Source organism: Tachysurus fulvidraco, chromosome 3, assembly GCF_022655615.1.
Source record: "Tachysurus fulvidraco isolate hzauxx_2018 chromosome 3, HZAU_PFXX_2.0, whole genome shotgun sequence".
Lineage (NCBI taxonomy): Eukaryota > Metazoa > Chordata > Actinopteri > Siluriformes > Bagridae > Tachysurus > Tachysurus fulvidraco.
The window spans coordinates 25,197,742-25,269,830 of NC_062520.1; the positions used below are offsets into that span (position 1 = coordinate 25,197,742).

General features: G+C 39.5%; 4 protein-coding genes across 8 annotated transcripts in view; 2 read left to right on the forward strand and 2 right to left on the reverse strand.

Annotated features, from left to right (window-relative positions):
• c3h1orf43 (chromosome 3 C1orf43 homolog) overlaps positions 1 to 703 on the forward strand; it is a 6,992-nt gene extending 6,289 nt beyond the window's left edge. For all 3 annotated transcript variants that reach the window (XM_027153019.2, XM_027153009.2, XM_027153027.2), the window contains exon 7: positions 1 to 703. This exon is cut by the window's left edge and continues 542 nt beyond it. The gene's annotated coding sequence lies outside the window, so the exon portion shown is untranslated.
• Positions 704 to 5,402: 4,699 nt separating this feature from the next.
• tuft1a (tuftelin 1a) lies at positions 5,403 to 18,026 on the reverse strand. 2 transcript variants are annotated; one of them, XM_047811575.1, is made up of 12 exons: positions 17,868 to 18,026; positions 11,107 to 11,172; positions 10,147 to 10,245; positions 9,852 to 9,938; positions 9,666 to 9,731; positions 9,425 to 9,505; positions 8,596 to 8,706; positions 7,617 to 7,840; positions 7,309 to 7,414; positions 7,142 to 7,225; positions 6,937 to 7,031; positions 5,403 to 6,804 (listed from the first exon to the last, which is right to left on the reverse strand). In XM_047811575.1, exons 1-12 carry the CDS (start codon positions 17,928 to 17,930, stop codon positions 6,732 to 6,734), a joined length of 1,155 nt encoding a protein of 384 aa, XP_047667531.1. In that variant the 5' UTR covers positions 17,931 to 18,026; the 3' UTR covers positions 5,403 to 6,731. The 2 variants fall into 2 exon arrangements, with proteins under 2 accessions (XP_047667531.1, XP_047667530.1); XM_047811574.1 differs by lacking the exon at positions 17,868 to 18,026 and adding an exon at positions 11,375 to 11,590.
• A 5,805-nt stretch (positions 18,027 to 23,831) lies between these two features.
• Positions 23,832 to 49,149, reverse strand: LOC113646654 (cingulin). 2 transcript variants are annotated; one of them, XM_027153063.2, is made up of 21 exons: positions 48,973 to 49,149; positions 40,193 to 40,477; positions 39,093 to 39,693; positions 37,577 to 37,680; positions 37,278 to 37,347; positions 33,888 to 34,003; positions 33,642 to 33,774; positions 32,838 to 33,050; positions 32,438 to 32,586; positions 31,222 to 31,342; positions 30,837 to 31,049; positions 30,530 to 30,751; positions 30,170 to 30,418; positions 29,645 to 29,815; positions 28,907 to 29,068; positions 28,656 to 28,745; positions 28,466 to 28,549; positions 28,179 to 28,297; positions 27,009 to 27,117; positions 26,755 to 26,918; positions 23,832 to 25,986 (listed from the first exon to the last, which is right to left on the reverse strand). In XM_027153063.2, exons 2-21 carry the CDS (start codon positions 40,474 to 40,476, stop codon positions 25,848 to 25,850), a joined length of 3,513 nt encoding a protein of 1,170 aa, XP_027008864.2. In that variant the 5' UTR covers position 40,477; positions 48,973 to 49,149; the 3' UTR covers positions 23,832 to 25,847. The 2 variants fall into 2 exon arrangements, with proteins under 2 accessions (XP_027008864.2, XP_027008854.2); XM_027153053.2 differs by having other exon boundaries at positions 48,969 to 49,149.
• Positions 49,150 to 59,045: 9,896 nt separating this feature from the next.
• she (Src homology 2 domain containing E) lies at positions 59,046 to 67,635 on the forward strand. The gene is made up of 6 exons (XM_027153689.2): positions 59,046 to 60,042; positions 61,720 to 61,846; positions 63,292 to 63,510; positions 64,169 to 64,358; positions 65,540 to 65,659; positions 66,257 to 67,635. Exons 1-6 carry the CDS (start codon positions 59,566 to 59,568, stop codon positions 66,438 to 66,440), a joined length of 1,317 nt encoding a protein of 438 aa, XP_027009490.2. The 5' UTR covers positions 59,046 to 59,565; the 3' UTR covers positions 66,441 to 67,635.
• Positions 67,636 to 72,089: the final 4,454 nt, after the last annotated feature.

Consider the following 72,089-nt stretch of genomic DNA (forward strand, 5'->3'; position numbering starts at 1 on the left):
AAAATGGTGTCAGTGTTAGGTACTGAGGAAAAGTCACTGCCGCCGTTCATTCCTTGAATCACAGCTGCCTGTATGAACTAGAGAATCCACAGAAAGAGGTTAGAAAACACGAACAAAAACATTACTGTGACACTGTATAATAATTGGTAAGTGATCGGGAGCATTCGGACGGGATTTAGAAAAAGCAGACTAGCCACTTTTGATGCTTAATTTTCAGTAATTCTCCCACCAAGTCAGTACATAACTGTAGCATCTGGTATTAAATTAGAAAAGTACGCTAGAACTGGAAAACCGGGAGACGGAACAAACGCTTGTACATATGTGAAGTCCTTTTAAGTGCAATTTATTTGCAGTGTGTGTTCAGGAGGAATGTGAGAAATTTAGTGATTGATTTGGAACTAGAGCTGCTATGCATCTGTGCATATGTGACTGAAATCACGAATCCTCACAATCAAAACAAAGCTTTTTTTTTTTTCTTCAAATGTTAAAAAGGTACCTGGTAGATGCACCCCAAATCAAATATCGTGCACTATTCTACGTGATGGTGTACTGAAACTGAACTGAAAAATAAACTGGAATATCGTACGCTTCATGCCCTCAATGCTTGCAGCTTTGCATATGTAGTGGAAGAGAGGTGAAAAAATTGAGTAATGTCTGACATTACTCCTGTGGGAAAGAAATCTTATAAAGGTGTTTTAAATTAGTCTGTGCTGTGTGATTTATTTCTTTTTATTTTTAACATCTGAAAAATTCATATTTTGATTAATCTAGCAGAGCCGCTTCACGTGCATTTGACATTATTTGCTACCGGACGGGAAACCAGACGGACGCGTGCGTAGTGTGTTATGTAAGTAGTAAAGTAGTACGTAGTATGTACTAAGTAGCAAGTAGTACATGGAATGTATGTCAGTTGGGACACAACTAATGTTTGTTACCACAAATGTAGTCAATGTTTGGTATTCCAAAGTTCTAAAGTTATGAAGCTAATGAGAGAAGCTTCTGCAATGTTCACACAGACTCACACTCCTCAAATGATTTTGCAATAATGGATATGAGATATGTTTGGGGTTTTGGATACTATTGCACGCTGTTATTTCTAAAAAAAAAAAAAAAAAAGGACGAAAGGGTAAGCCTTTATAAAAGCTAGAAACACTAGCTGGTGTCACTTACCAGAAGCACCAGACTCGGGTATGGGTTGCTTTTACATTTCAATCGCTTAAAAATGCGTGCTGTATTGCAACAGATCAGTTGTTCACTCTTATACTAAATGTCTCATAATCGTGCATGGACTTTAAAACAGACACATGTTTAAACGGCAGGATCAGTTGTGATGCTTGTCCCTGAGGGCTTCTTGATTACCCTGTACAGCAGGGGTGTCAAACTCTGGCCCGCGAGATCATATCAAATGTGCATTACGGCTGGCTAGCCGCATGCTCCACTAATACTACAAATCGCAGAATGCTTTGCCACTGTATTGATGCATAGTCACGAACAGCAAGCGCCCCTCATTCTGTGTTAACAGTCGTTAACAACCGTGTTACAGTCACATCGGGCAAGTTAATTCCATCCACAAAACTGGTCAAGCGAAAGATGGACGAATGTAACGTACGAATATAAAGGACAGACCTGTTTGTCTTGTGTGCTAACGGAGCTAACAGGTCTGGAACGAAAGAATATAGCATAAGAAGACACTATGAAACGAAATATTATGAGAAGTATAAGGACCTGAACGTAAAGCAGAAGCTCCAGTAGGCGGAGGAGATGAAAAAAGTCTGGTTTCCCGACAGACTATGTTCATGAAAGCTAAATCAAAAAGTGAAACTGCTTTATTGTGGCAGTAGAAACAGCAAAATCTGCCTGGAACTTTAATGAGGGAGATTTTATCAAAAAGTGTATGGTCAAAGTTTGCGAAATGGCTTTTATTTAAAATTTAATTTCTTATGTTTGTAATATCAAGCTCTGGTTGTTCCAAATCCTGTGTTTAAGCAAAACTAAAGTTTGTTTCCATATGAAAAAGGATGAACATTACATATCAGTTGCAGTTCATTTTTCAATAAATATTCAGTTTGGCTCGTGACTTTATCTCAGTTTTATATTTTGGCCCACTGTGAATTTGAGTTTGACATCCCTGCTGTATAGCAATCCTTCTTTGAACATCAGTTTTGTCTGTTCTCTCCTTATGAGCTCTGTTACAGGCATCAGGTCATTTGCCATGTTTAACAGCCTAATAACTGGGCCAATCCAAATATCCTCCGTCTGAGCTTTCGCCAGAACGTCTCTGATCAGCGTCTCCAATTCTCGCCTACTCAACTGCACTGGCCAGATGTACGTGTCTAGTACACAACCTTGAGGTGCTCCCATCCTAACAGTATATTGCAGTGATGCATCTACAGGCTCAATTGCAACACGTTGGCAGATGGCCTTTACTCCAAGTAGAGGGATATCCTTCCATTCTCTAAAATGATCACTTTTTTGGTGTGTTTTATGAGAGCAAGTCAGCATCAACATTGGTCCGCCCAGGACATTATTGGGTGTTACTCATAGGTCAATAGAGATACAAAGCCTCCTATGCCATTTGGTATTCAGCTTAGCTGATGTTATCTGTTCTTACAGAAAATTTGGCTTCATACAAGTAATCATGGAATTTATCTACAAGCTACAAATTCTTACGGGCAAATTGGGTAGTTCTGCTCACTTGCGACTGCTTGCGACTTGCGAGATGCAACTGCTCACTCTGCTTTCCTACTGGTAAAGGCTACAGGTCTCAAACCCTCAGAATAGCTTTGATACAATACTGCACCAAGCCACATGAGGAAAATATGGCTTATGGGGGATCAGCAAAGGCCAGGGCAGAAGCATTGGTGAGGCAGTGGATGGTCTTTTGAAAAGCCTCTGCACAAGACGTAATCCACCTTTCTCCAAAATTCTCAGATTCAGGAAAAGTATCTTTGATCTTTTTTGACTGTCAACTCAACTTAAAAGGTCTCACAATGGCAGAGTCATCTGCAATTAATCTTAAGTAATATCCACAGAAGGCAAAAAAGGATCTTAAACTCTTCAAATCCATTGGTTGTGGCCAGGTCTTAACAGCTTCCACTTTCTTTGGGTCAGTGGCCACTCCATCTGGTTAGACAATGTGCCCAAGATAGACACCTTTGTTTGGCAAAACTGGCACTTGGTCTAGTGAGATCTTTAATCCAGCTTCAGCCAGGCAGTCAAGAACACAAAGCCGTCATTCCTTGTGCTCTTCCAAGGTCTTGCCAAAGACAATCACTTTAATATCACCAACGATCATTTCCATTAAACGCTGGAAAGTGGCTGTGGCCCCTGTAATGCCCTGTGGCATTCTCTGAAATTGATAGATGTTATGGGCAAATAAAGGTGGTTTTCTCTTTATCTTCATTAGCCATAGCAATTTGATAATAGACAATTTTAAGGTCAAGCACAGAAAACCACTTGCTACCTGACAAACAGTCCAGAGCATCATCAATACTATGATTGGTGCACTGATCTGGCACTGTTCTTCGATTAACGGTGCGGTAATCTTTCTATTTTCAGGCTATCACGTTTGGTGATGCAAAAGGACTTCTTGATTCTTTGATAATTCCTGGCAATAACAACTCTTGAATATGTCATCAGACATTATAGGCGCTATCTGATGGGAATGCTCAAGAAAGGGGAGGGGGTCAGTTAGCTTAATGTGATGTTCAACTCCCAGGACCAATCCCATATCCCAGTCATGAAATGAGAAAACTTCAGCCTTTTCTGACAGCTTTAGCCCCAATCTGCTTTTCCACTGGTCTGGAATCATTGAGTCACCAAAGTTCAAAAGAGAGACATCTAATTTTTTAGGAGCTTGCTAACCTTCTGTCACTGGAAAAAAATAGGATCTACTGGGTGCAAATGACCCATCACTTTCCCCACCAGAAGAGTCACTTCTCTGTGTCTCATTCTGTAAAGTCATGCAACTTAGCAAAAAGGACACTAAACCCTGGGACAGTCATACTGTGTGATGATCAACCAAGGCTCTGACTTTCCACGGGGCAAGACATCAGGGGGAATGGTGCACTACACTGATACACTACATTCAGATAGCACCATCCACTTGGATCTGAGTGTATGGGATTTCCCACCTCTGACACCTCAGAGAATGAGCTTCCTTTTCAATTTCATTGAACTGTAAGTCTTCATCAGTAACTAACATGAAAGCATGAGAAACATCTAACTCTTCACACTCACACCGTTTAGGAAGTTCTTCAAGAAACAAATTGCGGTTAAATTTTACTAAGTAAAATTTCAAGTCATACTATGTTTATGTACCTTATGTGTTGCCTGAGACGAAGCTCGTGAGCGGTGACACACCCCTAGCAAATTTACCCCTACAATGTGGATCACCGTATCACATGGCCGACCTGTGGGGAACGTTTCTCGATACACCTTTTGCTGCTTAATACCAGTCGAGAACTGTCTGAATTCCTCAGACTGTCTTGAGTATTGTTGCTAATCTCTGACAATTATAACCCATATTATAGGCTTCTTCCAGCATGATGACGAGCATCTCAAACTGGTTCCATAAACATTATTTGTACTCAGTCACCAGATCTAATTATTTAAATAGATCTAAATAAAGAGATCCCTTCTTTGCGAGCAAGGAATTTTTCCTAACCACTGGGTGGCGTTGTTTCTGCGATTACACCAGTAACTGTACAGAACTTTTTTGAAATGCAGACAAATGATTTCTAATTATTACCTTCAGGATTTCAGGGTTTTTTTGTTTGTTTGTTTTTTTTTGTGATTGTTGTGGCTGAAAATGCATAATTTTGCTGCCGGTTTTATCAAAATTCTATTCTATTGTGTTCTATTTTATAGAAATCCTGATGACTCAGCGAAAATTGCAAGCATGGGATTCTACTTTAAAACTCCTACCAGAGAAGACACATATGAATCGATATTCTGTAATAGCTGTGCTTATATTCGGCACACGTTACCTGAAAGGGGCTTTGGCGGAGTGTACATTGTGACGTCACATGACAAGTCTTGCCCCAAATCTGCAAAAAAAAAAATCTGTGGTAATCGAAAAAAATTGCATATTGGAGATCTATTTTTTTGTTTATTTCTGCAATCGTAAAATCGTTAAATCCTGAAGGGACTAATAAAGAAATTTAATTTACTCTCGGACTGAAGTGAAAGCAGGGACTTTCTCAGTCTGAGTGATTTATATGAGAATTTACCCAGGTTATGCATATTTATTATTCAGGTATTTAAGGTTAACTACATGGAGCTGCTGCAATTCATAAAGCGTTTATAGAACAATGATGCCACCATAAATCTAAACAAGACTAACCAAAGGCCAAAAAAGCTCACAGCCACAGTACTGTAACAGAAAAAAAAAATCGAAAAAATACTTTTGATCACTTTATTAAAACATAATTTTGCATAAATATACATGGTAATTAATACAGCGACTGTAAAAGCGCTCGCTTCACTACAAAAAATAGTTTTCTATTAAATAAAACGCAGACGGTAAGTGCAAAGTTGAAGGCCATTTATGGACAGTTAAGGACATAAATACACAAGAAGCAGGAATTCAGAATTTCAAGTAAAAATATATATACATCAAAAAAAAATTCCAATTTCCAAAAATGTTTTTTTATATACATGAAATTAGCACGATTCTTCTTTAACTCCAAGTAATGAGGATTGTTACTTCATACGTTTATTTTATTGTCCTAACAGCAAACGGAGTCTCTCAGTTTTCTTCAAGGCATTTTGGAGTATGTGTACATGTGGAAAATGTATGTTTGATTGAAACAGTCAGATATTGTAGGACAGTAGGCGTCCTGACAACTTACAATTAGGTGAACATTCTAGTAGTTTTTGACCTGAACAATACTAAGGGTGTAATTTAGATTCGGTGTTTAGAAAAGATCTGAAACTAACGGCTGAAATTCAATACGAGTGTTTCTCGACAGCACAAAACCACTGGTGTGGTTTGAGTTTCCATATCAAATGAAACCGGTTTATACCAGTTTACCCATTGTGGATATATTTTTGAATTAAAAAGATTGTGGAATAATTGTTGTCACCTTATCCGGGCACTTAAATCTGTACAGATACTCTAAAATTCCTTCATTAAGACCAAGCAACTGGTAAAGCTAGCTGCTCCCTCACTCTAAGTTGATGAACATAAGCCATGTCTGTTTAGTAATCTGACTAACTTTGTAATTCAACTCCAGGTTAAACAGAAAGAGTGAGAGAAAGTCAAAAGGTACACGATGTTTCCTGTGGGGATTGTGTTCAGAGAGCCAGACTCAAAGGAATACTATACCACATCATTCACTCCCTCTCTTTACTCAGTTCTGCTTTGTCTTCATTCATTTCTGGTTAAAAAAGCTCGTCTACAGATATTTAACACCTCAAGTTCAAGTCAGTATATGCATGCTCACAGACACACTGTGATGTTAAAACCTACATCTAGACTATTTACATTGAACTGAAATAACATTCGTTACATAAAATACAATGATTTGCGATACGATGCATGTTGTGTACATCCGTAGTCAGGACGATAGACAACAAGTGCAGAAAGCCGCTGTGGTTCTTAGCACGAGGCGCTGTGTAGCGTTACTACGGTCTGTTGTGCTTGAGCATGTACGGAGCCACCCGTCGACCTGATGCATTCAGATACGCGTTACAATAACGTGCTAACAGCTTTGAGATAAGATCCGTGTTCATGACTTGATCTCTATGACTTTAATGAACGGCAGGTTCTTGCTGCTTTGTGTGGACGGCTTCAGAGGCTTACTGCGGACGAGAGAGAGAGAGAGAGAGAGAGAGAGAGAGAGAGAGAGAGAGAAGATACTTTTAGTATGCATTTTATTTGTATGGAGCTTATTTGTTTGCATGTGTGTGCGCGTGTGTGTATGGCTGTGTTACCTGTAGACAATTTGAGCATTGGGATCTGACAACAAGCCAGAGTTTGACCTTTGTCCATTCAGGAAATAGTCCATCTGATCACGCAGCTCTGTATTCTGTACAAACAAGTGATAGATCCATGTGATAAAATCCAAGAGAAAGTATGTACAAAATGTGTGTGGAAATAAATGTGTGTGTGTGTGTGTATGCGCATGTGTGTGCTAACCTCTGCTTCAAGGAAAGCAACTTTCTCCTCTAGTTCTCTGATGACACGGTCCCTCTCCTGAATCACCATTCGCGAGTTCTGCAGCTGTATGAGGGGGAAAACGTGAGTGTGACTGTTTATAAAAATGTGTAAAACAGGATGCCGTCCATCCAGATGTGACTTTATACCTGTTCAATCATCTGTCTCAGTTTCCTCTGCTGGCTCTTGAGCATATCATCAAGGTGGTGTATCTTCTCTTTAAGGATGGCATTGTCCTTCTCCAAATTCTCCAATCTACAAAATGCACAGTGACCTTTTAAATCATCACAGACTGAGAAAATAGCAAACTCTAACTATTGGTCTTACAGAATGTAGTCATTGCCCCTGACTCTTAAACTCCCAGTCAACTCTACTGCTGCTCTTTGTCACAAAGGCTAGAAGATGGACTGGTGGACTAGACAGACCGATGGACTATGAGCCCTTGTGGTTTACTCACCTCTCCCTGTCAGCTTGCCCCTCCTCTTTCAGCTCATGTAACCGCAATAGCTCCGCCTCCCTGGTCATTAACTCCTCCCTGAGAGACGAACTCTCGTGTTCCATGCCTCCCATCAGCCTCTGGAGCTCTCTGATCCGCTGGTCCTGCTGCTGTGCGTTAACCTGAGCTTCCTTAAGCTGATCGCTCTGCTCAGAGAGCTGCCTAATGTATTGACCTGCCTCGGCCTGAGGGGGGACAGAGACATGATAAGTTCCCGAGACCGCCCTGATTGGAGAGACTGAGAGAAAGTGGGGTATCCAGAAAGCAGGGTTTTTATGTGAATGTTGAATTTGTGAATAGGAAATATAAAAATCTGCGCTTACGATTACATATCTGGCATTTTTTATTAAGATTAAGACTATTACGTTGTTAAGTAATACGCAAAGGATGACAGAGATACATGTTATACACACATACACATCATATATTCATCTAGAAAGACAGATAGACAAAAGTACACACACACACACACACACACACACACACACACACACACACACACACACACACACACACACACACACACCCTATTGAGAATACTTGCTTAACACTTGTTTAGGGATACACAAGTCAATTTTTCCAAATACAATTAAATGAAAACATTTAAATGGAAACGCTCCAGAGATACTTCTGTAGGGTTTTTATAGGATCACTGACGTCACCTGTATGCCACCTGTATCTGTATCTGTTCAGGAAGCTAACATTAGCACAGAAGAGAGCATTACTTCATTGAGAAAAAATGAGGCATCAGTCAATTATTGTGACGCATAGAGCTAGACTAGTACCGGCAACACACCCCGACTAACCCCACCTTGTATGCCCTGGGTAAAAAAAAAGAAATGATGTAAACCCCTTTATCTGACCATACAGGTTCTTACATAGGTGTGTGTAGTGAGTGCGTGTACACCTTTAATGATTATGTATGGATTAAGAGACTCACCTGTAATTTCTCCTTCTCATCTTGGTGTCTCTTCTCCGCCTCCTGAAGCTGAGTATACAGTCGCTTGCTGACTTCCCTCATCCTGTCTCGCTCCTGCTCATCCACAAGCTCCTAATAGAGAGAAACAGAAAGTTAGCGTAGATCGTAGTGCTTCTGACTTGTATTATGGAAGTGCTGATGTTGTGCTTTTTATTTATTTATTTTTTTACATACACAAGTTACATTGAACTCTATTGTAATTTTTCTTTTCTTGGAAACTAAAAAAAAAAACTTTCCTTGGGAATATTTATAGAAATTAAATGAGAAGGAGGAAAGGCAAGAGAAACCAGAAGAGGAAGGCACTGTGTGTGTGTGTGTGTGTGCACGTCATCAGGGTGTTGGCTCTGACTGTGAAGGCAGCACTTAACTTTTTCCATTCGTTTCTCAGGCATGGCTAAATCTCTACACTCACACACACAGAGAGCTCTGTGTGGGAACTTAATCTGTCTATTCACAAACTCCTCTGGAATTTAAAAAAAGCTTTATAAAAGCACATTATGTTCGTGCGCTCACTGCGAATGGTTTTTGGACAATAAGTGCCCCGCTGTACATTATGTGGAATGCTTGCGGAACGGTTAATCTAGAAACCACATAAAGCTGCAGAATGTGATGGATGTGGGTTTTTTGTCATATACTGTATATGCGAGTAGCTTTCAGTACCAAACTGTGTATCCAGGTTCTATATACATCCAGGTGTCAGGCTTGTGTATGTCAGTGTGTATACAAGCATTACAGCGTGTGTTTGTGTCGGTGTGTGTGTGATATCAAAGGCCAAATGAAAACCTTGTACCTGTTTGTCTTCATTGTCCTGTTTTGATAGTGTTGTCAGAGCAAACTGTCCTCTGTTCATACCAGCTTGAGTTAACTGCACCTGAAAGAGCAAGAGACAGGAACTGGTTCATGCCTTGTCCTGTTGTCCATACTCATCGCACTATTATTTGTACACACACACACACACACACACACACACACACACACACACACACACACACACACACACACACACACACACACACACACACGTCTCTTGCCTTGTGCTCCGTTCTGTGGTTTTTTGCTGCCATCTGCTCTCTCAGGCTCTTCAAACAGTATCGCACCTGGAAAAGAGAGTACTTGTGACTCAGAGATACACACACACACTACACAATACACACTACACACAAAGCATGAAACAATGCCCTAAAGAACTCGTGATGTTACAAGGCAGCCTGACGGACCTCTTTTATTTGTGTAACCTCATCCGAGAGCATTTTCAAACTCTGCTGATTCCGGTCCTGTTCCTTTTTCTGTGCTTGCAGATACACCTGAAACACAAACACACACTTAACATCACCACACCTTGGGACACACGCTTGCGCAATGCTCATGCTGATGTAGGCCAGTTTGTTGTGAAATCACGACAGGATTGGAGAGGTCCCTGGAATTTAAGCTGACGCACTCTCTTTTACATCACGACTGTTGTTATTATGCACAAAAACCTAAAATTGCTAAATCCCCGCCCACAAATCTCACCTTTATGACTTCGACTTTCTCTTCGACTTTGAAGGGTTCGTCCTTTAGCGGCTGCCTCTCGCTCGTCGGCTGCACCAGAGCGAACGCTCTCCCGATCGGCTGGAACGATAAAACCGACAGGGTGATTGATCAGGCAACGTTGCATGTTCATTAAAAATAAATGAATAAAGCAACTTCTGTTGTGCAAACTGTTTCAGCTTGCCTTAGAAATGATTTGTTAATTACTCAGAACTTTCGTCATGTTTAGAGCTTTAGGGTTTCATAGCCCTCAGGGTGTAAGCTTTTCCCTGCTGTTTGTACTGTATGGTGCTTCGTTTATGCGTCATTAAGTATTGACTTTTTCTATTTTAGAAAAAAAAAGGAAATCATTCTGAATAAAGATCAAGAAAAGAGAATGTTTTGTCCCCTGGCCCATGAACAGAAAAATCTCAGACAGTCTTTATGGACACACAAACACACACGCACACACACACACAATGAAGTGGAGGAGGAGAAAATCTGGACAGATGGGCTAGAACACCAGGGAGGGGATGTTATGCAATTCGGGGTATGTGAAACAATGAGACTGTGGTCCTCGAAGAGAGTCTTGCGTAAAAAGCCCCATCTGTCTAGGACTACAGACGTTTTCATTTTCGCTGAAGTCTGACCTTCTTCCAGGAAAGAATTGATTCATAAAGAGAAAAGGAACGTTACATGAAGACGGTTTAGAAGATGCAGAAGTAATCACTTTCACCCAAAGTAGTTATGACTAAGGACATAAACAAGGCAGTATAAACTCTAGGAGAAAGCTTAGAGCCTGGAGAAAAGAGCTCATGTACTGTACAAGCAAGTAAACTGTAGTGTTACTGTAAATGAATGAAGGATTTCTTCCATCTAATGTGAATTTTATGCTCAGTGCCTTTCCTCTTTCTATAATACATGTGAGCTGGTGTTTGTATTCTGGAGTAATCAGGGTCTTACCTTTCCTACGGGGGGCTGCTGCTGGGTTTGGTCGTGCAGAGTCAGTCGGAGTCTCCGGCACCCATCCTGAAGGACGAGAAGAAACAGAGTGTGAGGGGAAACCCTACAAAACGGACCGTTAGAAATGAGGGAAGCTCATGTCTGAGGTAAATGTGGGGAGGAGAAAGTGAGTAATAGTCTTATGAACGTGTGTGGGTGTGTGTGAGAGAGAGAGAGAGAGGGGGGCCGATGGTCTATAAAAAAGTCCAGCAAGAATGCCAGTGCTTACTTCTTGGGAAGAGAAAGAAAGAAAGTGAAATACATCTTCCTGCCAGATACAGAACATTCTGTTTGACGTCTGGACTCGGCTACTGGAAAATACCACAACTCCCCCCAGCTTGCCTTCGCTCTCGCTTTGAATGTGCATTTGAATTGTGGCACGGACTCCAAACAGGGCAATGTACTCTAGAGGGAAGTGGAATATCTCCATAGCAACAGAGTCACAGTGAAATAACAAATCCAGGAAGAGAGAACGCAGAGGCCACGTGAACACACTCTGTACAAACCTCAGCGTTAAACTGCTCTAAACTGCGTCGAATCTGACCGCTCGGTGCATTATAACGCGTTATAACATTCACATACGTTTTCAACAGTGATCAAGGGCTGGGATCCAAACAATGCAATCTAACACCTAGTATTAAGGACATTAAATCCTTTTAATGCTATGGTTGTAGAATCACATGTCTATACATGTACACACACACACACACACACACACACACACACACACACACACAGTGTATATTAAATGAGTGAGCAGATTATTGACAGATGAATGGATAACATAAACCAATGAGCCGACGAATATTAGTGGGTTCCACTATAGGTAAAACAATATGTAATTATACCCCAGCTGCAGAAGTAACACTGCACACACACACACACACACACACAGGTGCAATGGTAACACTGCACACACACACACACAGGTGCAATGGTAACACTGCACACACACACACACAGGTGCAATGGTAACACTGCACACACACACACACACAGGTGCAATGGTAACACTGCACACACACACAGGTGCAATGGTAACACTGCGCACACACACACACACAACACACACACCCCCACAGGTGCAGTAGTAACACTGCACACACACATACACCCACAGGTGCAGTGGTAACACTGCACACACACACACAGGTGCAGTAGTAACACTGCACACACATATACACAACACACACACAGGTGCAGTAGTAACACTGCACACACATATACACAACACACACACAGGTGCAGTAGTAACACTGCACACACACACACACACAGGTGCAGTAGTAACACTGCACACACATATACACAACACACACACACAGGTTCAGTAGTAACACTGCACACACACACACACACACACACAGGTGCAGTAGTAACACTGCACACACACACAGGTGCAGTAGTAACACTGCACACACACACAGGTTCAGTAGTAACACTGCACACACACACACACACACACACAGGTTCAGTAGTAACACTGCACACACACGCACACACACACAGGTGCAGTAGTAACACTGCACACACACACGCACACACACACAGGTGCAGTAGTAACACTGCACACACACACACACACACACACAGGTGCAGTAGTAACACTGCGCACACACACAGGTACAGTAGTAACACTGCACACACATATACACAACACACACACACAGGTTCAGTAGTAACACTGCACACACACACACACACAGGTGCAGTAGTAACACTGCACACACACACACAGGTGCAGTAGTAACACTGCACACACACACACACACACACACACACACACACACACACACACACACACAGGTGCAGTAGTAACACTGCGCACACAGACACACACACACACACACACACACACACACACAGACACACACAGGTGCAGTAGTAACACTGCACACACACACACACACACACACACAGACACACACAGGTGCAGTAGTAACACTGCACACACACACAGGTGCAGTAGTAACACTGCACACACACACACACACACACACACACACACACACACACACACACACACACACACACACACAGGTGCAGTAGTAACACTGCACACACACACACACACACACACACACACAGGTGCAGTAGTAACACTGCGCACACAGACACACACACACACACACACAGGTGCAGTAGTAACACTGCGCACACAGACACACACATACACACACACACACACACAGGTGCAGTAGTAACACTGCACTCACCCAGACAACACACACACACACAGTAGTAACACTAGTTATTATACAGAATGAACAGCAAGACCTGCACTTAAATGCTGATCTATTTCTCTTTTACAGGGTTTGTATGAGTGACTATTTTATTTTACAGAATCTCCACATAACCTTCAGTACATAACGAGTGAGTAACTATGGCTGTGTCACACTCAAACAAGGGCTTATCTGTGATGGATGTGTCACAGGACTCCGTAACACAAAGGTCTGGTAAACACTTATTAGAGAAAGGAAAATACTCTGCAACACGGTACATAATATGGACACACACCATTAATATCTACTGCTATGGAAACAAAGAAAAGTCTTTATATACAGTCTGTCTCGTATAAAAGCATCGCTGTGTTGTTTGGAGCTAAAATGGCTAGATGTTGCAACTGAGCACGGCTTCAGCAGATCTTCTCAGCGATACATTTAATCACACACAAAATCTGCGAAAGACAGGGCCTCCACTCATCCAGTCAAAACAAGCCGATTATTCCTGTCCACGACGAAGTCAAAACAATCCTACACTCATGGGCAACACCTTAAGAAGTATGTATTTAAAAAAAGAAAAGAAAAGAAAAAAACAACCTTAGATTTACCTGGGAGACTTTACTGCGTCCACACAGCTCTGTGTCCTGTTTAAAGTGGAACGTTGGACTGCTGATAGCCTGCGTATGTGTGTTTCCATACAAGGCAAAGCAGCATTTAAATGATTGCTCAAGCCAAGTTAAATACCACACCTTTAACCCATAGCAAACCTAAACACACGTGCACACGCAAGCAGGGATTGTGATGATCATGAGGAGGACAGGGGTGAGAATATTGCTTAGCAGTTTTCAGGCCTGGCTTAGTGGTTAGCACGTTCGCCTCACACCTCCAGGGTCGGGGTTCGATTCCCGCCTCTGCTTTCTGGGTGTGGAGTTTGCATGTTCTCCCCATGCCTCGGGGGTTTCCTCCCCTGGTCCATGCATGGTAGGTTGATTGGCATCTCTGGAAAATTGTCCGTAGTGTGTGATTGCGTGAGTGAATGAGAGTGTGTGTGCCCTGCGATGGGCTGGCACTCCGTCCAGGGTGTATCCTGCCTTGATGCCCAAAGACGCCCCATGACCCGAGGTAGTTCGGATAAGCGGTAGAAAATGAATGAGAGTGAGAGAGAGTTTCCAGGCCTGCAGTGCATCTGATAACCACGCGAGAGCCTTATTCACACACAGTTAATACTGACTTTTATTTAGGACAGCGTATGAACAAGACGGCTGAGCCTTCCGATTCATTTAAGCTGCAACCGGTAAAATGAGATAAGAACATGAATTGAAAAAGAAATCAGAAAGAGTTGCACCAGGAAGACTGTAAACACATGACGCAGTGATCACGTGTTACATCTGCTTTCCATAAACACATCAGTAATCAAATCAGGTACGAATAAAAGCCTTCTATTTGTTCTTTGTGTTGTTCACTCGTTGCACCTCCTGCTACTTTTCTCATGCTCTTCTCACATTATAGAACAGTAGCTGGGGCTAAACAGGGGCTGATTTACAGGAAAAGGCCAGTGTAGAGGAGAAGTGGAAAGGAACGAAGGAGGGCGCTGGGCAGGAAGGAGAGACGAGAAAACAAAAGAAGGACAAATAATGAGAGGCGACGGAGAGGTTGAATAGGTCCAGAATGGAATGTGTAACCTCATACCGATTGAGACTAAAAGCTCAGGGGATACACACACACATTCATTGATTCTTCTCAGTTAAAGGTTAGAAGAATAGCCTGGACGTAACCAGAGATTTGGAGGTGCATAAAGCATTTAGTGTGTACCGGATCAGCAGCACGCACACACACACACACACACACACACACCAGGGGTGGGAGAACAAATTGTCCTAAGAGCATGAACCTAATAACAAGTAAAAGATGAACAACAACAAATATATGTGTGGTGGTGTTCAAAACGTTGAGCTAAATCCACACATAAAACCACACAGATATAAAAACACTAAATTGCACAGTGCACATTTTGAGTCCTGAATGATTCCAAATTCCTAAATCATCACAGCTCTGATCTTCACCACCTGGGGCAAGACAAACTGCTCCACATTCTTTACAGTCTATGTTTTCCGATCATATTGATATGAACCACATGCTACAATCCACATGACAAAGAGGGAAGGTGTTTTTTTTTTTTTTATTCGATCAGTATAAGCACCGATCGTGTGTGTTCTATAAACAACGGCTGTCGTATAATTCTGTCAAACATTCCTTGACCTTAAGCTGCTACGATCATAGAGGAAGCCGCCGAACAGATAAACGAGTGAGACGGAGTGGGAGGGATATCGTGTGGACAGACGGATGAAAGAGGAGGGTAAACAATTGCTGACGCAGCGCTCGAACAAACTTGAACAACAGCGTTTTCAGTAGTCATCTATTTTCCATAAGCAAACACGTCCGCGAGGAAACCGCTGTGAACAGCTAACCGTATGCATGTAGATTTCATAGATTTTAATAACACAGAAACAAATCTCTTTCCTCCTTCCTCTTGGCCTTGAAACTTGAATGAGTGAGTGTGTGTGTGGCCTGAAGAATTCCTGAAGCATGATATCAGGACAAAGTCATTCTTTAACTCGGTCGCTCGTCGTTTTATTTTCTAAACCCTAACTTGCAGACTCCCATTACTCTGCTTCCAGATCCTGACTAAGATACCGGCTGCAAATGAGACACAGCCATCAGTCTGGATCTCATTCTGCTATGATTATGACTAATGGTCATGACCTAGACTTCTTAGATAAAACCTTACATTTTATATAAGACTTTAAACACAAGATCTGGTTAGTCAGTCATGAAAACGTACGTTTTTGTTATAGTACAAATAGTAGCCTGTGTTTATCCTAAACAGCCAATTAGACGATGTGCCATAATGATGCCTTGGAAAGTATGAGGATTTACTGTGTTTTGTAGCATCAGCAATTATAGGCTTATTTGGGATAAGTCATGACTTATGACCGGTGTTGTGATTTCATCTCAGACGACTTCAGCTAGAAATATACGGCCACACGAAGCACTTCCATGACATCTAAACAGAATCTTTCAGCGTTCCAGTACAACACAACAAAGTGCACAAAAATCATACTGGGGTTAAGATCAAAAAGAAAGATCTTACTGTCTGTTTATTTTATTATTTCAACGTGCAACCTTCTATAAAATCATGTCACACACCATATAAAGTCGGTACTCTAAGAATAAAAATCATTGTGCTCCCATTTCCAAGCAATAAACATGTAATAAATGTCTCACACAGAACCTTTAGCCTTGTTTACGTGCAAGCCGTGTAGGCAGTTGAAACACTCCCTTTATGCAACTGTTTGTAAAAGTCCACTCTCATTAATCTCCCTTCTCTTTGCTTTGCTCTTTATACAACATGATGAATCTGGTCAAGGAACAATGTTGCCTAGTGACACAAAGAATGTAGGAATACACAGGTTAAAGAACGGACAGGTTACTTATTAGCCATGAGACACTCTCTCTCTCTGTGTGACGAGGTGAAAACGGTTATAGGTTAATGGTTATGGGTGCAAATGTTTGATTTGTAATAGAAAGCGTGTCACGTAGTGCTGTGAAATGAAGTACATTCTAATCACCACTGGATTAAAGACCATTGGCTGACATACTGGTGAGCCTAATAGATTGTTAATGAGATAATTGAAAATATATATATAATGTTTAGGAACTAATCAGTTACATTTACAGCATTTGGCAGACACCCTTATCCAGAGCGACGTACAAAAGTGCTTAAGTCTCTTTCATTGGATACATTAACTCTGGGTCACTAGGTTACATACTCAAGTTTTATCATTGTTCATGTTCAGGTCCGTTCGACTAAGCCCGGGGTTTATTCTTAGGCTTAGTATGGACACTGAGAAACACACACACACACACACACACACACACACACACACACACACACAATAAAACAACACATGACTATCATAGATATTATCATCATCGTCCTCCACAAAGTTTGCATTAGTTTGTAAGTTACTGACATCAGTGTAAAGGTGCACTGAAGGCAAAAGATGTGCCACAATCCATTTATATATATATATATATATATATATATATATATATATATATATATATATATATATATATACATACACACACACACACACACACGTTGAAGTATACACACACACACACACACACACACACACACACACACACAGATATATACCATTACATATACATATATATATATATATATATATATATATCTTTATTCCATCTCTTGCTGTACAAAAACAAGCAGTGTGTTTCAGAGGGATGTTCAAATTGTACTGCAGGAAGTTAACAACCAACATGGAGGCCATTATAGATGAACAGATAAAACTAAATGTCTTGGGACAAATTGACACTTTAAAACATAGTAATGTCATTTTTCTACCATATAGTTAAGAAGATACAGAGAAAAACAGACTCTTATTACTTCTAACTTTATCCTAAGATACTCACCGTTCTGTCTCCTGCCGTGAAATCCGAGAAGGTGTACAAGCTCCGAGTGCTGCACATTCTCATTAGAACAAAAATAAACAGATAAATAAATAAACAGGTTTCTGGACCAGAAGCTTCAGTTGTCCAGCTTACACACAGACGCTGTTATTGTTTAATGCGCTCGCGCAGCGGTGGACTGATAAAACAGGACGTGGCCCCGCCCCTTTCTCCGCCTACACGGTTTCGGAGCGTCAGTGAATCTCCGCGCGAGACACCGAGAGCGAAACGCACGTGGGATCCACTGCCTACATTCCGATCCCTAAGCAGCTCAATTCGATAACGTGTGGACACGTGACATGAAACTATATACCGTATGCAAACGGTTAACTAATGAATAGCTTTTAGAATGAATGATTGAATCAATCAATCAATCATTCATTAAATGCTTTTTCTTCAGATTTACTATGATAGTTAGGCTTTCCTCTGGGTTCTCTGGTTTCTTCCTTTAGTCCACGGCAGAGGTGGGAGTAAGTCACACGTGCAAGTCACAAGTAAGTCTCGAGTCATGAATGTCAAGTCAAAGTCCAGTCGAGTCTTTTTTTAATATTTGTCAAGCAAGTCTCAAATATGCGACTCGAGTCCCCCATCTCTGGTCCACAGAGCTGTGCTGTAGGCTGATTGGTAGGTTAAGACAGACCCCAGGTTCATTGGATGCTCTGTTCATTATAAACTCTACAGAAAATAGATGGACGGTTATATAGATATATGACGATGTGTATAGTTTTAAGATAATTTAAAAGCAGCCGTGCTTTCTGAAATATGAAGTGTGTGTAAGCAATTAAGAAAAACTAATGTGTGCCTTTAGATATTCTGATATTAAAAAAAAAAAAAAAACAGGACAGAGAACCTGTCTGTAAAATAAGTGAAGCTAACTTAAGCTTAAAGTCACAGACCTACTTGTATAATAGGTAGTAATATGTAGCTGAGTGGTTAAAGATGTTGGTTTTCTAATCAGAAGGTTGTGAGTTTGAGTCCCAGGTCCACCAAGCTGCCACTGCTGGGCCCCTGAGCAATGCCCTTAACCCTCAATTGCTCAGTTGTATAAATTGAAATAAAAATCCAAGTCACATAAGTGTGTCTGCTAAATGTAGTAATACACGCATACACTGCGTATGTTTATTTCAGTAGCAATATAATTAATCTCACTGCTGCATAAATACTCAGTAAGATAAGGGCTAGTGCTGCAGTGCCTGCATTACTGTGGTGTGTGCCCGAAACACTAAAAACACTCTTAATTAAGTCTAGGACGATCATGTGAGTCGTGTTTCAGCTGAAAGCCACACCTGACAAACTATGTAAGCCTCAGCAATCTGGAAACATGGGTGTGGAAATCTTTACAACACGAAGTTGTACCTCAAATATGTGCGCTCCTTTCGAAACTCCAAGTTGCACGGCAAGCATGTGGGTATGTGGTCCTACTACGCTGTTGTCTCCACGCGATCTTGATCGCCTCTCTGTCTGTATCTGTATCTCCACGGTATTAATTCTTAACGTGCACAGCTCAGCTTTTGTTAATATTTCAGACATAAGGCAAGTGGACGATGTTCTGAACGGAGAACGCTGCGAGTTAAAACCTAGAATAGATTCTTGGACCAGTGAAACCTTTCGCCGAGTTACATTAAACACTCTCTTTCTTTCTCTACTAGATAACATGATCATAACCATTCGATTCTTTTGAAAACGTAGCCATCACCGGCATTCTGATGTGGTAATAATGACACAATCAACAACAAAATCCACGAATAATACTAAACTATGTATTGTGACTAATACAACCCAAGTTAGTGGCACTAATAGCACTAATACATGTTGCCAAAACAAAAATCAAATGCACAACAACTTTTTTTTTTCCTTTGGCACGCTCAGCCACTCCCTCACACACCTCCTTATCATCATTACATTTGACGCTCTCCCACCTTTTAATAAAAAGGACTGGAATGAAAGCTATTTGTAAATTGACACAAGCTCAAAGCTAGACAATAAGTCAGTCCTGCTTTTCAACACGTTTCGTTTTACAAGTGAAGTCAGGACACATTCAGTCCCATTCTCTAGAAAACCCAGCCTTGTGATTTTTGCAGAAACCTGAGCATAAAAACAAATAAATAAATTGCACAGTGAAAATGTCACTGCTGCTTTTTTTTCCACTCACTGTGCACATGAGCTAGACACAAACATGTTGACTCGTATTTTATTTAATCTCGATCATTGATGCAATGTGTAGTTTACTTAGCTAAAAATGTAATAGGCAGCCCGTAACTTGTGCAAAACCGTACACGGACTTACAAACACTAGTAAGTCTGAGAACACCAGCTTAAGTATTCCTGTCTGTTTTCTTTAGGATTGCTTTTAATGACTTTATAGCTTAAAACCTTAGGAACGGTTTGGTTTGAAATGTCTGACAAGCTGATGTCCCAAAGCAGAAGTTTTAAAATCAAATCCAAAAAAATCAAGAACACTTCAAAAATCTGTAAGGCATTAAAATATATATTCAATTTCAAGCACAACTCTGTAAGCACGCATTATGCGACTAAATATAATTTCATATTCCTGTCCTAGGAAAACTATGTACATACATTTCATATATTTTTCATGTGAACAATACATGAGAGTATGATTCATTCGTTCGAGGGAATCAGATACAAGAATCTAAAATTTTATAAAAAAAAAACACATGGAAATGAACGAATAACGTTTAAAAACACGTGCATGTGATAAAAGGTTTGAATAGTCTAGCTATTAATAATAATAATAATAATAATAAACAAAACCATTGCCAATTATGTGATTATGCACCTGTGAAGATTCCTTTGAAAAATATTTCGGTACCTGGTTCTTTGTAATTGCTTGAGAGAGAGAGAGAGAGAGAGAGAGAGAGAGAGAGAGAGAGAGAGAGAGAGATCACTAATACACAGTCAGTAGACTCACATATTTTTTAAGACAGAAATTCATGTATCTTTTGGGGGAGAAGGCAGACTGTGTTGAGCAGCTCACCTGAGGGAGACACGGACTCTTCACCATACAGTAGAGTTCAACTGAAACCATCAGAGATACAGACAAACATTTCAAAAGAAACAGAGTTACACTTTTAGCTGAGCAATTGAGGGTTAAGGGCCATACTCGGGGGGCCCCAGGGGTGGCAGTTTGGTTGCGCTTGGATTTGAGCTCACAACCTTCCCATCAGTAATCCAATGTCTCTGAGCTACCACTGCCCCGGATATTATGAGACAGATAGGGGCTGGCAAAGGGAAAGAGACAGAGAGAGTGTGAGAGAGCATGAGAGAGAGAGAGAGAGAGAGAGAGACAGTGAGAGTGTGTGTGTGTGTGTGTGAGAGAGAGAGAGAGAGAGAGAGAGAGAGAGAGAGAGAGAGAGCGTGAGACACAGAGTGTGAGTGAGAGAGAGAGAGAGACAGAAGGTGTTATGGAAACTCAAAACCTTTACTATATGTACTGAATATTTACTTTTGGAGAAATTCACAACCTAAATAAATAAACAGCATTGGAATATAAAACCTCCCTGTTTTTCTCTTTCCCTGGAAATGTTTTATCACACTCTACACAGATAGCAGGTATTTCCGCTGATCTTGTCAGCTTATTTTTTATTTTACAAATCCCCACAGTTGTTGTGGCTTCAGTTCCCAATAAATCCCACAACACACCTCACTCTGTAGACACACCAACTGATAGCAAGCCAGGCAGGTATCAACACGCACACACAAACCTCTGTGTAGCAGAACCTCTGGCAAAAATCATGATTCTCAGACCTCTAAAACCCTTCGCTTCGGGGCTTGAGGATATTAGTCATATAATCCAAAGAACAGCAACTGAAACATTAATAAAAAGTCACAGGGAACAAAGAGTAATCATAGTAATCAGAGTACACACATGACTGTATTGCATATGAAGCACACATCTGTCTGCAACAAGCTGAGATGTTCTCAGTATAAACACATTTTGACAAGCCATAACAGAGCTTTACAGCAAACGGTGCACAACAGATAAAATCAACCGATATGATCTTTTACTTTTTTTTCTAAAAATGCAGAGCTCATCTTCTGTTTGTCCCTTAACAGTTCTACACAGAAACCTATAGCAGACATTACAATCACACACTGATCATTTTATTATCGGTTTATTCCCCATTTGCTGTTTTATATACACACACACACACACACGTCATATAGTTAGAATATCATCAAAAAAGCTGATTTATTTCACTAATTCCATTCAAAAAGTGAAACTTGTATATTATATTTTCATTACACACAGACTGATATATTTCAAATGTTTATTTCTTTTCATTTGGATGATTATAACTGACAACTGAGGAAAATCTCGATTTCAGTATCTCAGAAAATTAGAATATTACTTAAGACCAATACAAAGAAAGGATTTTTAGAAATCTGGGCCAACTGAAAAGTATGAACATGAAAAGTATGAGCATGCACAGCACTCAATACTTAATCGGGGCTCCTTTTGCCTGAATTACTGCAGCAATGCGGCGTGGCATGGAGTCGATCAGTCTGTGGCACTGATCAGGTGTTATGAGAGCCCAGGTTGCTCTGATAGTGGCCTTCAGCTCTTCTGCATTGTTGGGTCTGGCATATCGCATCCTCCTCTTCACAATACCCCATAGATTTTCTTTGGGGTTAAGGTCAGGTGAGTTTGCTGGCCAATTAAGAACAGGGATCCCATGGTCCTTAAACCAGGTACTGGTAGCTTTGGCACTGTGTGCAGGTGCCAAGTCCGGTTGGAAAATGAAATCTGCATCTCCATAAAATTGGTCAGTAGCAGAATATCATCAAAACTGAAAACATTCAGCCCCCAGACGAGAAGGGATGCATTCAGCTTTTCAATTTGTTCCCGAGAACATTCTCAAGAAGCGTTTATTGTCGTTTCAACCACTGTAGCAGTACATAGTGAAATGAGACAACATTTCTCCAGGAACATGATGCTACACAGAACAATACAGAGCTAAAATTCAGTGGAGCTGAGGTCAGGGTTCTGTGCAGGACACTATGGTTGCTAAAGTTGATGTAGAAGAACTCCAATGTCATCATGGAGCTCACTGGAACATGCTTGGGTCTCTTAGTTCCAGGGAAATAATATTGGAATTGGAAAAGGAAGAACCTCATATTGGTGTGAAGGTACGATATGTTTGGCCTCATAGTGTATATAAAAATAATAAACTGGATAGACTATTTGAAGCTTGTTGCATGGGCTGGAGTGCAAAACATTGATTATTAATATAGCTCTCTATTAATTATTAACATGGATGTTAAACTCCACAGCTTTAGAAAAGAGAATTGTGTCAGGTTTATTATACAAGTCCAGTTTACTGTTACACCGATTCGACACTATTAGCACTTTAAAATGTTAGCAAAAAAAAAAAAAAGGTACATGATGTCACATTAAGCCTCAGTCACTCAGGATGACTTAAAACATCGACAGTCAGACAGTCTGGCTTGATGACACACATATTATTGCTAAGACCTGACATTTGTTTGGCCTGACCTCCGAATTCCTCAGATGTGTGGATCTGTGGAATGTGCAGGACAAACTGATCCATGGAGGCCTCACCTCACAACCCACAGGATTTAAAGGATCTTTTGCTAACAGTTTTAGTGTCAGAAACCACACCACACCTTCAGAGTCCATGCCTCGACAGGTCAAGGCTGTCTCGGCAGCACAATTCCGACCTAAACACTATTAATCCGGTGGTTTTAATGTTAGGGCTGAGCGGTGTTTATTTTAATCGGAGCACTTTTTAAATTGTTTTCCTTTTTTGTTAATTGCCTTTTTAACATGCCAAGAATACGTGTTTGAATTTGTAGGAACTTTTGGAATGTTTTAAAAATTTGTAATCTACGTAAATACTTAGAAAATAAATGTAAAAGTCAAAGTAGAAAAAAAAACAAAACAAAACTATGCATGTGCGCTTACGGTTTATTTTTCATAAAAATATATGATAAAAATACAAAGTCAGAGATTAAAAAGACATTTAAAAGCGTCAGTCTTTACCGTAATATGTTTCAGCAACAAGACTGTACGTAGAGAGATCAAGCACCTCGTGGTTATTACATCATAAAACGCTTTTTACTTGATTTCATCACTGATTGTTGAAGTAGAATTTCTACAAAAAATTCACAATTATACATACACACACAGATCTATTTAGACAACTCTATCGAATAACAAATATAAGTGATTAGATTTTACACAGAAACATTGGCTGGAATGCTAAGATCAAGTTTTGGATAATGGTGTGTGTAATGCACTCGTACCGCTGAACATATCGGAGACGGAGACGCTCACAAACACACTCGCAAACTAAAGGACGCAGACGATAAAGCACTCGTGACTCGTAGCTTCGCTGCTCGTACAGTATGTAGTTCCATGAGCAAGTCAGATATCGTGTCGGTTGGCTTTGTGCAAAGCCGTGTCGGTATTTAATGCTACATGTCTAGTGCTGTATTTAGCAACAAAATCTGTGTAGTTGTTTGCTTGCCTTTTACACATTATTATTCCAGTACTGTGTACCTTCGTACCATTGATCTTTACTTTATTCTTGTCTTTTTGTAAATGTGAATGAAAAGAGCATTAATAGGGTTTTCATCTCTTTGTTTAAAAAAATATATACTGTATATAAAATAATGATCAGTGCATTTGCTATGGGAAGATTCAGCACACTCGGGTCCTGTGTACTATTCTTCCGTTTAGGTTTCGTGATATCTATTGTTTTTTAAAGAGTTCACACAAATCACAGCAAGCAAAAGTCTATATCTGTAACGTGGACTGGTGGGATATCTACTGTAGAGCCTTAACTTTTACATTTTCATACCTGTTCTACCTGAGATTTCCACCCTACTGTGTATGCCTGGTCATACAAGATGACCCGAAAAGCAAGCACGTTTAATGGATCTCAGTTGAAGTTGATAAAGGTAAAGTAAAGCTCGGCAGATTTCTAAATTACAGCTACAACTTTTTGCATGTGCGATAGTAACTAATCAAATCTATCGTCCCTACGTGTCTATGCGATAAGTTAGAAAATCTTGGCAACGAACACACACAAAAAAAACCATGTCTTGATTGGTTCAGCGTTCAAGCAAATACCTCTAAATGTGTGTGTGCGTTTTCATTCTATTAAATCTGAAATGCTCACGAGGTTTATTGCAGCTTGTCGTTATTGGCTGTGTGTCTCTTAATGTGATCATCAACATCGCTGAATATTGTAGTGATGACTACATTCTTATGTTACTAAATTGATACTTATTAGCTGCAGGAATTATAGAATTGAATATTATTTTCTAAGTTAATCTATAAGCAGTTTGTTAAAAGTCCTGGTAGAAATCAGGTGTAGCCGAGCTCATTTAATTGTCTGATCCTGGAGAGAATTGTTTAAATTGTATTACGATATAATATTATGAAATTTATTTATTTAATTTTTATTTAAGATTCAAAGAATATTTGAGGATTCGTGCAAATTTGTGTGGCCACAAATTGATATTAAAGTTAATAGATGAATATACGAACGCAATTCCACAGATAACTGCGTATTCCTGGTGAACTTCCTTAATTCATAACTAAAACCGAGTGATCGATTTCGCAGTTAACTTGCAGGTATGCTCAACACAGTTAGTCACGTCATGTCACTAAGTACTATAGTAGATTGTAGTGAAATACAGTTAAGTGCAAACTACACAACACTCTGAACTAATAAACTGTACATTGTGTTTCGCCTTTGTGCAGTATGTACAGTAGGTTTGTCCGCCTCTTCAAAAGGCTTGTACAATCTGTTTAACATTATATTCTGCCTTCTTGTGTAATTTTAGCAAGGCCCTATCCCACCTGTGTAAAGTGTCTCAGTTTCTGACGTCTCTCCACGCTATTGAAAGCTCATTTCACCCAAATAGTCACAGAGTGACCTTCTCTTCTAATCTCCACCTAGCAGGAGCTGGTCTGTAAATTGCTCTCTGTGAGGATGGAGGTGATGGTTGAGGAGTCAAACAGGCTTTCATCGTCATCATCTGAGCTGAGACCTGGAGAGGCCACTGAAATGAGTCGGGCTTGCTGGATCTTCCTCCTGAGGAGTTAGCACAAACACATCAGCTCAGACATTTCTGCATTTATGTACAGGGGAAAAAGCAGGCAGTCCAAAAGCGTTAAGACACCTGACCTCTAGGCAAACACTGCCATCTCCTGGGATGAACAATGTACTACATTCAATATTTGGGAGTACCAGGGTTTAGTGTTCTATTTTGCCCCTAGTGGTGTAGCAGATGCTAGTTCTTTTTTCTTTTCTTTTTTTAAACGCTCTTAATTTATGGTCCACAAAAAGATCTTATTTACTATAAAGATCATTTTAAAAAAATTCTAAATTACAACCATGATCAGGTTGTAGGTATGACACCCCATAACTCAAATAAGCCAAAATTCTACTAATATATATACACATACATATACATACACGGTATATTAAACATTGTCTAAGGAGAATGTAAGAAATGAACCGTTCTGGAAATTGATCTAAGCAACTATAGAATTTTACATATCTAATGGTGTGACTAAAGGAAAATAGGGGTGTGTGTAGGTCAACGTTTGCAATTGGTATAATGGCTTTTTACAATATCCATCAGAGTTCCTTTATAGGAGCAGAATGCCTTGATAGAAGACCTCTAAATGTTATTCAAGGTAAAAGAAAAATTGATGCTGATCATTTCCTTCTTCTGGCTATTGAATTGGTTTAAACAGCAAAATTAAAAAAACGGACAGTTTGCACAAATTAACGCCACACATGGCGTTTTTTCTTTCAGCACATGAGTATTAAAATACAGTTAGTGATAAAACTTACTTGAGTTCATTCTCCAGTGCTGTGACTCGAGTCTGTAGCGCCTCTTTTTGTTCCATTTGCTCCTCCATGTCTCTTATTGCTTTCCTCCGCGATCCCTCCAACCGCTCTACCTCTTCCTCTCCCTCATCCACCTGCCTCTTCAGTGCCTTCACGCGCAGAGCCAGCTACACAGAGAACCCTCATAAGCATGGATATGGAAATGACAGATGAAAAATGTGACAAACACACACACTAGAGGGCACTTAATGTGAGACCTGATCTCTCTGCTCAGTTATCTGCTGTCTGTCCTCATCCAGAGTCATAGACAGCTCTTTCAGCTTCCTCTCCAGACGGCGTTGTGCGGAAAGTGCTGTATTTTTATCACTGCAAAATACACCAACGGACATAATTAATTTTCAAGAGATTAAGAGTTTATGTGCTTAATTTCTCTAAAATCTCTTGTAGAACAATCTTATTTTTATTACTGAGATGACATTCCTTCTGTCTAGTTAAACAATCACACACCCCGTTATTTTTTTTCCTAAAGAATGTGGAATATGGTGCCCATTTCCATGAATTTTCTTTATATTGCAAAAATGTAGATGGATATGAATTCCACGACACATATCGTCCAAGACACATGAAACCCCACACGAAGCCCCACACTGCATCTTTCCAATCTACAGCTCCTTCTGTGTCACAAGGCAGTGTAACACTCCTTTGCCCCTTTTCCACCGAGGCAGTTTGAGTGCTGGTTCGGAGCCAGAGCTTAATTTAAAATCAGTTCTTTCTTTTTCGACACCCAAAGCACCGGCTCTGAACCAGGAAAAGTGGTTCTTAAGTAGCACCAAAACATTGCTGGTCTAGACTTAAGAACCGCTTGCGTCAGGGGCTGTAGGCAAGGTTACTGTGACCAACAAGACAAAAGAGAACGTCATTAGCGGCATTTTTAATTATTTTAAATCAGGATTCGCCACATTTGGATGCCATTGAGCATTAACAGTAAGGCAACGTCCGCCATTGTTGATGTCATGTTCGCTGCTGCTGCGCTTGCATTGCTGTATAATGTTGTATACAGTGACGCAAGACTTGGCACCGTGATGGCCCTCTAGTCCATGGAAAGGCAAACCAGTTCTTAGAAGGTTCGCTAGTGGAACCAAATTGGAAGCAGCACTCTGAACAAGCACCCGGTTCTTTCTGGTGGAAAGGGGCACTTATGGCACTTGTGACAGGGGGGGAGTAATAAATCTCTCCTACCCAGAAAACATGGCCGATTATGAGCCCCAGAATCCCAGTCATGTATGGCTATGTCCGTAGTAACACCATTTTGTTGCACCACATTCATAATTACCACAGAACTGGCAGCGCACAGGCCAACAGGCTTCCCTACTCAACTACAGACCTGGTTGTGGATCTAGAAGATACTCTGAAGGTTATTTCTTTACCTTTCTTCATTACGTAGCCGCTCCTCCAAATCCTGTAGTTTGCTCTCTAGCTGAGAAACATTGGTGGAACTACGGGACTGGCCCTCCATTTCTTTTATACGGGATTTATACTCCTTAAGCTATGGGCAAACCGAGAGAAAATGAAGTAAGTCAGGAAGAAAACACATGAAGGTAAAAGAATCTCTAGTTTCACTCTAAGAGTCAATATCATGACCAGGGAACATGGAAGAAACATAACTGATCGGTGGACACAAGACCAGACATGAAAAATCCTTCATTTAACGTACCTGTCTCTCCAGGGCATTTTTGTCCAGCTCTAGGTCTTGTTTGGATGATCTTTCCTGCATTAGCTCTGAACGCAGCTGCTCAATCTACACTCAAACACAAACAAGCACAGTTGTATTGTGGAGAACAACATAAAAGGCACCAAGGCAACAACAAAGTCTCGGAGTAGTCGGAGGTCAGTGGCGCGCTCACCTGGTCTCGGCTCCTGGTTATTCTGTCGGTCAGGAGCTCCACGCTGTTCTTCTCCTCGTCCAGCTCCAGATCCAAGCGCTTGACTTTTTCCTACAGACACAAAAATTATAAGCAAAATAATCAAGGCATGATTACAACACAGCAAATCAGAAGAAATGAAAGCTCACGGTTTTATCAGTTGTTGGTTTATTTGCAAATGCTGTTCCTGAATCCTATTAAACTGTGAAAAATAGTGATATTCTATCACTTGCCTCCATGCTGCGGAGGTCACGAGCACGGTCGTTGAACGTGTTGCGTTGACTCTCCAGCTCTCCTTCCAGGTTTTTGACGCGGTTCACTAACATCTCTCTGTCCAGAACAGCATTATCCTTTTCCTCATAGTATGACTGCAGCTCTTTCTTCAGACGAGACAACTGGAAAATGTATCAGAAAGGTTCGAGTGAAGGTGTGTGTGTGTGTGTGTGTGTGTGTTTGGAGCTACTAAATCATTCTCGGTCCAAATTAGGAGAAAGACAGGATGTCTTAAAAAAGTCACAGAAAAGGAGAAGCAGCTAGGTGGAAACAAAACGACAGCGGACAACATACTAAACATTAGAAGAAACGTAGTAAACATTAGAAGAATATTATTATACCCTGACGTTCTTGAATTGGATATCGGTTTTGTTGTGACATTTTAAACAATATAACTGGAAAATCGGTGTATGTAAAAACACCCAATATTTCCTTAGCGCCATTAATTGCCACGGAATTTGAATTTATGAAAACTCATCCTGAACATGAGGCGTCTTCCTTAATGCTTTTGTTTCAGATTAGTTATATGCTAAAAACATATCTGACTCAGCACAGCTTTCCAAAACGGTGAGCATTGTAACTCTGGGTGATTTGTACTATATACATGAGGGGACGTGAAGTGAATTAAGACATGCTGATTCCGTGAACAAGTGACAGTTTAGAAAGGGGGAGGAACATTCTGGCTTGCCCTTGCTCACCTCCTCCTTGAGGGAACGCAAAGTCATCTGGGATTTTTCCAGCTCACTGCTTTTCTCCTTGTTGATCTTCTGCAGGTCCTGCTGCTCCTTCTTCCACTTTTCTTTCTGCTCGTCGAACTGAGACTGTAACAGCCGCACAGAGACACTGGAATCAGCGGTCAAGCGCTCGATCTGAGAGAAAGAAAAACAGACAGCCCTTACTATAAGCCAAACACACAGATCAGGGGTATGACAACACAGCATGAGAAAGGACAGTAACGTACTAATAACAGAAGTAGAGGCGTTATTAAAGGTACAACATAATACTGGGAAAATGTCCTTTTTTTTTTTTAACCAAACACACCGTGGCAAATCAGAGATAACTGTATTTCACATGGGTTCTGGTTCCTGCCCTGATGTAAAGGATACACACACTTCCCTGAGCAGTAAGATCAATAGCATGCTGATCTCCTGGTTGCAATACACTGTCCATACCCACAGAAACTTGTCTCTCACGTGGCCCTCATCGTCCCCATTCATACTCACCTCTTTGTTGAGTTTGTCCACTGTCTTTTCAAGCTGTTTCTTTTGTTCGTCCAGCTGTGTGTTTTCCTTGCGGACAGTGTCCCTATCCCGGTCTCGCTCCTCTATTGCTCGAGACAGTTCGTCTCTTTCCTGGCTCAATTTGGTGCTGCTGCGTTTGGTGTCCTCCAGCTGCTGCCTCAGCTTTCTGTTCTCCACCTGCAGCTCCTGCTCTGCCTCCATATTCTGTGAAACTTGTTCCTGCATCGTGGACTGGACATGGAGAGATGGAGCTGTTGCTCATGCATGTTGTGTGCATGTGTGTTTGGCAAAAACAACAAACTGGTATCTGAGCTGTTCCGGAAATCAGCTTATTTCACTCACCTCCAGACGTGCGAGTTTGTCTTTGAGGCGCGAGTTAGCCTCCTCTAGAGCCTCTCGTTCATTTGAGACCGTGCTCATTTCTGTTTGGAACAAGGTGAGTCTCTCTCTTTCTTTCTGTAGATCCTCCTCAGCCAAAAGCAAGTTACTTCGCAGACGCTCCGCCTCTCCGCGCACTGCATGCATTTCCCCACGCACAGACTCCACCAATGCAGGATCAGCAAGCTAGCGAAGAGGAGGGCCAACAGTGAGGGCATCAAAAAGGCATAAAGAACATGGCGTAGGGGTGATTAAGAACTTAATCGTATACCTGCTTGGATTTCTCATGAACTTTAGCCAACTCCTCCTTATCTTTCCGTAACTGGTCCTTCAGCCTGTCGATCTCATATTTCTGCTCGGCATCCAGTTCCTGATTGGTCCTTTTCAAAGAAATGATCTCCATAGTCTTCTTGTCGAGGTCCCGTTTTAATTTCTCGATCTCTGCTTCGGCTTGCTTCAGTGATGCACGGCTACGCTCCAGCTCCTGTGAGAAGTTCAACAGTTTTATGGAGATTATTTCATTGTGTAAAAAACAAAAAACATCCAGCTAGTGGCAAAGGTAAGGATAAGTAGGGGCAGTTATACTGCACTAGCCTTGTGTGTGTGTGTGTGTGTGTGTGTGTCTAGATCCAAATAAATGCACTCTCTCTTAGTACCTGTTTGTGGTTGTCATTTTGTTTGACATCAGGGATCTGCTGTTTCATGATGCTCAGTTTCTCTTGCAGCTCTTGTAGCTCCTCTTCAAACTCGTCTTTATCTAATCTAGCCTGGAGAAGCCTGGCATATCATACACACACTCAAAATATTAACACACAGCAGAAAATACCCAGAAGCTATCCAGTTTAATTCCTGATCAGATCTCAAAAGTTCCAGTAAAAGTCACACTTTTTAACTCCTCATTATTGAGTATTATTTCAGAAAATAATTTACTTGTTAGAGTTAATAGCATACCTACATCTATATAGTCCCATTTATCTAGTTTTTTTAAGATAACAAAACAAACAGAAATTGAATAAACCTAATTTGTAACATTTTACATTTTCCTATTGAAAGGCCAATTTTTGATTCTTTTTGGAAATAAATGCTTAAAATTGGCTTAATTATCTATTTCAAGCTATACATTAGTTCAATAATAAATAATACTAGAATGTACATTTATTGAAGAAAATGTGAATGGTGCTTGTATGTGGCAAGTTCCCCTCATCGGGTTGAGTGTTTTGATATATGACATGTCCATGTTGTGCTAACGTTTTGATTTTGCTTATTTTGGGGCGGGGCTACACGTGACGTGCCATGAATTCCCAGTGGAATGGCAATACTTTTGGACAAAAGTTTCTATTGAAATAAAACTTTGTCCAGAGTAAGGTCCTAAAGGAGCTGGTCGAGTTTGTTGTAAATCGCTCGAAAACCTGCAGAGTTATAAACCTCCAAAATATATATTGGAAGTCTATGGGGGAAAAAAAGCCCATATGAGCATCTATACCAGGGATTCCGGAAATCCGATTGCTTATAAAAGTCATAGCGCACCTCTCCTCAATGGGCCGGTCGATTTGACACCTCATTCATGGGTTTAGGACAAAAGCTGCGGGACAAGTTACGCGCCGAAGTTTTGTCCGGCACAGTAACAAGAATGTTGCTTTGCAAGCACCATTAATAACTAAACTTGTACTTGGTTTAAGGATACAATTCTCACAAGGAGAGAATTTTTTTCCCCCCTTTATCTACAATCAACATTTTTTTTAAGAAATTTGCAATGAAGTTGGGATCAGAGTGTGGAGTAAATCAAAAGGTGGCCGTCCCAAAGCCAACCTCGTAACTTTCTGGCCACTATTTTCAACAAAAATAAATAAATAAATAAAAAGCAGCTCTCACTCTTGTTTGGTGTTGCGGAGCTCATCTCTGGTGGTCTGGAACTGCTCTCTCCAGTGGCTGACTTCCTCTTTGCTTTCCTCCACCTGTTGCTGTAGGGAGCGAACTGTAGAGTTCACTCGCTGGCGCTCTGCTTCTATGCCTGCCTGAGACTGGAAAAAAAGGGATCAAGGAAAATTCATTTAGTAAAAACACTCAGTGTTTAAATCATCTCTAATGGCAACTGATAACAGCACAGTGCTAAAATCATATTATACTATATTTACTGAACATGCAAATAGAGATGGGATGTGTTTCTGATTTATTGTTTTAGTTTGATTAGAGTCAGACTTCAGATCCTCAGGTCTGCTTAACTAAATGTATATGTGTGTGTGTGTGTGTGTGTGTGTGTGTGTGTGTGTACCTGGGAAACCTGTTGCATGCTGGCCCTTAGTTTCTCCATGTCTTGGCTGTATTGTTGTCGAAGCGTCTCCATCTCTCGGTCATGGGTGGACACCTCGTCCTTCAGGGCACCTTTCAGTGCAGTCAGCTCTCGCTCTCTCTGTCTCAGAGTGTCCTCCTGTCTCTGACGCAGTGCTGCCATTTCAGCCAGCTCACTGCGCAGCGCCAGCAAATCCTGAGCACCATTTCGACATGATTAAAAGCAGTATTAAATTGCCCTTATGTAGAGTACAAGTATGTGATTTATATTGTATATAAATCTGTATATGCTTAATTAATATCACGGGACACTATATGTCTAAATGGTATGTACAACATGTTGCTAACACTAATAAAAAAATAAAAAATAAATAAAACAGAAATTGCAACAAACTAAGTAGCAGTTTATGTTACATGTTAAGAGTCTTTAAGCTTGAATGGCTCATATTTCCTATTTGCTAACATTTTATGTAATATCCAGTAGGCATCTATGTAGGACTTACTTCATTTCATTATTCCCAAACATTTCTTCTTTATTATTATTATTATTATTAGAAGTAGTAAAACTCCAAGAAGTACCAGTGTGTAAAGTTATAATCCGAGGTCAAAATTAACCCATCTCTGCTTGTGGTTTATTAATTTTGCTAAACTGAAGCTCAGGCACAACACCAGTTTTATCAGTGGAACCAGATGTAGTTGACATTTGTAAAGTTGTCCTTATTCTTTTATTTATGTTGTTGTGTGCTTCTCAATGCAAGTATTCCAGACAGTAAAAGCGAAGGCGTACCTCCTGCAGCATGTCACCGTCTGCTCTGTTGTCCGTCTCTCTCCTCAGCTCCTCCTGCATCCCTGCTAGCTGGTCGTCTAGCTGTCTTACACGAGACTCTGCATTCTCCCTCTCCATACGCAACTGAATCATCCTGAGTCAAACAGAGAAACACAACACACACATGGTTACTGATGTGCTACACAGACCCTATTCATGGCACCAAACCCAAAATGCTGTGAAAGTTGTGTGAGGTTTTGGTCTTACTCAGAATGGGCCTGATCTAATTCAGTCTTCTTCCTGATCAGCTGTTCCTGCAGATTGACATTTTCATCCAGACTCTGTTCCAGCTGTTCCTTAAGCACAAGTTCTGATTGGTTGATCTACAAATAAAGTCATAGTAAATGTTAAAGTAAAAAGCCACCATAGTCTGTGGACTTCTAATATACTGCAGACACAAATACAGTATGTTCATTCGCACAGGCTCGTATGAGAAAACCCAGAATGTGAGTGCATATTTTGTTCCTCAAGGATTTTGGGGATTTTGCGAGTGCAGAAATTAATGCAACATCAAACAGACGCTTCGGGTGAAGTCATCACAACAAACATTCAGCCACAGCCTTCTTCAAATCCTGTCTCGAACATGAGTTCAGCTATTATAGAAAGAAATTACTTTTGTGGTAATTGTTTAAAAGAAGAATCCTGTGCTTTTTAATTTTGTGAGAATTTTTTTTTTGTGTGAGCTAAATCCTGGAGGGACTGGATATTCTACTTAGGGGATAGGAGTTCTTTTCAGACAGGAGGCAGGTGCTGTAACAAACAGGAAATTACAGGAAAAACAGGAATTAGCAAACCTAGCAACTGAATATACTCAGCTTCTGTCTGCTCGACAATCCGTTCAGCATAAACATAGTGAGAGAATCCAGTTATGGTCTAATGGCTGGCAAGCAGAGAAAGAAAGAGAGAGAAGAGAAAGAAAGAAAACCCAAAACCAGCATACTTTATTGATCCCCTTGTGGAAACGTAAGTTGCAGTAGCTCACAACACAATTTAAAGTAAAACCTAAGAATGAAAAACACATATACAGTTAAAAATAAAGGAATTTCCAATCTTATAGAAATAAACTGTTCGAATAAGTGAGAGCAGTGAATCAGACGACAGAAAGATGTCAGACTAAGTTATACAGGTTATCAAACTATTTACCTTACAGTATATAATAAAAGAGGCATGCAGAGCGATATCATGAACCAAGAATCTACTACCCAATGAGAGGAGTAATACAGTATAATATGAAATGTGTGTCCTGTGGAGCAGTGTGGTTGTATTAGTGCCACTGAACGTACTCAGACTAACCAGTTAGTTATTAAGTGGGTAGGAGGAGTTGTTTGGCTTTGGACAGTACCCAGTCCTTCCACCTTCTCAGGCCCACAATCAGCTCCTATGTCTTAGTCACATTTAGTTGAAAAAATGTGTCCTCAAATGAATTTTCCATCACTGTCCTAAGTCTCCCAGCCAGTTATTCTCTTCACAGTCACCAATACATTCCACTAGTGCAGAGTCATCAGAGATCTTCTGTAGGTGGCAGGACTGTCTGAAACTTGTGGTGTCAACAGTGAAGAAGAAGGGAGAGAGAACTGTCCCCCAGTATTGCTGATCACTTTTCAGCTTTTCACCCAGAAGAGCCAGCCTGATGGTGTTAAAAGCACTGGAGAAACCAAGGAACATGACTCTCACAGTGCTTGCTGGTTTATCCAGGTGAGCATACTGTACATACGGTGCTATAGCAATGTTTGATGTGAGCCAGAGCATGGCCTAGAGGAGGGAGGGGCAAAGAGCTGAATGCAAGACCAATGCCTTATTCTCTATTGTTGCGTGGCTCACATACTGTGTGTAATTTTCCATGGAAACATGATTGTCATCTCGGGTGAATTTAATGAAAGCACTAGAATGTTTAGTCTGCGATTTTCCAGCGACGCTGTGAATGAGGTTGCGTGCTGACGTCGGGTTGGTGGAGGGTGGAATGTACACCACACAACAAGAACATGTGAAACCTCCTTTGCAGATAGTATAGCGCAGCTTCACAGCCAGCATATTAGTATCCACATAAACAGCAAACCTTTCTGCTTACCACTTATAACGCAGTACCTGTCTGACCCGAACAATTAGAAATCCGTTTGATGGTAAAATTGAGGTCAGAGATATCTCTGTTTTGCCACGTCTCTTTAAAATACGCACTGCTAAACTCATCCATTTTATTCGCCAGGGATCTCACATGACTACTGAAGGAATATATGGCTTAAGTCTCTTTCTTTCCCTTTGTACCTCTGCCTTGTCCTCCTTCTGTTGGAAGGTGATCAGCTGGTCCTGACTGTAAACAAGGGATGTATGGTGTTCTTTTCCCCAAGCGGTACATTTTTAAAAATTGGTGCTTCAGTAACCGAAATAATAATTAAAACTCCTCCTAATGTCTCTCTCGTCACTCATGTAAGATAAAAAATTTAAAAAAAAAGACAGAAAAGCTATTATTTACAGAAAAGTTCAAAAGTTAGTGAGTGCAGCTCCAACAAGCAGCAATGTCAAAATATTAAGCTTTTAAATGCTCTTAAATGCAAGTGTATCCAACTTCTGAGAGCAGTATCCAAGCTGATCCGTCTGAGATGCATCACCTCCCTGAATCACTCGTGATTACAGTGTACTAAGAAGGCCACTGATTTATCGAGGCACAGCCAATTACTTTGCTACACAGCTGATTTACTTTAGACTCATCTATTAAAGTGCCAGACTAGATACACTGTGTTACTGTCAGTGAGGATAAACTGTCTGTGTTTAACAAAAAAAAAATAAAAACTCCCTCTGTGATGTTCCAAATTAGTGGACACACGGATACGAGTTATCAAGGGCAGTGTGTGTTTTGAAGTGGCTATGTGCCAAGCTGTTCTCGCTCTAAACAGGGCTCAGCTGTCTGATCTGCAGCCAGTTCATTCTAGCGCAGGGAGAGAAGCCAACTCTCAGACAGCCATTACTGTAATGCCCACTTCAACACTGATGGGTTTCGGGAGACGTGTTCTGTGCCAACTTGAGAGAAACCGGTCCAAGTCATAAATCAGCTCTCACTCTTCAGGTCACTCAGAATGTGCATGGGAATTCAAATACTCTTCGAGTCTCCAAACAAACATTCATATGATTACCAGGAGCAACAGTGCTACAGTTTTTTATTTTTGCATAAATACGTTCTGCTTTTGCCTGGAGAATGCATTGTATTGTAAGGTGAAAATGCAAATGTCTGTACTGACAAATCATCTGAAGAGATGTTCAGTTGTACACTATAGAAATGATAACTTTCTTGAAACTGGAATTTTAAACAACACCTAAACTGATACTGTATTGAACTGACGTGTGTTGAATATTGTAGTACAATTCAATTATGCTGTGGGGTTAATAATTATGGGGGTGTAGTAACAAAATCAGCCGGTCTTATTATGGTCCAATTGTGTTGATGACATTTATATAGGTTTTGTAACACAATCGGGAAGGAAGAAAAAGCACAATTGCCATTTTGTACTTCCACACACAGAGATATTCAAAGGTACTCTACATTCAGTTACTTGTAGGGATGTGGTTAAAGTTACAGGGTGTAAACTGAAGCATGTGCCATACCTTGAGCCCCTGGATCTTATCGCAGATGAGTCGGACTCTGCGTTTGATTACAGCGTCGCTGTCGTTGCTCCTAAGGGCAACAGAACGGAGAGATCGATTTTGAATTGCGTTTATAAATTCAAACGTCAAAGCAAACGTCAGAGTATTGTACATTACAATAGTGCAAATAAAACAAAAACATTCAAGACTGAAAACAAATATGAATAAATGCTGCAAATTTCACTTTTGGTATGCATTTGGTTCATAGATGGACATGTGTGATGTTTCATCATGTAATTTTATCAACGCTGCAGGTTTACCCCTTACGTAGAACACCGTAGATTATCTGCTGGATCTGATCCTCCTCGCTGCTGAACTCTGACCCAGAGCTCTGACTTTGATCCCTCAGAAGATCAGGAGTCACCTGAAAACAGAAAGCAGAGACTACCTATGTTATACGAGATTCAGTAGCATGCACACACACTAACAAAAAACAAAACAAAAAAAAAAAATTATAACAACTGGTGCATCATACCCATCCTCACACTCCATTGTCACTTCAGGTTCGACTTATTGCTTAATCTTTGTTAACAAATTAACCTAATGCAAAAAAAAATAAATCAAAAATCACCACCACCTTGAATCTTAATTTTTACGTTCATATCACTGCAAGACCACATTTAAACCACACAGGCACATTCATTCGTCCCCTACGAGCTGCGTAAATCCTTCTTGAACTCGTCGTCCAACCCGTAACTCTCACCCTGCAATTTGAATATGGAGTCTGTCAGCAGACACCCGTGCAGTAAGCCAAGTCACATTTACTCGGTAACACAGGGCCAGTCTGCTGGATCAGCTTTCTGTGACCTGCTACAGTTACGTTCCAGCTACTTGCGAATGAGAGTGAAATAAAATGTTTCTACTGCCTTGAGGGATTTCAATAAGAAAGCAGTCTAATTAAACCAGGCATTGTGCAGGCACAGATTTTAAATCCGGTTGCATGCGGCGAGTACATAGAGCACAGATACAGAGTACTTCACATAGACGGAATATGCAGAGCACAGATGCAAAAACTTCTAAGAAGAACAAACCAGCCTTATGAATCATTATTATAATGTTGGTAGAACATAATCATTAAAAAAGGGCTCAGGTATAGACCAACTTGAAATAAACTGGGATATGTAAATGTGCAATTGTCTATCGTGCAATCCTTTAAAAATACCTGGGCTGTGTATATACACATGAGTGATTGTAATAATTCTACAAAACCAGAAAATTCCTGAATCTAATTGATCTACTTTGGCTAAGAGAATGTAAAAAAATAAGTATTCTGGTGGGTAAAGGGTCTGATAAATAGCTGTTCATGGCCAACTCTCTGTGCTACAGAGGCCAGAGAAGGGAGGTGGACGGCTCTGTTGTATTTGCACCTCCCCCTTCAAATGTCTATGGGAAAGATTGCAGATTTATTCCTTTGTGTTTAAGTTTGTATAAATTCCAAGCATGAAGCCTTATAAGCCACACACGGTCACGTCCGTTGCGTTAACGCACTTGTATTTTGGAATTGAATTAGTTGCTAGCGTCTAGTACGAGTTATTATCCTACAGGTACTACTTACAGTATAAGGATCTCGAGTTCTAGGTATTAGAGATCGAGATACAGTGCACAAAGCAAATCCAGTGCGTTTTTCAGACATCTATATTTACAGAATGGTTCCACAGTTTAAAGAAAACCCAGCTCGGATGTGAAAATGTTCCATACAGCCAATGGTTCCATGTGAAATAAAAGAAATGATAAGCTGATTTATAATCGATGGCTTTAGATAGACACACCACTTACATGAGCATCTACTGCTGACCAATTATCATTTAAACCAGAGGAAGGCACAGCGGTCATCTTGGCCACAGATTCAGAGGTTCGGCTCGGTCTGTTGTATCCCGAAACGGGTGAGGAAGACGGAGGAGATGCGTATTCATTTGGAGGCACCAACTGAGCGGGAGAAAGGACGGGAGTTACAGTGTTAGGCCCATTTCTTGCGCTGACACCAGCAGTGCTTCCCCTGGAGGAGCCTCTGACACTGCCGGCTTGTCCAACAGAACTGCTTCCTCCATTTTTGGTGCGTCTCTCCTGTGATGGATTAACGGCGTCAGAAGACGACTCGTAGTAACTGTTCCTTCCTCTCAGATTTTCCTGCTCTAAAGAGCCGTTCAGCCCTGCTTGGTGGGAGCCTCTCCACCGGTTCCTTTCAACCCCTGCACCCATCCCTCCTTCCAAGTTGTTGTAGCTCCCGGAGCGCCCGTCTCCATTAGGGCGCCCGAACTCTGTGTCGTTGTAGTCACTCTCTCGGTCCAGTAGAGAGCCGTGAGACTGAGCCCGTCGCAACACGCTGCTGTCTGAGGTGGGAAGATATTGGCTGTCCTCTATTCCATCCTCCCGTCTCCTATGGGGACAGAAATAATACAGTACAATAAGGAAATGGTTCTATTCAGCTTACAGTTAAAATAACATATTTGTAGTTATATTTATTGTTGTAGAAGTCAGTTCCTGTTATTTCAGTCATTAAAGCAGCTGTAAATATTGAAGTCTCATTGAAACCATTTAAGAGACGTATTCAATGTCAGCTCTACGTTAAAACACTTCCTCCTTACAGAAAGGTTTGCCACAGCAAAGTTTATTAGCATCTATATAAACATAAAAGCTTCAATCAGAACAGTGCTGTTAAAGAAAATGAAGGATTTTAAAAACACAGTGGTAAAATCCGTTTACTAACGACTGCAGAGTTGTTGCTAAGCCCCTTTTTTTCTTAAAAAAAAAAAAGCAAGTTAGCATAACATGCAACTTCTTCACGATCAGCAATGTGCTCTTCATTGGCTTGGTTCACTTCATTAGCGCAATATAGTGTAAAGTTAAATGTTGCATGTTAAATGTGTTTGTGTTACCTGGGCAAGCTGCTGTAAGATGGGGTTCGGAGCTGCACTCCATAAGAATCTCCCTTCTTTCCGTCCTTGAGCACTACATATGGCTGGCCCGCGATGCCCTGCACCCTGACAGCCACACCATAACGGGACGAGGATTTCCCCGAGCCATCTCGACGTCCTCCTCCTCCTCCTCCTCCTCCTCCTCCTCCTCCGCCTCCACCTCCTGTTTCATGCAGGTCATTTATGAAGCGGATCTGAACCCCATAATCCACTGGGGTTTTTCTACCCGAGGCAGATGCAGACATGCTGGGAGAGACGGGGAAAAAGGTCGATCAATTAATTAGTCAGTCAACCAAACTGCTATATTTACAGACTTGGAACCTGGAGAACTTTATAGGAAACCCACAAAGACACAAGACACATGTGAAACTCGACCCAGACAGCAACATGAGCTCAGGATTGGATGGAGGACAAATACATACAGGACAAAGAAAACAGATGCAGGCAGGTAAAAGCGGCCGTGGCTTCTAAGCAAAGTAGAATCTTGCAATGTAGGCGAGGGTAACCAGAGTTCATAGTAAGCATGGCTTTAAACACAACCTCAGCATTATCTGTGGACTAAACATTGAAATGGCTCTAAATGAGTACTTGTACGGAGCCCGTATTTAGGCTTAGAGTGAGTTTATCACTGCAACAGACCATATAATAATAGTTGTTTGTGAAGCAGGTGTTTAATTACACTTGTCGAATTCTACTGTAGCCAAAGTGGACCAATGTTCATGAAACAAACATTATATTGCCATATTTGTTGTGCTGATTCCTTAGTTGGCACGGTTTTGTTTTAACTCTGGTTAGAATTTAGGAGTGTCGTGCCACCAGTTATTTTCTCAATCACCAGTTTTCATCAATAGTAATAACCGTCATAATAAGGACAACAATTTGGAAGTAGCAAAGAGCACAAACGTTCTTCTCACCATCTAATACCTATAGGCATGGGTCCGGGTTCGGTGGACTTGAATTGTGGACGCGAATGCGGCTTATACTCGGGTCTGCTGGTGTTCAGGAAGTAATAGAACCTTTGCATGTTTATTAGGCCATGACTACATTTTCACACATACTGTATACAGTGGTGTGAAAACGTGTTTGCCCCCTTTCTAAATATTTAATTTTTTTGCATGTTTGTCATACTTTAATGTTTCAGATCATCAAACAAATTTAAATATTAGTCAAAGATAACACAAGTAAATACAGCATGCAGTTTTTAAATGTTTTTATTATTAAGAGAAAACAAAATCCAAACCTACATGGCCATTTGTGAAAAAGTGCTTGCCCTAAACCTAATAACTGGTTGGGCCAACCTTAGCAATAAGAGGGCTTGTGTTGATGATCTGAAACAAATTGTGACAAATTTTTCAGACCACTGTTGAATAAATTTATTTGGCAACTTCTTCGTATTGCAGTTGCACCTTCCTGATCTCACTAAAAACCAACTCCAACACGGCAAAATGGCTTTAGTGTGTCAGATATCAGCATATATGGCTTCAATTAGCAGAAATTTCCTTTAGTGGAAATATATAATAGCACTACATATATGGCAGCACTTCCTTAAACGTCAGAGACTCTGCGTTGATGTGACAGTGGTGAGATTAAAGTGCAATGGGTGTGTCGGCCTCTGACATTATAATCCATCAGCATGTTGTCTTTGTTCGAGACTGCAGGGTGTGTGTGTCTGTATTCTGACTGGATTTGGCAGTTTTGACATGCCATGGCATCAGACTGAATGTGATTGTGTTACAGTAATGTGACTAGTCACATTCCAGCAAATAGAAGTGGCAATTCAGAAAGGGAACCATTTGACTGTGATTAAAACAGATTTTTAATTGTTATGAGCACAATCATGAGAAAAACAAAAAAGTACAAAAATTGAAGAGAACAACTGCAAAGAAAAATGACAATGAATTAAAAAGAGTTTGGCACTCTGGACTTATCAAAGTTCACTGTGTTGATAAAAAGGCAAGCACCTGTTTAGTCTGGAGACACACCTCTCTGTCTTTTCCATAGACACACACACACACACACGTTCAAATGACTTCCTCTTTAGTATGAATACAGCAACAAATCACAGTGACCTCTAATGTCCTGTATACCCAAACAACCCACATCTATAATATCTAACCACTACTGCTTTCACAGCGAACCTGTGTGTGTGTGTGTGTGTGTGTGTGTGTGTGTGTGTGTGTGTGGCTGTGGCTGAATCTACTATAAGAATGTGAAGCAGTATAGTTGGCAGCCAGTGCAGTTAAAGGTCTCACCATCATGTGACTATTCGGCAGGAGAATCAGCTCAGTATTACAGTCTGGTGCAAAAGTCTCAGCCTTTATTATGGATCCGAAAAACGGCTAAAACAACCGTAGACTATTTATTTCCAAAAGGTACATAAAAATATTGAACATTTTTGTCAATTACTCATATCTGACTGTTACTGTAGATCTCTATTCAAAGCAAACATTCAAAACATATTGTGAAGTATTTATTCATGGAGAAATAACTCCTGGGGAAGCACACAACCACGACAGCTTCAAGCTCCATTGTGTGGACAGTGTTTTGGTTGTCAACATATAACAATGTAAGCATGTCTAAAAGTTCATTAATACAGGGAAAAAAGCATCACAAAAAATGTTTTTTCTCGGCCTTAGGTTTGACAGAGAGGTGACCATTAAATCCAGCAAGCATTGCATAATCATATCTGGGTCCTTGTGCCCTCCATTTAAATGTCTTATACCGTGGATGTATGTGGACAGAGACTGTTTATATGTTAATGTGTCGACTGGGATAGTGAAGAGTTACATGATGCCATTTTCACAGAATTTATTTACTGTAGCTCGCTTTAGTTTCTACATGCCTGTGTGTTCCGATACAGTTGATTTCATCACTGCATAATAAAGCCTAGCATGTGCGTAAATTTGTTTTAAAAGTGTTACAGATTTTATAAAGATTGGGTGTTTCACTGACCCCAGAGTCAGTGAAACCTGCGCAGTATAGTGAAAGACTTTTTGCCTTCAACCATGCTTCACTTTGCCCACTGTGTATAGCGTGATCTTTGGAACAAGTAGAGCGTGAGACACTTATAGGTTTGAGGTGTGCCGTTGTCATTATGTTTAAATGTAGCTATGCACATTAAAAACTGTCTGCTGTGAATAAGAAATTGTTGGCCCAGGCATGAAAAGCACTTGTCCTGGACAGCCAGCCTTTTTAATCGTCCACCCCTAAAAGAAACTACAATAAGATCACCGCACTTCTTTTGCACACAATATGATTTTTATAGTCACCAAATATATAATCAACTTTAAAACACATCTGAAATCCCTGCCTTGGACATACTACAGTCAGATGGGTGAAACAGTGGGTGTGTATCCTCAGACAAACACTCATGGAGACTCTGGGCATGTGTGCACCTTAAATATAATTAACTTATAATAAAAATCTGTTTATTGGGGGAAGAATGAATGAAGATGTCGTAGTGCTGTAATACTTCATTAGAGAGAAAGAATAACTACTGAGCTGAATAGGCAAAAAAGGGAGAGTCTTGGGGCAAAAAAAAAGAAAAAAAAACATTATAAATTCTGCTCTGGTGCAGAGTATGATTAAGTGACCATGGCCTATTTCTATGTTTCCCTGAACACGCGGAACTTCAAGCACTATCTTACCACACAAAGTTTCATAAACAACTGATTGCTGACCTTGGCTGTTGGTGAAACCGATAAAAAGTGTTTCCTTTCTTTTACACATTCCATTATGAACTGATCTACAAACATGAATCAGTTCATAATCCACTACGTTTGATGCATTAATACATTCATGTAACCACTCTTGCGTTCCTGGAACGAATTACTTCTTGGGGAAGTTTAAAAGCTTAACAAAAATACCACTGCATTCCAGGTGATGACAGCTGCCTGTGAACGTTGCTACTGACAGGTTACTCGATCATGTTTCTGGAAGCACACGAATGCACACCTAACAGCAAGATTCTTCTTTTTTTTGTAGGGAAGCACCATCTTTGTTTCAACTCCACATTATTAAGTTTGTGATGCTGAACAAAGTAGAAGGCGGCCTTGTTAACACCTTTGTACAAAATCAGGCTCTCTGTTAGCCTAGTCCCTTTTAACAAAGCGTGTGTTCAGATGACACACTAACAGATTCGATCCATCAAGAATCATGAGGTTTTAAACTTTTGGAGTCTTAATCAGGGAGTCGGCTTAGGGTGGGGGTGTGTGGGGTATAGGATATACCAAAACATTATAAAATCCGCAGTAAATTTTCAACAATTGCTTTGCTTAAGTTTGTGTTCATTTCTGCAATGGCAAAAATCATGGAGGGACATGAGACAAAGTTGCCATCATTTAGTTTATTTTTGTATTGTAGGTATTCATGAAATGTGGAGCAGTGAGTCGAGTGTGTGAGAAAGCACTACAGTCCAGCAAGCACTGTGAACCGAGACTTCTTTTGCCAGAATTGTCCACACACTGCTTGCGAGTCACAATGGCTCCAATGTGAGTGTACTGAAAAGGTGTATATTTTGAATGTATTATATATCTTTACATACTTTTAAGATGGCATAATGCATATAAAATAAAGCTCAGCATGAGGAGTTCACTGCTAGCGGCACAAGGCTGCAATGCTTGAATGCTTAATACTAAAGCATTATGCTACCATGGTTTCTGCTGAACTTTCATATATTTATTAAGCAATGGCAGATTGAAACAATTCAAATATGACTGCCAATTTCTCATTGCAGCAACGGGTCAATGCCACACCAGAAACTGGTCAAATCTGTATACTTCCTCACGGTGTGTCAGTACACGGGCAAACAGTGACAGCATTCAGCACTCACTGTGAATAGATGATCCCAGTAGGGAGGAGTGTGGGTAATGGAGGCAGGCAAGAGACCATCTCATATCTTTATTACAGTGAAGTAGGGCAGAAAACCTGGTGGAAAGCCCAAGAACACTGACTGCACTGTCTGCTCTGCTATTGAGCCAGGTCTCTTGCAGGCATTTGCTAGTCCCTAATTCTCTAGCATGAAACTCTTATCATTTCTTGTATACTCTGTTTTGTCTTGTCTTGTATAGTCCAAGCTAAATGTATAGTATATAATAGTAATCTGTTTGGTGCAGCTTGTGACAATGTCTTCCCCCCCCCCCCCCACCCTTTTTTGAGTTATCTATATATTGGATTTCTCTACTTTTTTTTTTTTAGATTTTATATGTATGATACCATGTACAGTATATGATTCTATAATATGACTAAACATATTATACAAATACGAGCTTGCTCCCATAAGGAGCCAGACTGCAAGTGTTTGCTAAAATGCAAATGTATAAGGAGCATTGCATGCAAACATCAACCTTACTATGGAAATTAAAGTGAATATGATGGACTGCATAATGAATCACGCTATTATTATTATCATCATCACACTAGCACACTGTCTGCACACAGCACTAAACTCTCTCACACTGCAGGCTTGACTGCACCTGACATCATTAGAGTAGGTTCACAGCATATTCGCGCGCACACACACACACACAAAGGGGGACAGACAGACGGACAGACAGACATGGGGACAGACAGACGGACAGACAGAAGGACACGAGGACAGATGGGGGGACAGACGGACACGGGGACAGACGGGGGGACAGACACCTTTCACATAAAATTTTCATACAAACCGATGCTTTGTTCCAGACAAAACTGCCAGTGGGAAAGATCTGTATTTAAAGGACGTGTTGTCAATGCAGGTCTATGAGGCGATGCTACAGCACTGATTGAATTTGAACTTTGTTTACAAGAGCTTCTAATAATATAGCTAAACTTCTCTCTTGAACCATTTGTAAACAAGACTGTCAAACTCTGGTCTTGATGGGCTGCAGTCCTATGAATTTTTGTCTTTCCTCTACTAACACACTGCATTCAGTCAATGACATTGTTATAATTAGCTAAAGAGTTAAATCATGTGAAATGCATTTTAGAAGAAACTAAAAAAAAAAAAAATTAAAAAAAAAAAAAATCAGGGCTTGGTCAATAACTATTGAAGAAGCACTCAGTGATACATACTAAGTAAAAAAAATAACTAGATTAAGACATCTATGGAAAACTGACTGATCCAAAAATGTGTTGACTTGTGAGCTTTGTTTTAATTCACATTCCTACATATTTATAACTCCATAAATTTGCACTCCCTGAATTCTTATCTATCAAACTGTAACATGATGTAGTTGGCTAGGGCATCGTTAGAAGTATCTCTCTTATTGAGTAGATTTATTTCCAGCATAAAAGGAACAACTAGCTAGGAAACAGTTTACATGTACAGTATGTCTTGGCCATCCTATAGGCAGATGCTTTCATCCAAAATGACATTCAGCTTCGTCAGACTACGAGAGCCGGTTACAGAACCGAAAGAGAAAGTAGTAAATGTAAGTAATCATGAGATACATTGATTTATCTGAAGGAATCAACAGCAAATATCCAAGACAAGCCATTCTTTCCTGCAGACATTTTAAAACATTTTCTATTAGGCTGTTCTTCTAAAATACAGCTTTCGCATTTACAGGATTAGCAGGTGTGTGTTTATTGCTTAATCGCACGTCCCTTGGGCGAGGGCTTAACTCCCACTGCATTCCTTGTTTCTTTCCAAACTCTCAGTCACCTGAGCTCCTGTCCTCCTTTCAGCCTTGAACAAACCAGCATTTCTTCTCTCTCCTTAACCAAACGTGCCTCATTGGTTTGACAATGAAGGCTTTAGTGCTGCATAACCTATAGTCTCATATCAACAATGAGGACCATTCTTTTTGTAACCTTCATTCTTGTGTTGCTCACACAACACAAACCCACACATACACAACCAGATATACCGGGAAAAGTTTCCATCTCCAAAATTCTCTGAAAACAATTAGTCCTCAGGTGAGGAAAGGTGTTTCTTCCTGAAAGGATTACTTGGCGGATTTGAATCTCTAAAAGTCTATGTGCTTATCAGCGTCATTGTGCATTTACAGGTCAATAACCAAGATGGCACGGAGCGGCAAGGTTGCGACACTAAACATTTCACAAGTGAGCTTTGTGCCTTCCAAAAAATCAGATCAGAGTTGAGTACCTATTCCACAGTGAATACTAGTCACCAATACACTACAATCTACAGCTACAAGAAGCCCAACAGCCCATGCTGTGGATTAGAGCTACAGTTCAACATAGTTCCGCCACAGCACAGATTCCCAAATACTTGTTTAATGAATCACTGGTTTCACGCTTCAAACGAAACCTCTATAGAAAGTCAACCTCCGTGGATCCTCGCATGGCGCTCTCAGTCACTTTAGTGACGCATTAAAATCTTTAATGAGCTTACAGTTAAAATTTGCATGCAGTTAAAATTTGCATACTTTCACTCAGAAATTGCAAAATTTTCAGCACAGACATCAAAAGCGTTCTTTCGTTATTGCAAGTAATGAAGCATTGTTTTCTTGCATAGTTTGTATAGTATTGTGTTATTTATGTCTGTACTTTTGAGAGTCACAACCTGCTGGAACCAAATTCCTTGCATGTGTCAACACACTTGGCCAATAAATCTGATTCTGAAGCATTTAACAACATTAATAGATAAAAGTGATATTACTAAATGTAATGGGATCTTTTATAACATTTACCTTCAAAGTCTCCTACTTTTTTTTTCCCATTTAAAATACATTTTTGGGTTAACAATTTAGTAGTTGATATATTTTGCTCATCTTAATAATTCACAGGCTTTATTCTCTCAAAGGTTCTTAAGCGCTCATTACTACAGACATCAAACATGTCGACCGTTTCAAGTACACTGACATTAATGAGTTATCAAAATACAATAACGACAACATATCAACAGGGACATTTGTTAACTTCATAATTAAAAAAAAAAAAAAAAACTTACATCAACTCAAATGTTGTGCTATTTTGTATACATGTTTTAACATCCTTTGCTCACCAAAAGAAACAAACAAGGGGGGTACAAACTTTTACACTGTTACACTATTTAAACTTTTACACTATTTCAACTTTTTTTAGTTGCAAGGAGACATTACACGACAACATTTAGACACAATATAGACTTAAAACAACACTTTTTTTTATTATATTCAACATTAGTAACTTTATCTTAAACTCTACCCAAATCCTCAATGCCTTGGTATCTAGGTACACTGCACCTGATATGAAAACATTGACTCCTCTAACGTACTCAGTGCACTATATATTCCACACAAGGTCATTTGGGATTCAACCAGAGCACAGCGACCTGTTAGCCACGTCAGGTTCCACCTGTGTACAGGTAAAAGTCGCATGTGGACCTGGAGCTGTGTGACTGATTTGTGCACCTGTGACTAGCTAACTACATGAACTCTCCAGACAGAAGGCTGTTTAAGAGGAAAAACACTTGTAAATTACCATCGCTCCAGCAGCGAGACAATAATCCTCTTGCTTGACGTTATTTTCCACAAATACAACTGAACAATTTAGAGGAGATTTAAAATTTAAAAAACCGTTAAAAACCGTTAAAAATAAAGTCACTTTATAGACTGGTGCTCTGTGCGTCACCCAGGCAACGTGACGGCTAAGCTACAAGTTCCTTTGGCGTGTTAGATATAGAGCTAAACAGCTAGCATTTATTTATTCTTCCCTTTAACTTAACTAAAGTTAGCACTTTATTCTAAAGTAGCGACGGAGCTAACACGCTAACGGGTAACGCAAAGCCCTGCCAAACGCTTTAACTTACCTACTGTTAATTTGAAGTCTAAAAGTTGTTCGCTGCTGTGTTTTCTATCCACTTCTGTGGTTCTCCTTCATGAAATGTGTTTCGGTGACAGCTTCCATGACACAAACACACAACCCAGAGTGAGTAAATGTCTCGACAAATACAACCTGTTACCTTGTACCGACCGACGCGGTGAACCGCGCCTACAGACACCAGGGAGGATTGTGATTGGTTAGAATATGTATGATGGGTGGAGCCATCAGAGAGCGCGTTTTTAATTAGTAATAGCTGGAGTTGGAAAGACTGGCACCTGACTATCAGATTCAGATTCAGAAGCAGGTTTGTTGGCCAAGTGTGTTGATTGTCTGCTGTTTGTGACTCTCAAAAGTACAGACATAAACAACACTATGCTTGGACTGTACAAGACAAGAGGGATGTAGTAGCCTAGTGGTTGAGGTGTTGGATCACTGATCAGAAGGTCATGAGTTTGAATTCCAGGTCCACCAAGCTGTCATTGCTGAGAACCTGAGCAAGACCCTTCTTCTTCTTCTACCGCTTATCCAGGGCCGTGTCGCGGGGGCAGCAGTCTAAGCAGGGATGCCCAGACTTCCCTCTCCCCAGACACTTCCTCCAGCTCTTCCGGGGGAATACCGAGGCGTTCCCAGGCCAGCCGAGAGACATAGTCCCTCCAGCGTGTCCTAGGTCTTCTCCGGGGCCTCCTCCCGGTTGGACATGCCCGTAACCACCTCTGAGCAAGACCCTTAACCCTCCAATTCCTCAGTTGATGGTTCAGTGGTTAAGGCTTCAGTTTACTGATCAGAAAGTCGGTGTTCAAGCCCACAAGCTGCTGAGACATCAACGTTTGGTCCGTCAGCAAGGCCCTTAATCTCACCTGTGATGTATGTGTAAATTGGATGTTAAGCATGTCTGCTAAATGCCTACACGTAAATGTAAGACCATACAGATGATGTGAGACAATATAGACAGGTCAGTTATGTACATAAAGTGTAAGAATGCATGGTAGTGCAAAAAATAACAGCATTGTGCAATGTTATATATAGTATAATATAGTCTTAAATGTAAGACTATACAGATGATGTGAGACAATATAGACAGGTCAGTTATGTTCATAAAGTGTAAGAATGCATGGTAGTGCAAAAAATAACAGCATTGTGCAATGTTATATATAGTATAATATAGTCTTAAATGTAAGACTATACAGATGATGTGAGACAATATAGACAGGTCAGTTATGTACATAAAGTGTGAGACTGCACGGTAGTGCAAATAGCAGCATTGTGCAATATTATTCTTTTTGTACAATATGAAGCAGCAACCCGGATGATGTGATGACCGACATTTCTGATAATGCAGTACTTATAGATATATAGATGGGAATATAATTATGGTGAGTTGTTAATCAGGGTGATTGTCTGGGGAAAGAAACTGTTCCTGTGTCTGGCAGTTTTGGTAAACAAAGTTCTGTAGCACTGAGAGAAGGGAGGAGCTGAAAGAGGTTGTGTCCAGGGTGTGAAGGGTCAGTAGTGATTTTTCCTATAATAGTATTTTAAGAATTACAGTACATATAATATCTTGAAATAGGCTAATTATAAGTATGAAAACTCAAGACAAAAAATTAAATGTGTCCTGCTATAAGAAAATAGTCGAAGTGTTTGACAATGAAAATAATGGTTTTGTAAATATTGTGAACATTTTTCTGCAATGTGTTGTGTAGATAGCAAAAAAATAAAATTTATTGTACAGGGATACTTGTTTTTTTCATTGTGCATATGACAATAAAGGCTTTGAACTTGAACTTTGGGTGAGGTGTATTACAGAAGGCAATGTTATAGGTATCTACCAATAGAGGGAGGCATTGTCATTTACCACTTAAGATTGAAAAGTATAAACTTTGGGTTTTTGTTTTGTTATTTTCTTCTGCTGTTCTTCAAAGCCTTATCTATCCATCCGAATCGGCAGGTTCATTGGCCAAGTGTGTTGACACGCACGAGGAATTTGGTTCCAGCTGTTTGTGACTCTCAAAAGTACAGACATAAATAACACTACACTATACATTTAGCAATACAAGACATCACAGACGATGTGAGACAATATAGACAGTACGACAGTATCTAAATATTTAGCAGGGCATTTGTCAGATTTAGTATATGAAGACATCTATGCTTGAAAATTAAACACCAGCTGACTGCTTATGAACATGAGCCTCTGACAGATAAATAAATAAATAAATAAATAAAGTGGAACTGACAAAGGGTTTAAATTAATAACCGTAATCTGATTATTTATACGTACATGTCATATTTTAAGTATTGATTTTAGCAATGAGTTATGCATTGCTTTAATATCATATATCGTTCCATAACTCGCTATATGTTGCCAGCTGAGTGAGTTTACATACAGTATGTGGCCAAAGGTATGTGGACATACTTTAAGGTATAATGGAAAGCATTTCCAGAAGAGTGGAGTTTATTATAAGTGCATCAGGAGACTAAACCTATAATGGGATATTCTTCAGTGAGGCAACTTTCGGTGGTGCTTGAAGATTTGTGGACCCTTAAGAATTTTCTATATTTCTGCATAAATATGACCCAAAATATCATCAAATTTTCACACAAGTCTTAGACAAAATTAACCCAATTAAATAAAATATTATACTTTATTAAATTATTGAGGAAAAACAATCCAGTATTACATATCTGTGAGCGGCAAACGTATGTGAACCTTTGCTTTAGTATAGTCATATCCCTTCTGCAACGTTAACAGCAAGCAAACAGTTGAAGGAATTTTTGTTCCTATTCTATAGCCTTCATAGAACTGCTTGCTTCAGGTCTTTCTACAACATTTCTACTAGATTAAGGTCAGAACTTGGCCTTTCCAAAACATCAATTTTGTTCCTTTTAGTCAGTTTTTGGTAGACAGACTTGTGTGTTTGCGGTTATTGTCTTGGTGTATGATTCATTTTCTCTTGAGATTTAGTTCATAGACAGATGTCCTGACATTTTTCTTTAGAATTCACTGGTATAGTTTTGATTTCATTTTTTCATCAATGATGGCAAGTTGTCCACCCCCAGGTACAGCAAAACATGACACTACCACCACCATGTTTCACAGAGGGGATAAGTTTCTCATTCTGAAATGCAGTATCTTCTCATTTAAACCAGTTCTTTTTAATCTCATCTGTCCACATGTCAAATTATTTTCCAGTATAAATCTGTCCACAGGGGGCACGGTGGCTTAGTGGTTAGCACGTTCGCCTCACACCTCCAGGGTTGGGGGTGCGATTCCCGCCTCCACCTTGTGTGTGTGGAGTTTACATGTTCTCCCCATGCCTCAGGGGATTCCTCCGGGTACACCGGTTTCCTCCCCGGTCCAAAGACATGCATGGTAGGTTGATTGGCATCTCTGGAAAATTGTCCATAGTGTGTGAGTGAATGAGAGTGTGTGTGTGCCCTGCGATGGGTTGGCACTCCGTCCAGGGTGTATCCTGCCTTGATGCCCGATGATGAATGAATCTGTCCACATGATCTTTAGCAAACCTCACATGGTTCAGCAATGTTCTTTTTTGAAGAGTATTGGCTTTCTCCTTGTAACTCCCCCATGCACACTAAGGTTGTTAAGTGTTCTACTGATGGTGGACTTACAGTACAAACTTTACCATTGGCCAACAAAAAAGAGGCCTTTAGTTGGTTAGACGTTACCAAAAAGTGACCGAAATGGACTCAGCTTGCTTTTGAACTGCTTGAACCAAACTGATCTTTGTTGGTTGACCACTTTTGGGGAGGGTAGCTATAGTCTTTAATTTCCTCCATATCTACTGTACACATACTGTCTGACTATTTAATTGCCTTACTCTTTAGTGACCTTTTTCTAACCTTTTCCAGCCCGATGAGCAACAGTTATTTTACTGAGGTCATCTGAAATCTCCTTTGATTGTGCCATGGTACAATTACACAAAAAAGATTTATGAAGATCAGACTTCACAAAAACTGGTAAAGGTGTATGAATGGTATGAAATGTGGGTATGGTGATGTGGTAGCTTAGTGGTTAAGGTGTTGGACTACTGATTGGAAGGTTGTGAGTTCGAATTCCTGAGCTGCCCCTGCTGATCTCCTGAACAAGGCCAATAACCCTCAATTGCTCAGCTGTATAAATGAGCTAAATGTAAGTCTCTCTGGATAAGGGCATCTGCCAATGCTGTAAGTGTATGAAATTAAGCTGATGCTGCTTGTGGTATAGTATGTGACAATGATATGACAATGATTTGATAGCAATCCAGGGGCTTACCTTGGAACGAAATTCTCTGGAAAGATGAATTTTTATCGAAGACCAACTCTGACCTACCTCCTGTGATGAGAGAGGTTACAATGCAGAACTTAGTTCTTTGGCACAGCAGCATAGCAATACCTTCCTTCTTCCTGTGCACTCGCTTTGTGCACCATGTCAGGCTGGTGAGCCAACAAACCTGAATCAGGCGTTATAAGAAGAATTCATATTGTACCATGACGTAGTTAGGTACACAAACTGATGTAAAGGTCATGTAACCATGACAACAAGGAACATGAGGTGAGGCAGATGACAGATCTCATGATAATATGCTAACTCGGTGATACTGAAGAGAACAATGCCTTACAACAAAGATTCCAAAGACAGATTCCTGATTGGAAAAATAAAAAAAAAACAATGGGATGACTCCTTTTCAGAGCTGTGCCACCCAAACCCATAGAATACAGTGAAGTGAGAATACTGTGAGTGAAGTGGAGGAGTGTATGATGTAGTTTGGGATATATTCTGCTCAATTAAGATATCACCTCCAGCCATCCAGTTTTCAATTGAATAATAAGCTTTTATTCTTTAAATATAAATTATAGAAAAATTTCCTTTTCGCCTCACACCTCCACGGTTGGGGGTTCGATTCCCGCCTCCGCCTTGTGTGTGTGGAGTTTGCATCTTCTCTCCGTGCCTCGGGGGTTTCCTCCAGGTACTCTGGTTTCCTCCCCCGGTCCAAAGACATGCATGGTAGGTTGATTGGCATCTCCGGAAAATTGTCTGTAGTGTGTAATTGCGTGAGTGAATGAGAGTGTGTGTGTGCCCTGTGATGGATTGGCACTCCGTCCAGGGTGTATCCTGCCTTGATACCCAAAGACGCCTGAGATAGTTTGGATAAGTGGTAGAAAATGGATGAATGAATGTTACAATATATGTGTGTTCACCCATTGTATGTCTCTATGCAAGTGAGTCTAGCATGGTTTATTTTTCACTGGATATTCAGCACATGTGGGTTTGTCATTCTGTGCTCAAGCAATGTCATCTATTATTTCCCACAGTATATATCTGAGGCAGGATCAACTTTGTGTTCTTTGATTAAGGTATGCACGTGAAAATTAATTTAAATAAAAAAACAACAGAGCTTGTCGGAATTCACTCTTTTCTCTGAAATGTGTGACTGACTTGTACTCCAGATGTGTGTGACCAGTAAGGATTAAGAAACAGTGATCTGCACTTTCAGAGTCTCCCATCATTTAGCACTTCACATCATCGGTTCCTCTCATCATACTTTAGTTTCATTCTGCTAAGTGTGGTGGAAGTTTTGAGGTTTGAGAGATTTAAAGTATAAAGTATCACACTAGAATAAAAAAGGTTTCACAGTTTATTGTGTTCAGCTGCTCAGCAGGACCCAACACTCCGCATATAGCATGAGAGATGAAGGGCCCTGATCATTGATTACATCAAGATTTTATAGACAGAACTCAAGTAAAGAAGATATTTAAAAGCAAAACATCAATCTTTGTCTCAAAATCACCGCATGTTCATCTCCTGATCAAGCTACTCTGACCAGGCCAAGGTCTGCTAGAAGGCCTACTAGAAGATTTACTGGAAGTTCTTTATGCCTAGTTCCCGACAACTCGTCTCCAGTCCCTAGTGCCCTTGTCATAATCTTCAGAAAACAACTGATGACAATGTCAGTCTCTGGTCATTATGCATACAGGGTAAAATCATAGAAGGTCAAGGCCTTATAAACATTTTTAGATTAGAAATTTCCACTACACTAAGCTTACCAGAATTGTAGGTGCAAGTAGTAGTGATTCTTACAGTATGAATCCTCTGTAGCAATTCACTACAACAGACGTGATACAGAACTTGGAAGATTTTTTTCTCTCTGACTTTACATATCAGATCAATATGGATTAGAAAATAGTTCTCTTGCACTCTCAAGCCAGTGTCTCCACTCTTTCGGTGTTGTTTTGATACACAGCAATTAACATATAGATTTATTCTGGGATCATTTTTTTCTGCACCTTTTGCGACGATACTGCTGAGGGTCTTTAACCTTTTCCTTATTTACACAACATACGTATATAAAACTTTAATTATGCAGAAGAAACTCTTTGGACTTACCTTAAGTTCATTCTCTGATCAAGGGCCCCATATGGAGCCACTGAGAACAGTCTTGCTGATGCTCTTACTGATAACCAGCTTTGGTCACTTTAAAAATGACCTGAATTATTATTTGTAACAGGGATAGACGAGAGGCTCTTATGGAAGATAAGTTGCCAGTTTGAAATGTCAGCGGGCTAAATCAGTGGTGGATATATAATGACTTCCAGCCCATCGATATAGTCTATTACACATATTCCTATGCAAAATAATCTGATCTGTTGCCTTTCAATAAGACATTGTTGCCTGCTAAATAATACAAAAGAAACATATTTGCCTGGAAGCACTCGAAATTCATATCCAGATGATGCCACTGCCATTCATGACCAGAATTATAGGGTGCAAAATTGATCATGTCAGGGTGAGAGGGATGGCATACCCTGTCAATCAGACAACCAATTAACAGCTTATCTGTTAATATCTTGTGTATGTAAAAGATGGCATATAAATCTACTGTATCTCTCAATTCTGTTACGTTGTCCGGGACACAATATGAGCATCACTTAAGCAAGATGTGGCAGCTGGTTTAATTTGTCTTATGGGATAGCTACCACTCTCCTACCTCCTTCCTACCCTGTTGGGGGCTTTTGTGTAATCAATGAGTTGGCTAATGTTTAGGAATTGGCAGATGATCTAATCAGACAGAAATCTTGTAAAAAATAAAAATAAAGCAGATAGGCTTGCTCATTGGTTCTTGTAGTTGGGAACTCTATAAAAAAAACCTTGGAGATGAGGGGATAATCCAAATAATGCACCTACAGGAGTTGCTGTGGTCTGCTTTTGGTTTATGTTCCTTACCTGGAACAACTGGTCTGCACTTGAGGATAAGAAAAAGAAATATCCATTAACAGTAACTGTAAAGGTAAGTAAAAAAAAAAAAACAAAAAAAAAAAACGCAAGACAAATACAAGATTAAAAACACCTATAGGTTTCAGACAGTGAATGTGATGATGAAGATAATAGTAGAAAATACAAATAATCAGTTAAAAGATTAATGTAAATTGTTAAAATGTACAAACTAAATTCTACACTTCATATTGCCCAGACAGTGATGAAAAATTAAAAAAAATCTGTTTCTGGGATGAAAAGGGTTAATAAAACAAATCAAGTTGCAGAGTGTGTACGTATGCAAGAAAGGGTTTTCAAATTTTAGAGAATGGTGTAGTGGGTCGATGGAGGCAATATCATTTTCTTAAGTGTAATGAAATACAATTCATCCTTTATCCAACAAGAATGTGATGGAGGATTGTGGATTTGTCACCTGGCCAGCAATGTGAGAAAAGCAATAAAGTCAATGAAATAGCAGGGTAGCGAATGATCAGTGGGCAGGACTCCAAACAGGCTGATGATAGCTGAGTGTAGATTATTAGAAGAGGAGTTGAAAACTGAAATCAAGGTAGGACCAGAACGTATGGATTAAAGTAGCAGTGCTAGTGTGACACCAATCGCAGTCAGGATTAAAGGCAGGATTAATATCAGTCTGTACTTAGACCAATAGTCTATGAACAACTTTACATTGTAGCCCTCCATATCGAGCACAGATAGAAAAGGAGAGGACCCGGATCAGAAGAGAGTCAACGGATAAAGGCTGAGGGGGGAAAAATGCACTATATATAATGTGGAAATAGACCCTATAGAGAAAGGGATGCCACCTAAAATATACTGTCTGCTTCAGAGATTGGAGGTTTAGCAGAGATACTGAAAATTTCTACATATAAAATCTTATATGTCAAAAAAATGTATTTTAAATATATATAAATCTTTTTAAAATTATTATTATACAGTATATATATATATATATATATATATATATATATATATATATATATATATATATATATATAAAAATATGAATGAAAATGTACTATGAAAATGTATATATATAAAAGTAGTATTATTATATTTTATATTTTTAGGCAAAAGTGTTATCAATACAGGTCGAAAAAGAGACAAGCTCATGCTCCATCCAAAGATAAATACACAATCCAAGACAGAGGGAGAAAAAAAAGTTGAAGTATATTGGAGATGGCCAAATGGCTTCCTGAGAGAATTTTAATGCAGGGAGTGTGATTAGGAGACAAAGAATGGCATATATGGAGGATATTTGGAGTTTTGTTCCACACAAACCCAAGAGATCGAGTAGGAATAGGGGTGAAATTTGGCACCCTTTCTCATCTGTCTTCTGTGGGAAAATACCTGAAAATGGAAACTATTTTTCTTTTATTAGGATTTAAAACTTGGTGTATTAGGACTGAGAGGGAGGATATCCAAAGTAAAAGACGTAACACTGAAGTGGCTTCAGGGCAAGTACCTGAATGTCCTTGACTAACCCAGACAAAGCCCAGAGATCTTGACAAGATCCGATGATGTATGGGATTAACTGCTCAAATCCAGGTGTTCAAAGCTAGTAGAGATGTACGCAAGAAGACCTCATAACTGTTATTGCTGCCAAATGGGCAGTACTCTACAAAGTCCTAAAGAAAGGGTCTGAACATTATGGATGATTAAGTGCATGTTAACGGGTTAAAATTGTAACAGTATCCATTTAAAAAGCACAGTAAAGTTTATAAGGAGAAAGGGGGTCTGAATACGTTCTGAATCTACTGTAGGTCATCCTATGCTACCAAATAACATATTTTTTGGCTTTCAGTTTTCAAATTTAAATAAACATTGTAAATGATCAAATGATTATGTGTAGAAACTAATGATAAAATGTGTTGTAACCAGAAGCTACTGTATAGTGGATGAACCAGCACTGTATTTGTGCATAAAAGCTTTTTCCATGTGTCAGATCTGAGCAGTATTCATATTCTCAAAGTGAGGGAAATCATATGCAATGAATGATTCTGTTTTTGTTTATATTATAAACAAATTTGGTTTGTGGTTAAGCGGGATCAACCTCACAACCTTCTGATCAGAAAGTTGTAAGGTCGATCCCACTGCCACTGTTGGGCCCCTGAGCAAGGCCCTTATCACACAGTTGTATAAACATGAGATAATGTAAGTCGCTCTGGATAAGGGCGTATGCTGTCAACAAAGCAAAAATTGTCAACAAAGAAACTTGACAATTTTCTGACTGACGTATACTTCATTTAATGGTCAAAATTAGCCTATATGTGGACTCCTGATCATATATGATTATTCAACAAAGTTGCACAGTATTGTATGGCATGTCTTTGCATGCTGTAGCATAACAATTCCCCTTTACCCTTTTTAAGCATAACAAAACACTTGTACATAAAGCGAGCTCCATGAAAACATGGTTTTCTGAAGGTTACTCAACTGTCCTCCTGCAGAGAGTCCAACACACCATTGGGATGAATTTAAACACCACACGCTGAAATCAGTATCTAACCTCTGTATTGCTATTGTTTCTGAATGGACAAATCCTTAAAAAAAACGTGTTCCAATATCTAGTGAAAAACCTTCCCAGAAGAATTGACCTTATTATTATTATTATTATTATTATTATTATTATTATTATTATTATTATTATTATTATAGCAAAAGGGGATACGGAATGGAATGTTTAACATGCATGGTGATCAGGCGTGATCAGGCGTACTGTATGCAAACTTGATCATGTTACCAAAACGCGTGAGCATTACACGTACACTCTAAAGTAGCCACAACCCTCTCCACTGCGTATTACACGCACGCACACGCGCGCTATCACACGCTCACGTTCTCACTCTGCGTTGACTGGCGCTCAGGTCGGACACACCGGGAATGGGATCTTTGGCGAAGAAAACCTTCCAATTTTTCCGAGTTTATGCTCTCCAGAGGCTCCTTTTTATTTTGCGGGAATAATTACAGGTAGCACATTGTACTCAAATGTGAGGGAGAGAGTAAAAATGTGGTGAAATGTAAAAAGTTGCTATAGAAAAGACAACGAATGGGATAATAAGTGCAATTCGGATTAGGTAAAAGACTTGAAACATCTGGATAGATTCCCCGCACATCATCAAGGTTAAAAAGATTTTCCTTTTCCTTTCATTTTTTTAATTCACTAACAATAATCTGATCCATAATCTAAGTTGAGTTGAATTAGATACAGATATTACACGAAGGAAACAAGCAGGTTCTAAAGAAAGTTTCCTGAAAGTTGCTGTGCGTCTTTGCGCATGGAGAGAGGCATTGGGTGTGTATCAAGGTTTTCATCATGGCTAAATGGTTTAAAGATTTCCCTACTCTGAAAACGGGCTCGGACCGACTTCGCTCAGCATCTGAATCCGGAGCGCAGACGAGACCCAGAGCGGCGCAGAGCGCAGGAACCGGAGCCAAAGCGACTCCGCGGAAAAACTCGGAGAACGCCGGCGGAGTCGGTTCACTTCTCTCCGGGAGAAATCGCAAAAACTCGGCGGTTGAACTGGGCCGAAACCACTCGAGTCCGGGCTCCGTCAAGGATGCCAAGATATGGGAGATACTGATACCAGGGAAAAGTAAGAAGAATGTAAAGATGGAGGGTTTTGAGGATCACCGGACGTTGAGGACAAGCGCCATCGCCGACGCGTACATGAGCCGAATGATCAAAGTGGACAAACAGGACAAATGGCAGGAGAAGAAATACAACAGCTCTGCTGCTGAAGGCACCGTGAGCGACACAGAGCGCGGAAAAACACCTGTTAAAACCGAAACGGTGGGCAAACACATCTATCTATCTATCTATCTATCTATCTATCTATCTATCTATCTATCTATCTATCTATCTATCTATCTATCTATCTATCATTTTAATCTCTGCTAAATTAACACACCTTGTCCCAACACAACACTGTACTATCAAAGCAAAGCCTGTTAACTTCGTAGCACTTCAGGTGTTAACCAATGCACTAATGAAACCCCATCAAGTGAGTTAACACCTTATATAAATCTATTCGTGTTCGAATGAAATGAACAAAAAAATTGCTTGTGTGTTATTCCAAAAATTAGGAATTATTTAGGAATCTTCTCTGCTAATGTCTGTGGGAACCAAAGAAAATAATTTTGTTATTGAAAAAAAAAAGATTGATATCTCTTTTCCAGCTCCCTTTGTTTTTAACCATATCCCCTTTTCCCCCACCCTTACACTACATCTCTCTCTCTCTCTCTCTCTCTCTCTCTCTCTCTCTCTCTCTCTCTCTCTCTCTCTCTCTCTCTCTCTCTCTCTCTCTTTCTGGTGTGTTCCATTCTCCTTTACTGTCCCCTATTTACTGTGGGCTTACATTATGATCGGATCAAGTAGAGTAGCAAGAGAGCAAGCACAATGAACACAAACCTTTTCTTGCCACTCTTCCTGTCTCTATTCAGTCATCCTGCACACACACACACACACACACACACACACACACACACACACACACACACACACACACACACACACACACACACACACACAGAGTTTAGATCATCTTACCTCTCTTTCTTTTTCTTTCCAATGTCATTTTCAAACACTGATATGCCCAGGTGCATGCACGCACACACACACACACACACACACACACACACACACACACACACACACACACACACACACACACACACACACACACACACACACACACACACACACACACACACACAAATAGAGAAAGAATAGATTGCATACAAAGTACAATGTGTCTTTTCTTTCCATCCCCAGTGAAGGTAGCGTTTGAAGATTTATGTCACTTGACACACAATCTGTAACCTCTCCCATAGATGAACTGGCCCTCTGGCTACTCTTTGAACATAATACCACAGAAATCAGACTCTCAGAGGCGTCGGTGGTTGATGATGTGTGTATCTTTGGATAGAAGAGTCGGGTTAGCTGTGGGTGTGGTGAACTGGACAATATCTTCAAGTTCAAAAGTGGTTTTAAAATTCATTTTATTGCATTACTGCATATGTTGTGGTGCATATTAAACAACTGTAACAGCAGACGTTTGTGAATAAGGAAGTCCCTGTTAAACTCTCAATAAAAATGACACTCTGTAAATTGTTTGAAAATGTTACATTTTTTCCCCTCGTAACGTTGTAAAACATTTTTTGGTTACAACACTACAACAACAGTAGCACACTTTGGACTATAGAGAGTACATGAGCTATGATTCACTAATATTGTACTAGGTGAATGGTTATTTGTATGTTTTTTGTTTGTTTGTTTGTTTGTTTGTTTTTAAAGAAAACGTGGACCTTAATCTTTTTCCAAAAGATTCCAGACATTTTGCAAAATAAATAAATAAATAAATAAATAAATAAATAAATAAATAAATAAATAAATAAAAAATAGTAGACAATTAACTAACAGTATAAACTTAGTTCATTCATGTCAGCATCTTTTTTTCCCTGCAAACAGTTGATTATCTTGGAGGACTACGCAGACCCTTTTGATGCTGAGAAAACGAGAGAGCAGAGAGAAGCTGAAAGAGAAGGAGAGAATGATGGATATATGGAGCCTTATGATGCCCAACTCATTATCACAGGTCCTCTTTCTTTCACTTTTTATCTACATTGTTTTTTTTTACTCATATTTTTCTATCTATTTCTATTGTCCAATCTTGATGACCGAAGAACTAAAGGGAGATTTTTTTAGGGATTTAAAATCACAGCACCCTGGTTTAAATGTCGGTTCCCCCTCTCGGGTGGTTGCTACGGTGATGGTGTTGTGCAGGGACAATGGGTGCAGTTTCCTCTTTCTGCTTCCCGTTTCCTGTCTGTGTTTCCTTTGCCCCATTCTCTGGGCAGGAAGTTAACCCATGCTGTCCCCCCCAGTGTGCTGGACTGTATGAGAACCCAGCCCCCTCCTCTCCCAACATTGACTTCCTAGAACTCAGGAAGTAGGTCTTCTAAACGAGCCAATGGCAAGCCATGGCCGTCTTTCCCTTGGTATTACCATTGTTTTCTCACACAATAGGCCAGACACAAAGTGACAGCAGACTAACACAGTTTGAAAGATGGAGCGCTGCACATTTGTTACTCTTCCCCCGTTAAACCCACAATACGTACATTGTGTGCTACAGGCAACTGGAATTTTTGTTCAAAAACGTAAAAATGTTTCCTCACTCATTCAGGATGCTAAAGTATTGATGAACTGGTGTGCAAGACAAGGTCTGTCAGATAAGTGCAGTCAACTTGATCGACTATTAGCGGCCATTTAAACGTGACCCAGAGTGGCTAGATAACTTTCTTAACTTAGAAGTTTCATGGAAGTATTCTGTATTTAACTATACAGAGGGATAGACATGTCTTGCTATATGTAAGTAGTTTGCACAGAGCACACTATCATCGCTTATACTTTAAAGATGTGGTTATCAAAACGGGGTCTGGGAACAACTAGAGGTCTTTTCATTATTTGTTTGTTTGTTTGTTTGTTTGTTTGTTTGTTTGTCACACCCTTCCATATCAAAGCTGTTCATATAGAGTTCTTATAGCTTTTAGTCATTTTGTGTGCTCAGTTAAATTGTTGTTTAATCCAAACCTTAATCATTTAAAACGAGTAGGCCTAAAAATATTTTTCACCTTATGTGTAAAAACATTAGTTTACATTAAACATTGAGTAGCGAAAATATTACTATACAAAAAAAAATGACGTTTACTATATAAAAAAATCATTGTAAATAGGACAAACATTCTATTGTCCATCCTATTAATAGAGAATATGAGAAAATAATGTTATTTTATATGACTTATCTTAGCTAAGAGTTAGGAATAGCAGCGTGTGCGTTATAAGATGATCACATGCAAGGATAAATGAATTCATCAGATTATCTGCTTCTTGTATTTTTTATTTTATTTTGGTTCTCTGATGTATTAAACAGTTTCCATTCAATGCAAAAATCACTCTATCCTAGACTAATTACAGGTGAGTGATTTTCCTTAGAATCCTTCTCGGTGTAAGTGTGTGAAAGGTCAGCGTTTGTTCCTATAGAGATTCGTCGACGTGGATCCAAGGACCTACTGAAGGTGTGTGTGGTGTTGAATGGAGGAGAAGGAGAAGGGTCTGGATCCACACAGATCTATGACGTGCCATATGAGGAGGTTTTAGAGGGAATCCCTCTGACGCGGCCCGAGTCTGACCCCCGACCCCCTGCAGAGTACGAACTCCCGTGGGAGTGGAAGAAGGAGCAGATCGTTCGAGCACTGTCAGGTAAGTCTAGCATTTTATTCTCCAAAGTTCTCATTTTAAAAAGGTATTAAACATTATTATTATTATTATTATTATTATTATTATTATTATTATTATTATTATTATTATTATTATACATTTTAATACAAACATATAATTTATTTATCATTAATTTGGGCTGACTGTCTATCCTGTGTGTGTGTGTGTGTGTGTGTGTGTGTGTGTGTGTGTGTGTGTGTGTGTGTGTGTGTGTGTGTGTGTGTGTGAATAAATAAACTAAAAAATATAATAATAATAATAATAATAATAATAATAATAATAATAATAATAATAATAATAATAACAATATAAAAAATATATATAATTTAAAAAAATAAATCTGTAAAAAATAAATATATATATGGAATTTTTCACAAGGAATAATCAAAAGTGTTATTTGAGCTACAGCTAAGCAGCAAAGAACAATTAAACTTTCATGTATAATAGGAATTGGATGATTATTTTTATTAACGCTGGAAAGATTAAAATATGAATCGTTTAATATGTTTTAATGACAATATAAAATTGACCTGTTTATACCAGTTAATGATAACAAATCTACATATCAGTTCTAATCTGGTTAGTCATTGAGAAAATGTCATGGAATGAACAGAATTATTATTCCGTCTTCACTCATTAGCTCAGTTTGACGGTGTGGAGAGGGTGTGTAAAGAGGATGTTGCTCCCACTGGTGTTAAACAACAGACTCTGCGATCTGTGAAGAGCTGGACCCCCAAATCGCTTTGCCTGTCCCCTCCATCCTCCCCGAAAGCCAGCCCGGACTCCGAGAGCCATAAAGTGGACCCCACTGTTCCCCTCGAGCTACAGAGGTGTGTATGTTTGGGCGCTCTTTAAGTATGGTGAAACAATTGAATTTGAATTTCGAATTGAATTGAATTGAATTGAATGCCTTTATTGGCATTGTATTACGCATACAGGCACAACAAAATTAGGAGCGCTAGTACTGATTGGTGTAGAAAAACAAACATATAATCACAGACAATAAAAACAGACATATAATCACAGACAATAACAATACACTTTTTCACATAAATACACCAAGTGAAATTCACATTAAATAGACTGAATAAACCGACCATTGAGTGAAGTGACCATTGATAGTAATAAAGTGCCTTTATATGATGTACTTATTGTATACTGACCTTTTACTTTATACCTGTTTACCCTCATACTGCATTCTGTCCATGAAAATATGTACAATATTCTCTTTGACATTACATAGTAAGCATATATGAAACGTCTGATGTGTAATTACCAATTAATGTGTTAATATCCAAATAACAATGAATCTAACGATCAGGCGATTTGGATGGATCCGTTAGTTTTAAATGCAGCACTTGAAGTGAATTGTGGCAACAATTGTAAATTAATTATTATTGGAAAAAGAACAGAAAAACTGGTGTGTAAAATAATAGATTTTTTTTACAAATATATAACTGATGTGTCATAATGTAATAAGCAGGCTTATCTTAGCTTGTGAGCAAAGATTGACACGTCAATCAGAGGCGAATAAATCCAACTTCGTAGCAAGCTCAGTGGTATCGTCAAATATCGTCTTACGAATGGAAATCGTACTGTATCGTTTCGTATCTTCCCATTTTCCCATTTCTGTTTCGTATCGTTGCTTTAAGGATTGAAATCATACAGAATTTTGCGAATGCTCAGGAATACGGACCTAAAAAAAAACAATAAAATTTTGCTAATTATTTGTTTTCAATTAGTCAGGACGTGTAGAATATTTGATTGAGCTTATTTGCAATGATTACAAGAAAATCTATGACTTAACTGCTCACTATATAATGTTATATAGGCATTGTTATCATACTGAGTAAAGATTTAGTCACATTAGTGGCACATCATACATGAATTTCAGAAGAAAATTTGATATGGTGTTTGATCTGTTTTTATTTCTTCTCTATTCTTATTTCTGTCTTGTTAGAGAGAATCATAATGAGTTAAATGTTATATAATTCTCTCTCTCTCTTTCTAGCTGGTATCATGGCAGCGTCAGTCGTCAAGAGGCCGAGGCTCAGCTGCAGAACTGTAAGGAAGCCAGCTTTCTGGTGCGTGACAGCGAATCAGCCACCAGCAAATACTCCATTGCCCTCAAGTAAGGCTCTCATATAAATTGAAGCAAAGCATTGTATTGATTTGCAGTGACTATTCCTTCTAAGTGGACAAATGGAACCAAAGCTAAAAGGGGTGGGATGACAAAGCCATCTTGGGGTTTATTGCTTTAATTTGTCACATGTCGGTATTTACTGAGTGTGTATATTAGCTATTAAAAGGTGAGGTGACTAAGCAAACCTTGAAAAAGCTGATGTAGGTGATATCAAATCTGTCTGCTTCCTCTCAATCTATCTCCCTCTTCTTCCCCTGTCCCTCTCACTTTCCCTCCTGCTCTCCTCTTGCTTTTGGTCTCTTTATCATTTTGTCTGTCTCTCTGTATCTTACTTTCCTTCTCTCTTTATCACTCCGCTTGTCTGTCTGTCTGTCTGTCTGTCTTTCTCTCTCTCTCTCTCTCTCTCTCTCTCTCTCTCTCTCTCTCTCTGTTTCTTTCTGTCTGTCTATGTCTCTCTGTCTCTCTGCTTCTGTCTCTCTCTCTCTTTCTTTCTGTCTGTCTCTCTCTCTCTCTCTCTCTCTCTCTCTCTCTCTCTCTCTCTCTCTCTCTCTCTCTCTCTCTCTCTCTCTCTCTCTCTCTCTGCAGGACCAGCCAAGGTTGTGTGCACATTATTGTAGCACAGACCAAAGAGTGTGGTTATACACTGGACCAGAGCAGCTGTGTGTTTCCCAGCATACCCGAGGTGGTGCACCACTACTGCACCCAGCGTCTGCCCTTCACTGGAGCTGAGCACATGACCCTGCAGCATCCTGTACCCCGTTCCCACTGATCGGAACACGAAACACACATCTCGCTACAGCCTAGCATGTCATCCAGTTCCCTACATCGCCCTACAGACTCACACTAAAACAAATCCCACACGGCAGTTAACGTGTAAATGACTCCACATAAATATGCACCAGCAGTCGACTGCATGGAATCTGCTCTGATAAGAACCCCAACCTTATACTCACCCCCCCTTTATATTAGTGTCTGCTTATTTTTCTGTATTTCTGTCTTCCTGAATTTATTTTCCCACCCTGAACCAAAGGCATTAGTGATGTACTCACTTCTAATGATCCAAAAACGGAAATAATTCTTCACAAGGGCTAAAGTTTAGACACAACATTGTAGATTAATCGATTACTAATTTGTTTTTAAATATGTTTCCTTCCTTTACACCCTACTTTTCTCCCTCACTGGTGCCTTCTAGCGTTTCTGGGTTTCTAATCACCACTCTATTAAAAGTGCCTCTTCTTTAATGATGCTTCTCTTCTGGAGGCAGAAAAGACACTAATGAGACTCCTGATATGCTCATTTGCGACCCCTGATGACTGCAGTCACACACTGCAACATGGATTCTGTTATTAGGACCTGCTCTTAAAAATACAGATCTGTTGCCACATCAATCAATCAATCAACCAATCAATCAATCAATCAATCAATCAATCAATCAATCAATCAATGAGTCAGTCAATCATTTAATCAGCTTGACCTTTGTCATTTAGTCTTCCCACATTAAAGTAATAGAGACACATCTCATTTGTGTTGTTTGTTTGTTGTGTCTTATTTTTATGTCTCATAATTAAAAGATATCTTTTCTGATGGCTGATATTTAATGAGTGAATTGTTTCTTGTAATTGCCCCACTTACTTGTATGCCCTTAATAGAGCACTCTGTTGATTGGGAGTCGTGTTTTTGGGGTGTTTATAGGATCTTGTGGCGTACGCACTCAAGATTGATGTGGTAGGGGATCTGTAGCTGCTACTGGTTCTACTGGTGGGTGCGCTCAGTGCTCTGAGCGATTAAACAGAATATATACATTTGATATGCAGTTTTCTGTCTGTTTAAAGCATTGATTTTGAAAATTGAAAAAAGAAGAAAGGTGAAGAAAAGTTATAATGCAACTCCACATTTTGCAAGAATTTTACCTTTGTATAATATAAGATTATGCAAAGCCTTAAATAAAGAAATTGTGAATTTAACAGTGCTTGAACTTGATTTAATAGATATTGTGCCATATATGACGGGATATAATGCTCTCTTTTTTTTCACACACTCTGCTTTCCCTTTGCACACATTATTGGTTGAATCTAAATGCAAAGAGACAAATCCATTCCTTAAAGCTGTGACCTTAATGTAAAATCAATTAAACCACAACAGGCTTGCTCCACCTGACCTGAAGTGCACACACACACACACACACACACACACACACACACACACACACACACACACACACACACACACACACACACACAGGCACACACACAAAAGTTACATTTACAGATACATTAGATGAAAGCCTAATAGAAATACATTGCTAACACAAACCGACAAAAACAAGATGTGTGTGTGAGCCTGAACACGTCAGGTATTTTTTGCTAGATAAGGGATTATCAGGATACTATGGTGCACAGTGAAGGAGAACTGTACATCTGGAAAAAACTGAATAACTGGAAATGCTGTTCATTAACAACAAGCAGCTTCTAAACACTCAGACTTTCCTTTTGTCTCAAACTCACCCAAAGCTTAAGTTAAGATTTAGATTAGATTAGATTAGATTAGATTCAACTTTATTGTCATTGTGCAAGGTACATGTACAGAGCCAATGAAATGCAGTTAGCATTTACTCAGAAGTGCATAGATGGCTTATTTACAAGTGGCAGTGTAATAAATAAGGGTATGAGGTTATACAGAAGGTGTAGTAATATGTACATATAACCGAATAAGGGTAAATATAGTGTGGTTTTTATATAAGTATGATACAGTATGAAGTGGTATGACAGATATAGCTGTACAAAAGGAATGTCCTTATACATACACACAGAATAAACAGAATAAATATGGATGGACATACAGAAGTGTAATGGTAGTTTTTGGGTGGTGCAAGGATGCATGATTAGGATCCTTGCTTAAAGAGCACCAAACAATTTAGTACACAATAAGACAATCATTTTTATAATATGTCATTAAATTCAAAGCAACGTCCTGCAAAAGAACAGGATTAAAGTAACAGCACACAATGCTTTAGATTGTTATGTAGATTATGTGTTTGCATTACAGGGCTCTGTTAAATGAGCTATAACTAAAGAAGCCAAACAGAAGAACAGAGTACTAATACAAACCTGAAGGCTGGCACCTCTGTCAGACCTTCTAATAGATATTAGCTGTCATAGCTTTACACACGAAGTACACAAAACACCATGTTCAAACGAATGAAGAATTTACAACTAATGTACAAATAACATAGGAAGCAGAATAATAACAAATGAAAAATATACTAGCAAAAAAGTAGATGACAAGACACAAAAACTACAGCTTTCCAGTTCTGATTTCATTTTCTTGCCCTTTTTCAAAACTACCTCTGCAGACTGCTAGCAATGACGGAAAAAGAACGTACACAGTTCTACAGTACACAATCTATAATGATTATCTATAAGCCATTATTAAACACTTTCACATTTCAGCTTGCATGTATGTTGAATGGATTAGGGTTAGGGACAGAGTTAGCTGGTAAACCCTAACCTTAACCCTCCATAAAATGCATTTTCTAGTTTATTTATTATTTTTTTTTATTGTACATCACTTTGGATAAAAGTGGCTGCTAAATCCTATAACTATAAGCAGTGGCACATTAATTAGAATAAAATTTATTGCACGTGCCGGACAAACTTATTTGTCATTTTGACAGTAAAAGCACAAAAAGGCAACCTGTACTCAGTATCAGCAGACCAAATGATCGCAGCCTCAAAGAAAGTTGTTAGCAAAGAAAGTATTTTTAGATTTAAATGCCTTGAATATTTACAAATTTTAGTTATACATTTCAGTTTTTAGATTGATAGAATTATAATTATATAATTATAATTATAACTTGTACATGTTTAGCCGCCACTAAAGTAATTGTACTGACCTCCGTGTCCCTTAGTGACGAATGTTCCTGGCCTGCTTAAACAAAGCTTAGTGTGCGTCCTACGTTTTGTGCGAGTAAGCTGCTATCACGGCAGACGGCAGTATAAATCAAAACTGGTCTTACCTTGGAGTGGGTTGTCCTTTGAAACCTCAGCGTCTTCTAGCAAAGGATCCTCTTCAAGTTCTTCTACCTAGTCTATAGTTTGAACTTTAGATGAAGGAGTCAGACTTAGACCTTCTTGTCTTTTCAGGGTCCTGGGAGGCCTTGTTTTTATTTAAAGCAATGTAATACAAATAAGTGTATGTAATATATGTAAAGAAAAGAAAATTACAAATAGAATCTCCTTCAAATAATCAAACAATTCTAGCATAAGTAAAAGTAATTAAAATGCAAAGATGATAACAAACCAAGAAATACGCTTAAAGTATTAGCCTGCGTTTGTTCTCTGATGCACAATACTTAAGCAGTGCAAATGTAGATCAGTAACTAAGCAGAAGCTTGCCTATAGTAGAATGCACACCTTTCCTACAATATTCTTTTTCCAACAATTTCCAAGGCACAGTGTGGTACATGCAATATTTGGGTTGACCTTTTTCCAACCTTTCAAGGCACGCTGTGTGATTTGTGCCAGGAAGTTATATCATAATAGTTTCAAAACATTGTGCATCATTAAATGAGTCATTTCTAAATTACCCTTTAAATATATATTTCAAAGATAATAACATTCTTGCTTCTGAGAATACATTTTATTATAATAAAAGATACATATAAATCAAAATAAAAGGGTTCAGAGTCCTCTTGAACATCTGATAAATAAAACTTATTATCACATAAATCTTCTTAGTCAGTTGAAATCTTCTTCCAGCTGTCTAGGCACAGCGTCTGATCCTCTGCAGACTTGCAGTAGCATTTATGGCAATTGGAATTATAATTGTATTTAATTCATATTCAACTGTTTCATGTCTGTAACCAAATTTCCTATTTTCAGAAGTTTACTGGCAAACAGAAGCTGCTTCTGTTCCTCTTTATTTTGGCGTTTAGCTTCTCTATGCCTTTTTCCTCTTTTCCTTTCTGAACTGTTTTTTTTTTTCACTTTGTTTTTTTATAGGAATTTCTCTCAGAGTGTATATAGGCTGTATCTTAGTTTTAGTCGAGATCGAGGGGGATCTATGAATCCTACAACTCCATTTTCTCCTATCCTCATCCTATTACCTTTTAGGGATAATCTCACAACACCACACAGGATGTGGACTATGTCATCTTGTTGTATTATTTATTTATTTAATTTTTCACTTATTGTGTTTTAGTAAATAAAAAATAACCAAAAAAGTTCATAACCAATTACAGGTGTTAGATTTTATTGCATTTTTAGAAAGTCTCCCTACTTTTCTGGAAATGGGGTTTGTAGTATAGAAATGATTATTAATTTAGTCAAGTAATTAAACCACAAATTTTTACACCATATCAACTTTTTTCCCAAAAGAATCACAATGTGTTTTTTCTAGCAACCTCTTATGCCTCTTATGCTCTATACCGGCAATGGCTGCATCTCCCTAAAATAAAACACAAAGAGAAGAAAGATTTAAAAATAGTAAGAGAACTTTTTTTTCAAAGTAATGTGGATAGCACAAACATACTTACTGGCTTTTGCTTGTGTTATTAACGATTTTTAAAAAAAATTTAACGTAGTTGTCTATACCCTGTAAAAGAAAACACACAGCAAAATGAACAGGGAACAATCTTGATAACAGGAATACGAATAAATAAGATAAAAAAAGGCTTGGGTACATAGAAGTGTCATTTATGTCAGTGTCATGTCAGTTGGCTGGGTCTGTCTTCAGTACACACACACACACACACACACACACACGTATCTGCCTCCACCTAGAAATACTGACTATAAAGTCTTACTTTATATAAACCTGGAAAAAAAACTACACATATCTTAAAAAAGTAAGCAATCAATCTAGTAACCAAGGCATAATATATCTGTTATGTCTGACCAATCATTAACAGTTACAAATCAATTTGCAATAGTATTCACACCTGTTGCTTTGCAGGCTGTTTGGGACATACAGTACCAGCATAAACCTTCAGTGTGAATTTAAGGAGGGGGATATTAGTAAGTCCACTAATATTTGAAAGTGCCAAATTTCTGTAGGCCTTTGTCTGTTCTGTGTTTTTCCGAAATACTCAAAAATTAGAAATAACACAGACTAATGGTAGAATTAGCATCTTGGTAGCTGTGAAACTGTTGGGGTTGAAGATGTGTAATGATAGAGACATAAGCCAGAAGACATGAACATGTTCTCAAATAGTTCTCAAAGTGTTTTTTTTTCTGAAGCTAAAATGAATGTATTACCTGTGTGTCAACATCTAGTAGCTCCAAGGCAAAATGGATACAGTTGTAGTCCAAAATATGATATTCCTTTTTTTTCTGCATTGCATTTCTAAATTTGTCTCTGAATGTTATTGGGATTTGTTCATTTTTCCTATAAATTGCAAATCTGTTTTCTCCAAGGAAAT

Excerpts from the sequence above, each read along its gene's own strand:
- tuft1a (XM_047811574.1), bottom strand. The coding sequence starts at position 11,575 with ATGGAGATATTCCACTTCCCTCTAGAGTACATTGCCCTGTTTGGAGTC. Across the intron at positions 9,939-10,146 it reads AGAAAGTCGAAGTCATAAAG|GTGTATCTGCAAGCACAGAA; the intron begins GTGAGATTTGTG and ends TTTGTGTTTCAG. Across the intron at positions 9,732-9,851 it reads AGGTTACACAAATAAAAGAG|GTGCGATACTGTTTGAAGAG; the intron begins GTCCGTCAGGCT and ends TCTCTTTTCCAG.
- LOC113646654 (XM_027153063.2), bottom strand. The coding sequence starts at position 40,476 with ATGTCTGCATCTGCCTCGGGTAGAAAAACCCCAGTGGATTATGGGGTT. Across the intron at positions 30,419-30,529 it reads ACAAACTCGCACGTCTGGAG|TCCACGATGCAGGAACAAGT; the intron begins GTGAGTGAAATA and ends CTCCATGTCCAG. Across the intron at positions 27,118-28,178 it reads CGGCTACGTAATGAAGAAAG|TGATAAAAATACAGCACTTT; the intron begins GTAAAGAAATAA and ends TGTATTTTGCAG.
- she (XM_027153689.2), top strand. The coding sequence starts at position 59,566 with ATGGCTAAATGGTTTAAAGATTTCCCTACTCTGAAAACGGGCTCGGAC. Across the intron at positions 63,511-64,168 it reads GATCGTTCGAGCACTGTCAG|CTCAGTTTGACGGTGTGGAG; the intron begins GTAAGTCTAGCA and ends TTCACTCATTAG. Across the intron at positions 64,359-65,539 it reads GTTCCCCTCGAGCTACAGAG|CTGGTATCATGGCAGCGTCA; the intron begins GTGTGTATGTTT and ends CTCTCTTTCTAG.